This window comes from Protobothrops mucrosquamatus, unplaced genomic scaffold, assembly GCF_001527695.2.
Source record: "Protobothrops mucrosquamatus isolate PMUCROS unplaced genomic scaffold, P.Mucros_1.0 scaffold13, whole genome shotgun sequence".
NCBI lineage: Eukaryota > Metazoa > Chordata > Lepidosauria > Squamata > Viperidae > Protobothrops > Protobothrops mucrosquamatus.
Genome location: NW_015386400.1, coordinates 840,327 through 912,415, shown reverse-complemented (window position 1 = coordinate 912,415; position 72,089 = coordinate 840,327). Strand labels below are relative to the sequence as shown.

Sequence of the window (72,089 nt, the reverse complement as noted above, 5' to 3'; positions counted from 1 at the left end):
AAATTTCTGTTGCTAAAACAAGACAGTTGTTAAGTGAGTTTTGCCCCATTTCACAACCTTTCTTGCCACAGTTGTTAAATGAATCACTTCTGTTGTTAAGTTAGTAACACGGTTGTTTTATGAATCTGGCTTCCCCATTGGCTTTGCTTGTGAGAAGATTGCAAAAGGTGGACTTCCGGTTGCTGGCTAAATTTGAGACTGTAACCTGCTATTGTTTAAGAGAGACTTGTTGACAGCTTTGAAAATAGATAAGATATAAAGCAACCTTGAAGCACCATCTGCAAGAAACTCAGCTCAGCTCCTTACTTGGTGGACTTTCTGATTGTAAGTTTTTTTTTTAGTTTAATATACTACAATGGAAGAAGAACCGGAATGGATTTCTCTTACAGAAGAAGTACAGGAACAAATTCTTTATATGTTAAAAACAATTATCCAAACTCTCCGTATAAGTCTGGATATGCAAACTCAAACTATGACTTCAACCAAAGAATCATCTGTACAGAATTCTATAGAGAAAGTGAAACAATCAAATGCTATGACAGAAGACTTAGATACTCAACAAATACAGACACAACACAAAAAAGAAACTGATAATAGAGAATAAGGAAAGGACTTTTCTTATAAACCGGAAGGAATTTGAAGATAAAAAAGATGAAAGAGAAGATAAATACTTTGGGACAATTGCATCGGATTGGAAAAACAAAGAGACGACCTGCTAAATCAGCTAGCCCTCTTAAGAAAACATCAACTGAATGCCTTTATCAATATCAAACAATAGCCACAATAATACAAGGAGATCTTTTTCATGATTTAAAAGCAAAGATACGAAAGATGATTTGGCAGAGGAAAAAAGCTAGAATAAGACTGAAAGGGATTGGGGTTTTGATTTACACATGAGATCTAAAATAGAATATATCTAATTGAATAGAATATGTATTCTGAACACAAGATATTGTAACAATTTGAGATAAAGAAATGTTTGATTATATAAAATCTAGAAATATAAATATTGAAATAAGAATATTATACTGTTTTATTAGTTTGTTAAGATAGATGGTACAATTTATATATAAGTTGTGTATTTTAAATATTAGATAGTATGAGGAATTGTGATAAAGGAATTGTGAATTAAAAATTTGGAAAAAAAATTAAACATTAAATTAAAATATTAAGGGAAAATTAACCATCAGGTCACTGATTGGCTAAAAATTTGAATGTTTACAAATAACTAAGATTTGAATTTAAAATATTGTTATGAGTTGAGACACAAGTTAAGTAAAACTTAGAAGTATAAATACTAATAATTAAATTTGTATATTGGTTTGTGGTACAAATGCTGATGGTTTATTTTTTTTATTTTTTATTTTCTCTTTTTCTTGAAAGGAAGAAAGGAAGGAAGTAGAAGGAAGAAAAGAAAAAAAATTATTAGCCCCAAATATGAGATAGGAGACTGAGAAATTGGGATCATTTAAAATCCGGAAATGATAAAGATTAAACGTTAAATTTAAATATCATTGGGAAATTAAAGTTAAGAAAAACTTACTAGGTTATTGTCTAAGAGATGGAATGTCAAATTAATTAAGATATGTATAGACTGAAGATTATTGATGAATACTAGAAAGGTATTTTTTGTTTGATTGATAGAATAAGAACTGTATTGATCTGAATATGACAGTAGATATTATGGGGGAAAGAGAGGGAATTAGTTGTTGTAATACTTTGAGATTTGTACTGAGGATATTCAAATGTAATAGAATTACTGTGCTCAACCGCCACGCTACTTTTCAAATATGTAAATGTAATATTGGAAAATTAATAAAAAACTTGGGGAAAAAAAGATTGCAAAAGGTGATCACATGACCCCCGTACACTGCAGCCATCATAAATATGAATCAGTTGTCAAGCATCTGAATTTTGGTCATATGACCATGGGGCTGCTTCAATAGCCATAGGGTGAAAAATGATCATAAGTCACCTTTTTCAGTGATGTTGTAACTTTGGACAGTCACTAAATAAATGGTTGTAAGTCAAGGACTATCTGTATTCCTATAACACACTACTGATCCAATTAAGTGTATGATGTGAAACATTATATTTTATTGGCATATTTGTGATTAAAGTCCCCCTTATTATAACATATTTCTGTAATCAATAAAAATCATGGAGAAAAGAAATAAAAGTCGGTTTCAAGGATCCTTTTAAATATGTACTGATTTATTTTCCATTACATCTGACTCCATTATGGCAGAGGCCCCCAACCTTTTGGGCACCATGGACCGATTCTGTGAAGAAAGGTTTTTCCATGGACCGGAGAGTGCGTGGTTTTGTGTGCTGCCTGCATCCCAAGGCTTTGCTTGTTTGTGCGAACTGGTTGCTGGCATGCTGCGGCCCAGTACTGGTCCATGGACCGGGGGTTGGGGACCTCTGCATTATGGTTATGAATATGCTTCTGGATAAATGCAATGTCTGATAACACTTATGATATATAATATTTTCCTTAGAATTTTAAGTACAGCATATTTTATCTCATTTATTCTCACAATCACTTATGAGATCACTTAGCTTGTTCTCTTATGCAGATTTTACATGTGGGTAAGCTCTCCCAAATTGAGACTTAAATAAACATGCAAATTTTGATTGAGAGAAGTGATTTGCACAAAGTACATCAAATAACACTCAGGGCTGCGCAGAGATCTGAAACTTGTTTTTCATCCTAAACCAAGAGACTGTTTTCTACATCATTTTAATGCCAAGGAGCTTTGCTGGGCCAAGAAACTGATGGTGGATATTATGCATTTTTTTAAAATGCTGAGCTTACTATAAATATGCTAGATGAACAAAGCTTTCTGGATATTTGTTTTAATAAGTCTGTTCTTGCTTGGCTGCTGTATTTCATGACTAACGTAATGAGACAGTGGGCAGAAGAGAAATTATCTTTAAGCTAAGAGCACAGATCTTTTCAAACTCTGCATCATCAATTCAGATACTTTTCAGAATTTTGGATTGTCCTAAATATTTTGTATAATTACCCTTCTATCTCATTTCTTTTGATTATTTCTCAGAACTTGACTTCAATAGGATTAAAAGGCAGTTAATAATAGCTGTTAAAAGAAATGTTCATCCTAAAACACTAATGACATAAAAAATGTAACAATGACTTCAGTATTATTGCTGCACCTTCTTCAAAAATTATTTGAATGTGGGCCTTTTGTCCTTATGCCAGAATGAAGAACATCTCTCTGCTACTAATTAAAATAGCCATTACTTTTTTGAGGCATCTTCAAGAGCCTGAAAAAAATGGCTCATGCAGAAACTTGAAACAGGATGCTTTAATCAAAGAAATGATATCCAAAGCACTTCTTCCAAGTCATTTTCACAAATTTACTTTCAGCTATATTTTCTCCATATCTATATCCCATACCCAAGGAATACATAATTATTTGGGAAAATATACAAGAGGACTCGAATTTAAAGAAAGTTTTTTTATGTTGTTGCCTTCCCATATTGGAGAAAGTCACACATGTTGTAAGAACTTAATTTAGATTAATTGAATACATTGGATCAAATAATTGAGCACTCCTTTTTGACCAATGATGAAGTGTTAGGCATAAGAGTTAATTCACGTAGCCTTGACATACAACCACAATTGAGTCCAACATTTCTGTTGCTAAGTAAGGCAGTTATTAAATGAGTTTTGTCCCATTTTACAATCTTTTTTGCCACAGTTGTTAAGCTAACCACTGCAATTGTTAAGTGAATTGTTAAGCAAATCTGTTTGCTTGTTGGAAGCTGCTAGGAAGGCTACAAACGATGATTACATGACCCCAAGGCACTGCAATCGCCTTAAATACATGCCAGTTGCCAAGTGCCTGAATTTTGATCACATGGCCATAGGGATGCTGCAATGATCATAAGTGTGAAAAATGGTCATTAGTCACTTTATTCAGTCCCACTGTAACTTCAAATAGTCACTAAATGAATGGCTGTAAGTTGAGGACATTTGGTGCATGTTTAGATGCATTCAGACACTTTATTTTGTCTCCTGTACTATAGAGGGGAAAAAGACTAGCTTCTTTTTAGCATTCAAAAGAAAGGCCTTACCAATAGGAAAGTTTAATAATAACCCAAGAAGCATAATCTGTTTTTATTCTGCAAGGCAAAGTATGCAACAGTTCTGAGCTACATCTTCTTTGATAATTCTCTCTCTTTCCACTTTCTACATACGTCCCTTATTTTCTGATCTTCACTAGGTGTTTTTTATACCACTTTAGCTCCTTTGAATATCCTCCAATTGTTTTTCTTCTTGTTTACAATTATGCTTTTAGGAACACCCAGCCATTTTTAATTATTTTATTAATTTATCCTTTGAATCATGTTGCAATTCCTTTGAATTTATTAATAAGTGCCTTTTGGAAGTTCACAATACATGGCCAACCAAACGTAGGTTTGAATTCCTCTAAAGTTAAGGAACCTAGAATGACCTAATCACTTTTTATTTCCCTGATTCTCTCTTCCACATTGATTAATACTAAGATGACCAATCTTTTTATGCTTTCCTCAGCTGAATATCTCTCTCAGTAAAAGCTGAGTTAATTGAAATTTTAGTCCCAGTTCAAAATTAAACTTACTGGCTGGTAATCAAATGCCCTTTTTCACTGTTGGCATAATTGTTTCGGTGATATTTCTTAGTCTTTTGCTTAAGGAACTCCAGAAAAGGGTTTTGCTTACAGGCAGCCTCAAGATATATCTTAATATGTCCTCAACCATTAATAATAAAGTGAGAAAAAAACCTATTTCCTCTGCTCTCTAAAATTATGAAATATCTACTAAAAAAAACAAAAACAGCAAGCATTTTCTGTATTCCTATAATAAGACATCTGTTTATGTTACATTGTGAAATGGCTTTTAGGAATAAAGATTGAAATATTAAAAGGTAAAATAAAAGAATAAAAATGGCATCGTTAAAATATGGTAACAACTATCTTTGTATTTAGGACAAAAATGTGAAAAAGCCAATTATTTGAACAAGAGGGGATGGGGGGTGAGGGAATTTTGTTTGTTGGCTTGGCGCAATGAATGAAGCATTAATGTTTAAAACAGCAATACATAGTGGGTTCCTTTGCTTGAGCTTAAAGAGGGAGATATATAATATGTCGTTCAAACAGTTCTATCCAATCAGCACTGGGTTTAGAGAGTATTAGTATTACCAAAGACATTTGATGCTAAACTACTCTCCCTCAATCAACTTTGTCAGACAAATATTGGCAAAACATCTACAGTATCTCTCTCTTCCAGCTAGTGGCACAGAGATAATTTCCTAGAGTGTCCTTTCAATTTTAGGATCTTTGTTTCAAGTCACTTTTAGTGTGGCCGAGGCCTTCTCCTTGGCCACACATGACGTTAAACATGGATAAAAGGAATAAAGATCCCCTAGCGGCCTAGCCCTATTGTTGGTGGTAGGTCAACTGAGCTATGGACCTTTCCCTCAAAAAAATGATTTTGAAAAAATGGCAGTATCTGAAAGCCCCCAGGAGACATTTGCAAATCTGGGTAGAGGTCTAAACCTGTTTAACCAGGCACTTAGAGTACATAGAATCTACAACTGAGTTGCTTCCCCCTTGGTAGCTGCTGAGTGAGCCTTGTTGCATAAATGCAACTCCTCTACCATGGAAAACAAAATGTGCTGTTATCACCAAGCATAGTTATAAAAAGTGCACATTAGAAGATAAATTTGGCTTGGTGTTAGGTGTCCCTCTACTTACTTCCACAATTTCTAACCCTTGTTACTGCTCCCTCCCTCCCTCTCCCTCCCTCTCCCTTCCATCCTCTCCACACAGATGCACATACACTCACAGCATCAGTGGGCATTTTAATGATCTATTGCCAGGAATCACAATAAACTTTGGGGAAAATCACAGTGTTTGGATGGTCATGCAAAAGTTGTTGTGTTGTAGGTAGTCTTTTTTGGATTTAGTTCAAGAAGTCTCCTTCAGGACTATATATTTAATCGATGAGCTGTTGATGCTGTTGTACCTTCAATTTTCATGCTTTCTGTAACCAGCTTTAAGGAGATGCTGCTCCTCTGCTGCCATATCAAATTTAGTCTTGTTTTGCTTTGTAGTTATCTTGAGCCCATTTTCAATTTAAATGCTGTCTGAATATGTTGGAGTAGGTGCCATCCAAAATGAATGAAATACAAACGTACATAGATAATTTATTTCCAATATTCCATTAGTTTGAAAATGGAAGGAGAAAAATACCATCATCAGGAACATTAATAGGAAGCTTCTATTAACCCACTGCTATATATAATACTGTAGCATTTATCAGAATTGTCCATCAAGATGTTTGATCAGTATGCATATATTAAGGAAATAACATCCAAGTTATTACAGTAATGTAATACTTAAACTCTTTTTCTTTTTATGTTCTTTTTTCATTCATTGGAAAATGATCAAGGTAGTATTAATAGTGCTTTAATGCAGATTTATTTGCATAGACACACCCATCCCCTCACCAAAATTGTATGTAGGTGTCCTATGCAAGCAAAACTGAAGTTTTAATGTTTTCTGCTGCAGTTAGGATTTGGGATTTTTGAAACAATGCTATGCTTTTTTAGAGCTAAGACATATATTTGTGGTTATCTAGTGTCAAAAATAGCAGGAACTTAGTGCTAATTTTCAAAACAGGGATCTAGCTCAGAAAGTCAAATACAACAGCTATTAGAATTCTGGTTTCTTTCATTGTTTAAAGCTCAGATGAATCTCCTGTGTTCAAAATACAATTTTAAAATAATTAATCTATATTTTAAGTGCATGGATTAACTTTTTTAGGTAGGACTTTTCATTCCTTGATGAAATAAAGTGCATTGACTCCACATGAATTGCAGAGTTTTGGCTTAGCTCCCAGTTTTTCTAAAGATGCATTTCATTTCTGAATTGAATATGGATTTAATTTAGCCTGTTTAAATAAAACAAAAAGATGTGAAGTAAGCAAATGGAAGCAAAATGAGATAAATAAAGATATATTGTTTTACTCAGCACCGAGTAGTTGGGGTACAGATAACCTACTGTTAGTAGAAATACAGTAAATTTAAAAATAAATAATTATGGCTGAGATCTTGCAGAATTCTTGCTTTGTTTACAAATATGAGAACATAAACTTTGTAGTCAATGACTAGTCCATAAAAACTTTGACTCAGTTTTGACTTCTGGGGACTGTCTGGACTAGTCCTTGTGGTTTTTTTGGCAAGATTTCAGCAGTGGTTTGTCGCTGTCTTCTTCCTAGGGCTGAGAGGGGATGACTTTGTGTTTTAGGAAGAATTAGAACTCACAATCTCCTGGTTTCTAGCCTGATGTTTACATGCTACTCCAAGCTGGATCTTGGATACATAAAAACCTTGGATACCTAAAATTAATATTGATTACCTAGGTCAGCAGGTTTGCTGGTCAGGCTGCTGCGCATCTTACATATTACAAGACAGACATTTGAATCGGATAGCAGGAGATTTAAATAGTGATCAGAATATTTAATTATGTGTGGAATAAGCAAAATAAACAAAATAAGCAAAAATAGGAAGGTGTGTTTGATATGTTCACTGCCTTGAGTTATTTATAATAATAAAAGTAAGATACAAATAAATAAACTCACAGAGAGTGTCAACATTTAAATTTGACTTGCATAATTGGGTGATTATTTAATTTCCAGATATGTGTGTTACGGTGATTTGTCATTTCTAGAGCTTCTGTGTTGCAGTATTCAGCTGAGGCACATACCACAATGACTTCCTCAGAATGTCAGAATGAATTAGCCCATTTTCTGAAATTCCCATAACCATACAGAACCATTTCATAACCAAACTCAAACAGATCAGGTAAACCCACAAATTCTTTACCCTATCCAACTTGAGATCTACCAAGTCTTTACTAGTGTATAGGTTTTGCCTGAAGACAGTTGTTGATATAGATCTCTAGCAGGGATAACACTCTAAGCCAGGGGTCCTCAATCTTGGCAACTTTAAGACTTGTGGACTTGAACTCCCAGAATTCCTCAGCCAGCTTTGGAATTCTGGGAGTTGAAGTTCACAAGTCTTAAAGTTGCCAAAGTTGAGGACCCCTGCTCTAGGCAAATGTTTCTCAACCTTGGCTGCTCTTAAGATGTATGGATTTCAACTCTTAGAGTTCCCCAAGGTGGCTGGGAATAAAAATTCGCTCATCTCAGAGCGGCCGAAGTTCACAAACACTGCTCTAGGCCAGGGGGTCTTCAAACTTGGCCCTTTTATGACTTGTGGACTTCAACTCCCAGAATTCCTTAGCCGACCCCCGCTCTAGGCAGACTTCAGACACTCATTCTCCAGGTGACCTTGTTCTGAGTCTTTTTACGCGCGGCGCCTTCTCTTCTGAGCCACACCCTTCTCGCAACTATGAAGGATGAACGAACTCTTGGATGTTTGCTTCTTGCTCCTGGTTGAAAAAAGATTTGGGCACCCGCCGGGATTAAGTTAACCAGTGGGGCAATGGGGGGGAAGGTTGTGTGTCTCTCTCTGTGTATCGGTATGTTGGGGTTGCGGTGGGGAAGAGAGAGAATTTAGTGGCGAAACTTGATTGGCTTTCGTTCCGGTTCGCCTGAAAGCGGATAGCAGCCTTTGGCCTTCAGGACCTCTGCGCCCTCCCCTTGAAATGGAGATCTGCAAATTCTCCAGCCAGGAGTGTTATGGGGCGCTCCTGCTCCTCCTCCTGCTTCTTCATGGGGGGAGCCAACTCTTCCAGCCCGGGAGGAATCCTGCAATAGTCGGGCATCCAGGGAGCTTAAGGGAGGCGCTTAAAGCAATTGAAGTGAAGGATGTCTTCAGAAACCTTACACTTTGCCGTTCCTTCCAGGGTCCCGGAGAAGGAGGGAGAAGAAAGGACTACTTCCCTGCCCCGAGGCCCCTTCTCGATCATTGATTCACTTCGTCCAGGAACCGAGAAAATGTTTTTTTTCTGCTCTTTTGTTTTCCTCCCCCTTCATCTGCGCCTTGTTTTTTTTAGGTAAGCCGCTCAGGTAGCTTGATTAAGATTACTGTATTTTGAACTTTCTTTTCTTCCCCCCCACCCCCTTTCCCTCTTTCCCTGCATGCTTTAAAAAGTTTGCTGGATCATATTTAAAGAGGATTTTGGCAACGTTTCCAAAGAGTGGAGGTAGTATTGTGAAGAGAAAGAGAAAAAGCAATCAGGGCGTTTGGGAATAGGGACTCCACACGAGTAGAAACTTTGATTATTTATGCCGAAAAAGAAGAATCATCAGTCTCAGTCTTTCTTTGTGTATCTTTCAAGAAATGTGAGTGAATCCAATAAGAGGTTAGAAATAAGAATAATGGAAAACCAGTATTATTTTATTAAGTTGGGAATCTGGAGATTATCCCATTAAAAAAATTGCTGACACTGATCTTATTTGGAGCAAGGGATGTGAAAAATAAAATAAAAATTGCTAGCAAATCAAGTTGGGTGTGTTTGTGTGCTTTTATTTAACTCCAGCACCCAAATTTAGAGTTTACTCCACTTGGCAACCTCCAAAATTCTGATACAGGCTAGAAATCCCTAGAGTTGCATACCCAACACACATTAAAAATATAGATTCTTTATCTATAAAGTAGAAGTAAAGCCTGTTGAAATCAACTCTAGAATGAAGGAACAGTTTGCTCAAGAAGCCTTGTTTGCTTTTTTAAAAAAATGTTTGCATTTCCACCATGCACATAAGTGTTACAATTTATAAGTATATATTATACAGGTAGTCCTTGATTTATGCCCACAATTGGGAACCAGAATTTCCATTACTAAACAAGTCAGTTAACAAGTGAGATTGAGAATCTCCACAGACAAAGTGAGTCTCACCCAATTTTATGATCTCGTTGCCCACATTTGTTAAGCCAATAACTGCAGTTGTTAAAAGAATCATGCGATTGTGAAGTGAATCTGTCTTTTCCCTGACTTTGCTTGTTCAAATTTATTTGGGAAGATTGCAAATGGGGATCACATGACCCTAGGATGCTGCCAGTTGCCTAAGTTTAATGTTGTAAATACATGCCAGCTGCCAGGTGCCTAAGTTTTGATCCTGTGACTTTGGGGATGCTGATGGCTATAAGTACGAGGACTGGTTGTAAATCACTTTTTTCAATGCTGTTTTAACTGAATGGTCACTAAACAAATGGTTGTAAATCAAGGACTATCTGTATATGTAATCCAAATCTAAAATCCCAATGTCGTTTCATTACTTTCCCCACTTACTTTCTGTCTCACCTTAGATTCAACACCGAGTTTTAGGAATTGCTGTTGAGTGTCCTTGTAACAAAAAGCAAGAAATTGCTGAGAGCAGTAACATCAAACTATCCATTTGTGGAATTAACTTTCTATTACTTGCATTTATCTCAAAATCATAACCTGGAGCAATGAAATCAAACAAAATGAGGAATCTGCTATCTCCCAGATGTTTGGATTTCAGCTTGTATTAGACTTGGGTAGCAAGGCCAGTAAAAGGGATCTGGAACTATTTTCCAATACATTTAGAGGGTACCAAATTCATTGACCTTAATGTAAAGTAATTAAACTTCTGCATTCAGAATATAAGATCTTTTATTTTTGAAAGTTTATTTGGCCTAAAGGCTGTAGTATACTTCTGCTGCACTGTACTACACGGAACATATGTGGCTGTCATTCAGGGGTGATTTTATGGGTGTCCTTTGTATACATCAGTGAAGTTTAATATTTCCCATTGAATGTGCCTTCCCTTCTCCCACCTCCCAGCAGGAAGTTGGAACCCATCAGCATGTGGGGCGCACACCTCCACACAACTGGAGCTGTTTGCATCCATCCATCTGCAATTCTCTGTAACTGTGGTGCAACTTAACAACTGTAGCTATCTGGTGACAGCTACGGGCAGTTGCAGGCAACTCCAAATCAGCTTTCATTGATCCATACATTTATATCTTCTTTTTATTAACATTAATAGCATGCATACCGTTTGATGCTTTGTTGTTTTCTTTGGTTTCATTTACTATTATACATGTTATTTTTTCCCTCAATATGAAGCGCTCTTTATCAAAGAGTTAAATCACATTTGCTTCCCCAGCAAGCATAATTATCATGCATATTTTATTTATTCATTCACTTACTGGGGAAAAAATAATCATCGACTGTTTTCTTTTCATGTACTAATTCCGTAAAACTACTATTAAGGTAGAGGTAAAGGGCAATCATTTGAACAGTGAGGGTTTTTTTTCCAACTGATTACCAAGATCTTCTTTTCTGTAGATGTGAGATGCAGTTGAAGCAGTCAGTTTGGACTTGTTGCTGTTGGCTTGGAATCTGCCTGTGGCTCCTAGCTGGAGAAGGAAGATGTGTCTATGCAAAACTCTGCAGAATTCCCCCATGTGGCAGGAATACCAATGGTGGATTACCGTCCAGCAGACAGCAGTGCCATGGTGCTCACTGCTTCAGCAGGTCAAATCACTCGTCTCATACTTTCGTTCAGTCTACTATAACTGGCCAAGATCAGCCACCCAGCACGCAACAACCACAGCAGTCTTCTATAGGCAGCATCTTGGGGCTCTTAGCCATGACCAGCAGAGGTACACAGGCATTATGCTCTGGAGGAAGGGACTGTATCAGCAGAAATCTCAATAGCACCATGCAGGACTGCAGAGGCATTGATTGTCGGCTACCCTTGTACATTCGCCAGAAGCCTAGACCTGCTAGCCAAATCTTCCCCTGCCCCCCAAATCAAGGGGAAGGCTGCCTTGAGCCTACCATGGTCAGAACAACTGAGAAAGCAGCACAATTCATTGGGGACGAGCTTGCCTACACAGCTTCAGAACTTGGTGGAGCTGCTCTGGGTGTTCAACTCATCTGTGATGTTAAACCAGGTAATTGTTGGCAACTAGCATTGATCCATTTAGCAAGCTAGGACTGATTACGGTAGCTGCAGCATATCATTGTACAATGGATAACTTTAAGTACCAGTTCTGGTCACAAGAAGACATGTTCAGTGAAAAAGATCCAGATATACTGTGGCCATAAATAAATAAGAAACATTTAGTTTCAGCATTTTTACATTAAAAATTGTCAGGCATGAAAGACTTGGATCACCCATGAAGCTCCAGTTAAACTGATATATTACTACTCATGCCTATGAACAGGAATCTAGTCAACTAACGATTAGCACTATTTTGGTGCTGGATAAAGGTCAGTGGAATATAAGAAGAGTTGGACTAAGTTAGGGGTAGGCAACCTTGGCTCTTTTATGACTCGTGGACTTCAGGAATTCTGGGAATTGAAGCCCACGAGTCAGAAAAGAGCCAAGGTTGCCTACCCCTGGACTAAGTCCATTTGTAACTACATAGAGACTCGAGGCTGATTCCTATTTTATCTCCACCCCCAGATTCTGCCACTCCTACAAAAAAAATCTTTAAAAATAAAATATAAATAACTTTTTCTTTGTGCAAAAAGTTGAAGATGAGAATTAGTATTTCTTGGGCTAATTGAATGACAGACCAACTTCTTCCAAACCAGTAACATCAGTAACAGGGATGGTAAACAGAAAGAAATATCATTCCTTTTTTTGTTTTTATGTTATACCCTGTAAGTTTAATATGCCTGGCCCCCAAGCCAACCTGGTAGCTTTTCTTTGCAGCAACATGTTCATTCCGGTTTCCTCTCCCAGTTAATGTTAGCCTAAGTGAGCAAAAACTTTCTATAATCTGACACCTTTAGATAGGCTCAAAGTTATAAATCTGTGCTACAAAAATATGAATGATCACTAGATGATAGCAAAGAAATAAAGCAAATTCTGGTGCCGTGTTTTGATCATCCCAATTCTTGCACCTGAAATCCAGCAACCATAGATTAGGGTTAGAATTTCCAGCCCATGTGGCTAATCTTAATCTAACATCTCTAAAGAATACCTGTTCGAATTGCTAAGACTATCCTTCAATCACATGATCCAGTTGTAGGTAACCCTTGACTTACAACTACAACTGGCACCAAAATGTCTGTTGCTAAGCAAAATAGCATTGAGTCACTCCCAATTGTATGATCATTTTTACTACAATTATTAAGCAAATCACAGAGCTGCTAAGTGAATCCAATTTCCCTCATTGTCTTTGTTGGAAGCCAGCTGGAAAAGTCCCAAGTGGCAATCACATAACTCTAGAACACTGCAAGTCTGGAATGTTTTAACATTCATACATAGATGCCAGTTGCCAACTGCCCAAATTTTGATCATGTAATCATGGGGATGTTGCAATGGTTGTAAGTGGGAGGATGGTAAGTCATTTTTTTTTCCAGTGCAGTTGTAACTTTGAACGGTTGCTAAGCAAATGGTTATAAATCAAGGACTACTTATAATTGTGGTGATACAATAGAGTTAGTTCCTTGAAAATAGGCCAGTCAGAAAAAAATGGTGAGGCTGGACAGAGCTACCTCTGAGTTTGAAAAGACTCTTAACAAACATTATGTAGACTTAATGGGCTCCCCACATGCTGGAATATTACCTAGTACAGCAGCAATGTTACGATATGCCAACATCTGAATTTGTTACACCAGCCTACTATGGGAATTTTGGGATGAAAAGGCCAAATTAGAATATTTTACAAGAAGATTGAAGGCATTATGGTAAATTGAACCAGTGAGAGAAGCTGTGCATGTTTTAATGCCAGATTGTTTGTATGTTAGGAGATAATGAAGTTCCATCTGAGGATGCACTTGTACTCCAGCTACAACTTACAAAAGGCCAAGAAAAGTTTGTTGAAACACTAAAAAGTCAGCAGGCGGTCATTGTGGATTTACAGCAAAAACTTGCAAAGCAGCAGGATGCATTGGTTACCCAGCAGCGGGAAATTATTATGCAACAAAGAAAAATGTATGAACAAATGGATCTGATCAAAGTTCAGTATGGTATGCTTTTTGACACAGTGAAGCAAATGTCATTTAAGGATTTGCAAGAGGACATCCAGCATTACTTTGCGGCTAATCTTCAAAGCCTGCAAAAGGAAGTCAGAAATCATCTCCAGAAGTCCTACTCTGGGCACAAACTAAACATGGATGCAAAAATGATTGATAGTGGAGAACCTTTGATGGAATGTGGTCTTTGTGAAAGTGATGAATTTTGCAATTTTCAGAAGGCACCATCACAGTGTGAAAAATGCACCTTGTGCCCTGCTGGCTTTTTTCAGCTATTGGAATGTTCTGCAAATGCAGATCGAATATGCCAGGTGAGCTATTATTATGTTCTAAGTTTAAATAGTAGCTTTTCCGGGATTAACGCTCAAGTTTAATCACACAAGTATATAGACATGTATACCTTGATCTTAGACAATAGGTTACTTACTATTTTCACAACTTTCAAAAGCACCTGCTCTCTGAGCAGATGTGCTCAGAGAGTTACTGCACAACTGGAAGTTCTGGAGAGCTGATGGCAGCTATGAATAGAAAGTCTTGTGTACTAATTGAACATATTTCTTAACTGAGAGATCCTAATTAGGATCGTTTTTACATTGGTCACCTCCATCTGGCTTATTGCAATGCATTCTACATGAGATTGGCTTCGACAGTTATTTGGAAGCTAGTTCATGTAATTGACATTTTTGTAATGGAATGAGGTCTGACACAAGTATGTAAGTAGTATAACTTATGCCATCATATCATTTTTCTCTCTTCTCCCCACTCCCTCCAGATGCCTTCAAGAATATTTATATGTGGTAAGGAAACAGATAATTCAATATCCAAGTTATAAAAGCTCTAGCTCAGTGGTTCTCAACCTTTTTAATGCCGCGACCCCAACCGGTCGTAAGTCGAGGACTAAACCGGTCATAAGTCGTGGACTAAACCGGTCGTAAGTCGAGGACTAAACCGGTCGTAAGTCGAGGACTACCCAACCGGTCGTAAGTCGAGGACTTTCCCTACCCGGGAGCGCCGCGCATGCGTGGTCCCGCCCCCTGCGCCGGCCGAGGCGTAGCTGGCAAGCGGCAGAGACGGAGCAGGCCGACCACCAGCTGGCCCAGCCCAAGGGAGGTAAGGCACCCGCCGGAAAAGGGGAAAAAAATGGCGGACAAAAAAAATGGTGGACAGCCTTGCTTGGCGACCCCCGTGAAATGGTCGATCGACCCCAAATGGGGTCCCGACCCACAGGTTGAGAACCACTGCTCTAGCTAATCTTTTTGGTGGTATGATATAGATTTCTAGTAGGTGGTACGAAGAAAAAGGTATGGAAGTAATTACTTTCATAATAGATTTGGAGCCTCTCCGTGAAATGGATGGCCAATAGGTTTCATAACTATTTTTTTCCAATTAACTACTCCTGCATGGACATGGAAACTGTAGCTTGACCTACAAGTGTCTCCAGCAGCTTGGCCAGGGATAGAGAGTGTTGAGAAGGCCATGTGTCTTGTTAGACAAGCTTCTAAAACATTGCTGGGCTTACTTAAAGCTGAAACAAAGTAAGGAATAGAAACAGTCATAACTATTTTAGTTAAGTTTTTGTTCTTCAATTTTTCTACAAATAAAGAAAAATTCTCAAAGATAGTGTGGGTTGAGGAAAAAGTTTTACTCACTGTCCGAATTGCATCTCTTCTAAGGCTAAAACAGAGACGACTTATTTGCATGTTATTTTAAGGTTTACCTTGCAAATCCAAGGTGGTATCATTGTATGATTCAATATGAATGATGTGGTATTATGATAGTGTCGTGCTGATGAGATGATCCATGATGTCTGGAATCATATTTACTGCTACTAGGAGCATCTTTGAAAAATTGAAACAAGTAAATAATTGTTACTATTTGTTGAAAAGAGGCAAAGTACTGAAGGCAAAAAGGAATAATTTGAGTAGATCAAGAGGGTTTTCTTCTCACAGGAATTATAGGAAAGAAAATTGAAAGGGATAGGAATCGGTTTTAAATTTACGGAACAAAAAAAAAAACCCTAGACAAAATAGGTTTTGAGTCCTGAAGGTGCAGTGTAATTATAGAACTATTGGAAACACATTAGATCATTTGCATTTTTTGTTCAAATTATCAGAGAACAGTATCACTGATTACATTTTTTATTTGATATCTGTAATTTGTACATATATAATGTTAGAAATGTAATACAGAACTAATTTAACTATATGTAATAGAGACTTTTCCAATCTGATGCTTTCCTAACAACAACAACAACAATAGTTGGAAGGAACCTTGGAGGTCATCTAGTCCAACCCCCTGCTCAGGCAGGAAACCCTATACCATTTCAGACAAATGGTTCTCCAGTCTCTTCTTAAAAACTTCCAGTGTTGGGGCATTCACAGCTTCTGGGGGCAGGTTGTTCCACTGGTTAATTGTTCTAACTGTCAGGAAGTTTCTCCTTAGTTCTAGGTTGCTTTTCTCCTTGATTATTTCCAAGTGTGGCCTTACCAAGATGTTATAAAGTGGTATTAACACTTCACGTGATCCCTCTGTTAATGCAGCCTAGCACTGTGTTGGCTTTTTTGGCAGCTGCACACACTGGTGGCTCCTATTTAAGAGATTGTCCACTGGGACTCCAAGATCCCTCTCACAGTTACTACTATTGAGCAAGGTACCACCTATACTATACCTGTACATTTGGTTTTTCTTGCCTAGATGTAGAACCTTACTTTTTTCACCATTGAATTTCATTTTGTTAGATAGGTTGGACTTCAGGGCCAGCAAACCTGGAATGTACAACTAGCATTTTGGAAGTTTTTCAGTGTAGCGGTAAGAGATGCAGGTATCGCTGATTTAAATATGAATTTGTCTTTGTTCCTTGCAGGATAGAAATGAATGCATCGAAACACCAAGTATCTGTGGAGAAAGGATAAAATGCCTGAACACACCAGGTAATGAGTGACAAAAACATTATTTGTTTCTCAATCTTCTTTTACAGTATATATACTGTATCTAAAAGATTCAGCGTTTTAGTTTTCCTTTAGTTTGATTGGAGTCAGTGGAACTCCATATAGTCAGGACTGATTTGTCTCGGTGATTTCAGTGGCACTAAAGTCCATCTTAATCTTTTTTCTTAATCAGAGACAGCTGTGCAGAAAAAGAAAATGATTAAATATGATTAGGAAAATAATTTGTTTATGGGCACAAAGTACTGCCAAATTCTAGCTTTAATGGAAACTGTTAAATAACATGCATGTAATATAGATTCATTATAATCTTATTCTGTGATTTCCCTATGGGAGTTGTGGGTTTTCCATCTTTTGAGATTTTTAAAATGAGTCTGGATAGCTTCACAAAAGCAACCCTGTGAGGTGGGCTGGATTGAGAGAAAATGATTGGCCTAAAGCCACCCAGCTGTTTTTCATGCCTAAGGCAGGACTGGAACTCTCAATCTTCTGGAAACTTTTTCCCCATTTGTTGCATTAAAAATTACAGTTGGCAATTTTAGAGGAAGTTAGCTATTATTCCTAACATTTTGAAAGTTTATATCTGAATTGATTGAAATGGAACACCTCTGATCGAAAAGCAAATAAAACAGGTTTGTTTGGCTAAAGAAAACTTGCCCTTATTCATATACAAAATACAAATGCGTTTGAGGTTCATTCAAGTTATTAGCTAAAATTCATAACTGGGTAGCCCCACTTTGGGGAAGCAAGAGTCAATGCAGGCAATGAAATGATGGTGCATTTTCGGTAGGACTGTATCATATGAATGGGTGCAGGCTGAGTTTTGCTTTTTCCCCCAGGGAGAATTTCCTTTTGTTTCAGCTGCCTGAGTTGAGTCTAGTTTTCTTAGATGTCCCAATTCATAATGGAGAAAAGTTGCACGCCAATCATTGAAAGGTGGGGATAAAACTGGAGAAAACTTCCAAGGTTGTAATAAGGTGTTTGGCCCCTTCTTGAAGTGAACCCATTGACTTGGGATTGCTTATATGAGTGTAAATTTCATCAAACATTCAGTAAACAGGGTTTAATTGTTGCAAGTAAATAAAATCAGGCTTCTAACTGGATTATCTTTTCTTCTTGTGAATAGGAGGATTCCGCTGTCTTGGAATGGCAGAAAGAGAGGCTGTTCTGGGACTATGTGGAGAAGAATATTTCTTTAATAAAGAACTGCAGGAATGCCAGGCCTGCCTCATGTGTGATGATGGAGAAGTGGTTTTACCTTGTTCCCTTGTGACTGATACAGTTTGTTCAACAGCCAGTGAAACCATTCTGTCTGAGACGTGGGCTGCGGACATAGCTTTACCCTTGGCAAAATCTGCCTCATCCCAGATCTACCCTGGGTTTAACCTGAAGTTAAAGGAAAAACAAGGATGCAATATGGGAAATCTTGAAAAGGACAGCTTGGTGTTCAAAGACCATGGCTTAATGTGGGCTGATTTCAACTTTGCCGTGAAACATAACTGCAGAAATTTCCTCCACCTTTCCTTAAAGTTCAAGGACAATGAGGAAGACTATGAACTAAGTGGAGTGCGTATTGAACAACCAGAAGGCAAAGTTTTTCAGAGTGCCAGTGTGAGTGGTGCTGCAGAAGTAGAGCCAAGCCAAACCCTTTCAATATTTTTGAAGAGCCCTAATCAATTCTGCAACCAGAGTAAAGATGTAGACATATATAATGTTCAAAGCCCTCTCAGCTTGTTTTGGTTATCTCATGATACAGGAGCAGTAGCCATGACTGCACAAATAACCACCTCAGTTCACTACCAGACAAATTATCAGCCAGCCTTTAAATTTGTTTCTATTTCTGACTCTTATATGCTAACCTTATCTCATGATGGTAGAGCCATCAAGTTTACTGAAATGGGGGTTGTGAAATTTGTTTTCCAACAAGCTCTGTATTCCATGGGTCACACCTGCATTCGTGAGGGACTCAACATGGTTGTTTATCTGAACAAAAATGGAACTAATGCAGAACTGATGACGGTTTATAAATCTGGTGTCAATTACAGAGATACTTCAGTGTCTGTTTCTGGAGCCACCAAAGTCAGTGCTGGAGATCTAATGAGCTTTGAGATCCTTTCTCCTGCACAATGCAGCATTCGTTATTTTGGAGACAGCTCTGGAATTAGTACACTCAGTCTCATCTGGCTTCCATCTGCTGTTTCCACTGCATTGTCAGCCAGAGTTTCTGTAGTAAGGTTGCCTACAGGAGCTGTCAGAAACAAAGTTTTGGATTTTGTACAAGTCTCAACCAACGAGAAACAGATCTATTTAATGTCTACTGGACAATTTGCCCAAAAATATTTTGTGTTTACAGAAAGAGGAATTGCTAGCGTTGTGTTCACTTTAAAATTAATTCATTCATGTAATATGCTCCGAATCACTTTAAACCAGTGTATCCGTGATAATGCACCACTTGACATAATTGCTCAACAGATTGGAGGCCAAGTACCTGAAGGAAGCATCTGGACCAGTGTTAGTCTTCGTTCCTCTTTCAAGGTTCACAATGGAACCATGGTGTTTGTATCACTAGACTGTGTGCGTGGCAGAATTAACCACATTGCTCATGAATATGGAACAAGCTTATCTATCTTATGGATATCTTCATAGCTTTGCTAGGAGGACGTTTAAAGGAAACTTTTAAGATTGAAGTAAATGGATTGCATCTATTGGATAAAACTCAATTTGGCCTTTAAGATATGTTGGATTACAACTCCCATCATCTTCCAACTATGGGACTCAGAATTTTCAGTCTAGTGTACATGAAGGGACCAAGACTGAGAAAGCTACGATAAGCTCATATTTGGCTTTCCCTTACTTTTCTGAGTTGCATGTAATGTATATCCGTACATTTTGTTGCACGAATCAAATTAATCAGTCAACATTTCATACTAGTGATTTTGGCAGAAAATGAGAATTGTGAGTCAACCAAGGGTGCCATCCCTACTGAGTTTCTGTTGGACGTTCTGGCCATCCCATGAGCTCTTGGACTGGGAAAGTATTAGAAAGGCTTTATGCCATCATTAACTCCTTCCTTATTGGCCAAATTAAGGCAGAAAGAGAGAAAAAAAAGCAGGAATGTTCAATGTTGCATGAACTGATCCACCCAATTTTCACACTGCCTGCAGGCCACCCTTTTAGCAATTCCCATCCAACTATCTCTTTTGCCCATCACTGTCCAGTATTATCCTTCTCTGTCTCTCCTGACATGGTCTCAAACTGAGGAACACTGAAAAACCCATCCCGTCTACCACCAGGCTATCATTCTGCAAGTGAATCATAAGCAAAACAGTACCTTCACTGTCCTTTTAAGGGAAGTTGGTTGTTCGTCCATCGATTTCGATGAAGACCTTGACATCTTATGGATTATGGGCCATCAACAGTGTGTCCGTAGATGGCTGATAAGACCGATGTTAGCACAGAATGTTCTGCCACATACTGAACAGAGAAATGTGGACACTATTGCTTCAGCATTTGCAGCTCTGGCTTTACGGAGTGCTCGCTTCTCTTGTGCCAAGATTGTCCTTCTGTGTTCATATGTCTGGCAACCCTGGTAAACCAGGGTACGCCATGTCGGTCGANTAGAAGAGCTGTTTAGGGATGCGATGGTCTGGCATCCTTACAACGTGGCCTGCCCAGCGCATCTGGGCTTTCATCAACAGAGTGTAAACTGATGATAGGCCTGCTCTGGAGAGGACATCTGTATCTGGTATCTTATCCTGCCACCGGATCCTCAGAATTCTGCGAAGGCAAGTCATGTGGAAGTAATTCAGTTGCCTGATGTGCCTCCTGTACACTGCCCAGGTCTCACTAGCATACATCAGGGTAGTTAGCACTGCTGCCTGGTAAACTTTAAGCTTAGTAGCAAGGCTTTGAGATTTGTACTGATGATATTTAAATGTAATGGAATTACTGCGCTCAACCGCCGCGCTACTTTTCAAATATGTAAATGTAATATTGAAAAATTAATAAAAAACTTGGAAAACAATAAAAATAAAATGTTACTCAAGATGAATCTAGAACAGTGGTGGCGAACCTATGGCACGGGTGCCAGAGGCGGCACTCAGAGCCCTCTCTGTGGGCACGCGCACTGTTGCCCCAGTCCTAGGCCTTCAGCTGGGTTTTATAAAACCTTTTCGCTTTAGGCCTCCGCCACCATGTGCAAAAAAAAAAAACAAGGTTCAGTCAGTCAATTTCAACTTCTCGTGGGAAAAAAAAGTTCTTGCAAAGTTGGAATTGATTGATTGAACTTTTTAGTTCCACCCAGTCTGCCGTTACCACCGCAGCCACGCGCAACCAATGGGCCACGCCCACCCAGCACTTGATGATGCATAAGTGGGTTTTGGGTTGCAGTTTGGGCACTCAGTCTCTAAAAGGTTCGCCATCACTGATCTAGAAGATGAATATGTCAAAGAATGTGACAAAAAATTGTTATAATATAATGCTAGATAAATGGGTAGAATGTATGGGTGAATGGACTAAAATTTACATTAAAATATAGTTTGAAAGAAAACTTTTATAAAATGATGTATCATTAGTACTTGACCCCAGATAGACTAGTGAAAATGTATAAAGGGATTTCTAAAATGTGCTGGAAATATAGTCAAAAACCAGGTTCATTTTATCATATCTTGTGGTCTTGCAAATATGTGAAAACATACTGGATAAACATAACAATGGCAATGCAAAAATACTTAAGATACAAATATTAATATTAAACCTGAGGCTTTTCTTTTTCTTTTCAATTTGGACAAGCCAATTGAAAAACAATTTGGGATGCTCTTCCCTCACATGGTGACGGCTGCAAGGATTGTACTTGCCAAACAGTGGAAAGAAAAAGAGATGCCGACTGTTGAAGAATGAATTTGAAATTGACTGAATTAGTGGAAATGGCAAAATTAACTGCTTTGATTAAGATAATGGACTAGACAACTTTATAAGAAAGTGGAAACCATTTGTGGACTTTCTACACACTAAACAGATAGTTAACAAAAGGATTTGAAGATTAGTGTAATGTTTAGCTCAACCTGTTGACTGCTTTTTCTTCATATGTATGTGTATGTGCATGTGTATACTGTATGTATATGTATATGTAGGTAAAAGCGGAAGAGAATTAACTGTTTTTTCTTTTCTATTAGCACTTAGCCAGGGTGGATCCTACATGTTAAACGTTAAATTTAATTGACCATTTTTCCTTCTTTTCTTTGCACACTATTTTTTCTTTTTTATTGTTGTTAGGATTGAATGTATGCTTTTGTTTTGCTTCGTTTAGTTTGCTTGTTTTACTGATTTGTATTTTATTTTCTATGATAAAACAATAAATAATAATTAAAACAAAAAAGAAAAGTCCAAAGTGCAGCTCCCAGCTGTACTTGCCCTGTATTGCTGTTGGGATAGAACTTTCTTCTTGTCAAATGCTGCATTTTTTTTTATATGGTGGATGAAATTCATAGTGGACAAAGTCAGCACCCAAAGAAAATGACTACCTGATTTGACCCTCCGCATCTTTTCCTTTCTTTTTTTTTTTAAAAAAAATGTTTTATTGGGGGGTTTTTTATGTATCACCATCAATATTTGGTAAACAGTGTGTTGTCTGGATTTGTATTTACAAATAATCAATAACAGTTAGTTTCTATGGTTCCATATTCCACATAGTAGCTTTCCTTGAGTTTCTCTTCTAATAATAATATTTTCTTTTATCAACCTCACTCCATCCCAAAGTGAATGGGTCTATGAATTGCTGGCAAGGAAGAAACCAAAAGCTGTAATATCAGATAGAACATGGAAGATATCCAGAAAGTGAATGTTTCATAATTCATTCCTGTCTGAGGTGCTGCACAAGGATAGAGTGAGACATGGAATCACTTGCCATTTCTCCTAAGTACTACGATTTATCACCTACCTGTCAGGGAATAATTTGCAAGGCTGTTTAGATATCTTATGGGGTGGATTCATGAACATACACACACATATAAGGTTGTGTTCTCAGTTCTGATTTATTATGAAATTTTATTATATGGTGAAGGTAAGTCTGCAATAGTGGCTTTTAAAATTCATTTTATATGCTTATATCCTAAAAGGCCTATAATTGCTCAGAATGAAGAGGAGCTATTCTTTTGCATAAAGCTTTGCTTGACTGAGTCCACATTAAGTCTCTCTCTCTCTCTCTCTCTCTCTCTCTCTCTCTCTCTCTCTCTCTCTCTCTCTCTCTCTCTCTCTCTCTCTCTCTCCCTCCCTCCCTCCCTCCCTCCCTGAAGGTACCTTACATGCCAACATCGGAATATCAGGCTAGGTCTGATTCATGCATTGTGCTAAATTGTAGCTTGTTTAATCATGATTTTAATAATGAAATTGCAAGTATTGTGTTAACTCCACATACTATAGCACATAATTTACACAACCACAGTGGGAAGGGCCATCAGTGCATTAAGACAGAATCAAAGAAGCCATATTTATTTGGTGAATCAGACCAAAAAGAACAGTGTAGTATTCATGGAAAATGTATATAAGGATAGTAATATTTGCATAGAACAATTAAAATGCACACACAGTTTGCATGCTGCTGGAAGATGCCATTTCTTGGTTCTTGTTGACATTTTGGGATGGATTACTATAGTAATCTTCTGATTAAAGCTCCCTCTGGAAGACATAAGGATCCAATAATGTATGCTTTCTATTAAATTATATAAGATACCTTCTCTTCTAAATTGAAAACAAACTTATGGAAGTTCTTATGGTCAGCATCTGTCTCCAAGACAGTTTATGTAGTTTTCATTACAGATGAAAGACAAGCTGTACCTGAAATAACTTAGAACTTTGCAGATTGGCATTTGTCAGATTTTGGTGCTCAGATGTGGTTGGCTATAAATACAATTCAAAAGCTTCTAGACTGAGAAGTCTACCTTTGTCTTCCTGAAACTTCCAGTCAACGAGGATAAAGTTGATAAATTTATAATCCAGAATCATATGGGGATCCAGGTTTGAAAACCAGGACTAGAACTTGGGACATTCAAGAATAAATTTAGGGTAGGCTAAAGGAACTGGTGGATGTAACTCATTGATATGATTCTTTAAAAGGAGAAATTTGACAAATTCATGGTAACTAAATGAAATTCATAATCAATTGACTGAGACAATATCTATTAAAAATCAAAATTCAAATTACTAAGGATCCAGGAAGATTATATATTTCTAAAGCCAACTAGCAAAACCACACCATGATTTGCAGATAGATAAAGAAAGATAAAGGAGTTCCTGCAGATTTTACTTCACTAGTAAAATGCTAGGGATCAGTGCTCATCTCTGTTTCAAGTCCATTGAGCCAGTGCTGTCCAAAGTCGTCGTAGTCCAACTGAGGTTCTGCTATTTTTCTTATATTTAAACACATGTGCAATTTCTGGGGGAGAAGATTTGACACCTCACATTTTTCATGTTAGCAGCTTCAGACCAACTATTGCAGGCATGACCTAACTATGGAAAGTAACATGCTCCCTATAGATAGCAATATTCTTTATGACCTGCTTCTGTTTAACCATTCTCTCCTCTGGGATACTTTACTCCCTCCTTTCCCTCTGACTGCCCCAATTTTCCCCCTTCTCCAGCAATTAAGATTTTATTGTGAAAAACAATCTTACAAGATTTGAGGGTTCTGTCCAAACATTATTGCATTTGTTCTGTGTTGCTGATACTGACCTCTTATGTGTGAGTGGTATCTTTTGGGTTATAATAGCAATAGCAGCCGTAGGTGAATGTTAGGAGTGATGTGTGCAATTTAGCACGATGGCAGGATACAGGGGTGATATGCACATGCATTGGTCTGGAATGGAAATAACAAACTTTAGCAACCAGAAGTTATATCAGAATGAAGAATTGTATCGTTCCACTTCCATCATCATAGAATTTAGGGAACCAGCCCAGGGCTGCCTTCAGTAGAATGAGCAGGAGGGGACTGACTTGTCACTTTACAATCTAATACAGGCTCCGCTCACAGTCTCTGGATGATGCAAAGTTAAGAAATAACAATTCTGTTATCCTATCCAATGTCTCATATTGTGTGGGACAGGTTGATGCAGGCAGATATCTGGGTCAGAGCCAAGGTATGTTTATAACTAAGTAGCACTTTGCCAACTGAACATCATGATGTTGTGTGCTCCTGGCAGAGAATTCAGTTTGAAGAAGATTCTGCAGCTGTCTCATATGCTAGACTGGCTGTGGTCAATATTGCTTTGTTTTCCTCTTTTTATTGTACTTGGCAGCAGGAGCTTTTGAAAGAGAGGAAAGCAAGCAGATGGTGAGCCTCAAAAGATAGAAGGCTCTGAGTCACTGCTCAGCTAATGCTTCCGTTTATAACTTCCTTAATTTCCCTCTTTTTTTCCAAGCTGTTTCAAAACAGTTGTAATGATTTCTACCCTTTTATCCTAAAAGGTGCCAATTAAGGCTGTGCACGTGCTTCAGATGATATTGGTTTAATTTAGGTCCAGTCCCAAACCTGCACTTCTATCCCCCCCCCAAAAAAACAAGCCACCCAAAACAACAGATTTACTTATTTAATTCCCAGCTGCACCAGCTGTTCACCAAGCTTCTTTTTGTTATTCCTATATCAATTCCAAAAGCTCAAAGCAGTTTGTTGTAAGTAGAATAAGAAAATCCCTTTAGACAAGACAATGGGTATGACATTTACACCTTTCATGAAGTTAAAAATAATGCCGTACAATATCTTAGTTTTACTGTCATAAAGTAGGATAATGGGCTTATGGTTTTTTTCTCCCTCTGAGGCCAAAATAACTCAAGTGGATTGGGGTTCTGACCATGAAATGGAGGATAAGCATTGCTTTTTACTGCTCTGCAGAGTGACTCATAACCCAAGTATTGTAGTTTGTCCGTAGAACTCTGCAGCAATTGGTAATCACTGTACAATAATTTCCAGTATTTGGAGTCACTTGTTGACTTGAGTCAGTGATTACTCTATGAGTAGGGTTGAGACATTGGCTGGCTCCACACAATGCAGTGTGTGGAGCCAGCATTCTGCATTAAATTACTGCATACTCATCCCATGCTGTTAGTTTGTGCTTTAGTTTATTTAATGAATTCCTAAACCGAGTTGAATAATCCCTTTTTAAAGCAAGAGTGGTTAGTGTGTTGTACAATTGTGTTCTACATTCCAGTTGTCTTGTTGTGGGGATACCACTGAAATATAAGATGAAATATAAGCAGTGGTGGAATTAAATACCTGAACAACCAGTTCTCTTATTCGATGCAGGCACTGGGCCTCTGAGGCCTAGAACGGACTTCTGGAAGTGGCATCCACGCACTTCCGGCAGGCCACTCTAGGCCTGGGAGGCCTCCTCCAGGCCTCCAAGGCCTAGACTGGACTTCTGGAAGCAGCAAAATTCAGCTAACGGTTCTGCCGAACTGGTGCAAGTCAGCTGAATCCCACCACTGATTGTAAGGTGACAATGATCATGATCATCATGATCATGATGATGATGATGATGTTGGTGGTGGCAGTGAGACAATAAATCTGGCAGGGTCAGTGCTGTACAGTCTAGCCTGGGAGGAGAAACCATGTATATAGATCTATCCTTGGTCAAGTATTCTATCAATATTAGGCACCTGTTGGAAAAGACATCTGAAGAGGAAGATTATCAGTTGAAGAAACACACCTGTTTATAAAAAAATGGGGGAATGTCTATCTGTTTTGATAAGGTAATAAAAGAGCTAACCACTTTATGTTCAAACAAGAGGATTTTCAAGATTTATAATAAAATATTATTAATTTTGTGTTGATCACTAAGAGTTCATGACTCACCAACGCTAGTGATTAGCATTGACGTGATAGCAGGAACAGCTGGAAGAAATCATGTTTGTCTTCATGACTTTTGCTGAAAGATGGCGTAACAGATACAACTAGATCTTATGAACTTTCAAACCAATAATGAAAGCTGGGGATAGACGTTAGAGAAAAACTACAATCACATTTTACACTTTTATTTGGGTTCTGAATGACACCACAGATAAAGTACTTTAATCAAATACAGGAAGAACAGGTTGCCGTGGACTTCCCCCAGATACAACAGACAGAGTTAATTTGAAAAAGAAAATCCTGATAGAATTGTTCATATGAAAACACCGTTTGTAGATCTTGGACTTGAACACCAAAATTCTATCTAGACTAAATGTAATTGGAGGCAATCCAAGCCACCATCTCTCCTACCCCTATTCTGTCTCCATTTGATTGTAATGGAAACATTTGTGGTGACTTGCAATCTAGCCATTGAACTGCTCCATTATCTCAAAGTGCTCCTCCCAATGGTCTGTTCACTTCAGTGGAATTTATATGATTACCATCTGAAGAGAGATTGCATTAACACCAGTGTTTGATAGGTATTCAAATATCCTGATCCATAAAGATGATCTGACTTCCCCCTTCCAATATAACATAGAGTTGATTGGGAGAATGCTCTTATGTGTGGAGGTTCTACATTGTCCATTGGCATCTGCATAGAGACCCATGACTGGGGAAAGCTGGTCTAGATCACACTATAAGAGCTCTTAAACTCTTCAGTACATAAGCTTTAATGTCTAGAATTAAACACTATTTGTACGAATCAGCCAAAATGGAATCACGGTCTAAAGCAAATAAGCAATAGAGAAACTAGAAAGGATGAAGTTCTTACAATATCTAGAGTCAATACTGCTACCAAACACTTATAAGAACAATTCATAATATATTGTACAAGCTGATACAGCAATATATGTCAATTTGCAACACTGTACAGTATGAAATCTAAAGTGCGCAACCCTCAGCATGAGGTGGAAAAAAAATAGCAAGATCATTCAAAAGGCAGCACAACTACAGACACAGTTTTATCTCTTTTTTTCCTATTTTGCAAGTATACAATGAGTCACTAGTACGCAAAGTTATATGTGTTCAATAAAATCATATTACATTGCATTTGTATCTTCAAGTATTTTGAGAGAGTGTAAAACAATATTGCTTTACAAACCCAGGTGGCCATGTTGCTTTTTAGTTAAAGCTAAAACCCAATGTTTAGACAGGGTTGCAACTGGAAACTGTTCCAGGATGTGAAACTGAGGAATGACAGATTTCATTTCTTCCAAGATAGCCTTCCCCAACTCAATAGCCTCATGATGTTCTCTAATGCAGCATCCATCATCTCAAACCACTGGCCATAATGGCTAAGACTGATGGGGATTGCAGTCCCAAACATTTGGAGGGCAACACATCAAGGAAATCTGCTTGAAATATGGCTGATCTTGCATCCACAAAAATTAGATGGACCTTCATTTGTTTCCTTAAGAGAGGTATATGAACTGTGGAAAGAATACTGATTATAATAATCACACATTTATATTAAAATAGCACTCTGTTATATTTTGAAATTCCTTAACATTATATAAGATAAGCTGGTAGTAATATTCCCATACAATTGTTAGGGGCTAAGCCTAAAACCCAGTAGCATGGTTGAATCATTTACAAATTAGAAATAATTCAGGACAGATATATTTAGTATCTTAGTTGTTATGCTAGGTCAGTTCTAAGAGTGACATAAATAGTTAGGAACTGTCTAAGAGCTTAGATGTGGGAAACCAATTTCAAATAAATGGATTCAATGTTTTGGAAACATGCATAAAATCACATAGACCCCCTGGGACATTAGCAGCCAGCCTCTGAAAGGAAATGTGATCATAGCAGCAGCTACACATATCACGTGGCAAGTACAAATTATTTCCAACTCTTGTGCTGCCTTCAGAGATCAACAGAACTGGATGTCTTCTCAAACTCATGTCTCTACAAGAAGTCCAACTGCCATTCCTTAGAACCTGCTGCGGATCTTTGCTATTATTTGAACTTCCTTACCAGTGGACTGGCCTTTTTATATCCTAAAAAATTCATATTTTATTTGCTGGCTCTGAGAATTATACTGTAGTATAATTAATTAATCTGAAGTGCACCTTTTTTTTTTTGGGAGAAGGCTCCAAATGCAACCCTAATTTTACTTCTAGGTAGCATCTGGAAAGATTGTGCTTCTACTTAGCTAGATCATATGGGAAATATCATTAGGAACTGCAGCATTTTGTGATTTCACTATTTTCAGTTTGTTTTCTTATACGTTGCAGATATCTCTTGAGGTTCTGCAGTACTAGACTCTGGAGATATACAAGATAAAAGGACATGTAAAACAAACATTTCTTTTTAAGAATTTATGTTGGTTTATGTCTCAAAAGAAGCATTGTTAAACATTTGATGCATTTCATCTAAGGAAAAATAAAATATTTCATTCTTATATTTATTATTTGTCCCTGCAGTTTTTAGAACCCATATAAAATAAAAAAATCTATATTTTACAAAATAGGATCTTTTTTAATATATATATTTATATATTTATATATTTCTTTTGTAAAATTAGATGTATTTAAGTACATCTGAATGTTGCATGTAAATTAGAAATTCTGTTCTAACAGAGTAAAAAAAAAGATAAAAGTTACTCAGTTTTAATATGCATTTTTGCATTTTGTTTTTATGCTGCCCCACAATCTGTGGCCATTTGGAAACCATTATTCTATTGGCTATTTTTAACAAAAGGAATTATTTTTACTAATCACACGGATCTTAGGGATGAGATTGTGAATACATATATATGTATGCTTGATATGCAAAAATGCAGCCTTTTGTATACTATCTTCCTGGAAAACAAGTTTTTGCAAACTCAGAGGGGAGAAGACAACTTTTAAAAGGAGCAATGTTCTTGATTTTAAATTGTACTCTACTTTGACGCCACAATATAGAAAGAGAATCACTTTGGAACAAACTACAAATACATTCACCACAGTTTGTGACAACTTAATTGTCTACCTAGAGGTACTTCAGAAGGATCTGGCAGATTATAGGATTATAAATCTTGCCCAAGGCGTTCTATTTCTTCAATCAGAAAATCAATGTCTTGGTGAGCTGCTGCTGGATTGGAGATAACCATGCGGAAAAAATTGACCTTGTCTCCCAGGGGCTGATAGCTGACCATCGTGGTTCCATATTCCATCATTCGAGCTTTAATTATTGGTGCCACCTTCAAAGACATAACATGGAATGCAAATCAATATTGCACAGTCGCTTCCTTCTGATTCTTCTCTTGGCCAAACAAAAGCTGGAACTAGTGATGCACTCTGGGAAGGTCTTTGAGGTGTATGTACAACACTATTCAACAGAATGAGGAGCCCTTCAAATTCATTCAACCTGCTTTTTGAGGTGAATAAATTAATATATGTTACCATATCATGGCAACCCACTTCTGGAGAATCACCAAGTCTGGAAGACCTCCTCCTGCAATAGTCTAAAATTCAGTACAAAAGTTGACAATCTCTTATAATCCTGGACATCACAATTCAATTAAGTTAATGGTCTGAAGATTGCCAACATTTCTGTGAGATTTCAAAAAAATTTGGGTCAAATTTCACATCATGTGAAAAAACTCTCATGAAGTTTTAGCATTTTCATGTGAGTTGTCAAAATATTTTTAACACACTTTTCAAGGTTCACCAAGATCTCTGATCATCAAGTTGCTAATCTCTGCTCTACATAGTTCACCAAAACATGTGACTTTGCTTCAATAACATCTACACAAAGTTAGGAAATCTTGTGCCCCTAAAGAGTTTTACCTTCAGCTCCCATTAACCTCAGTTTAATTATTCAATGGCCAGGGTTGAGGAATTTTAGACCAAACATTTGTAGAATAAGTACCAGGATACTTTCAAGATGAATTTAACCCAAAACTTCATTGTGAAGTTACAAATCTCTGTCTTCATTCTCCATTGCCACTAATGGGCTGGGGAGTAATGGAAATATAATTTATTTCATTTCATAATTTTCCATAAACTGTGCAGGCTGACTAATTAACTAGTAAGGGTTCCCTCTCTATTTAGAAAAGATTTGATAATTGTGAGACACCACCCAGATACAGATGGATGTCCTTAAAAATTGCATAGCAGAAATAAACTTCATTCTGTTCTGTTCTATTCTATACTGTACTCCCTTTTACCTTTGAAAGACGGTTCATTCTTTCTTCATTATCTTCTGTATTCCGTAAACTGGGAGGCAGGTACCAGAAGCAAACATTTGTGTGTTGAGGCTAATGAAAGAACAATAATGGCAGTAAGCACTGTGTTTTCACTTGTCCCTGGGATTGCCTTTCCTATGATTGTGATCAGTTGAAGTGTTGTTGTTGTTGTTTTGTTTATTGACTTTGGTGCAGCAGAGTAAGAATCACTAGCATTGTAATCAATGCATCTTCTAATATTTATTGCATCTTATGCTGGGGAAATCATGTTTCACTCCAAATATCTGTTTTCTTCAGAAGGTGACATCCACATTCAAAACAGTCTGGGACACACTAATGGATAATTTTATCATACATTAGAATTATTTGATTTATTTTTACCTAAGTGTTTGTAGTTCATTGCCCATTACATCAGATGTATGTATTCTTTTTCATAAAATTCTCCATTGTGATCCTGTAGAAGACTTAATATGGATATCCCTCTTGAAACAGAGGGACAGAGCTAGAGAATAAAAGCATTTATTTATACATATTGTAATGATGGGCATGAAAGAAATACTGAAATAATTAACTTCTTGATGGCATTTGACTTTTTGAAATGTAATCTCTTTCTTTGAACTTCCACCGCCCTCCCTAACCAGTGAATTAGCCCACTAAGCATTGGGAAGTAATCATGCACAAGGCCTGGTTATCTGAAGAATCACCTGTCTTCAATCATCTGGGATGTTTTGGAAAACCTTTCATATATAAGTATAGACATATGTGACCATAAACCTTAGCGCTGATTCCTTGTAGCATGAAGATTAATAGAGAAACATTCTCATAGTTGTCAAGTACTTCTATGGTACCATGTCTCTCACCTGAACCCACAAATAATTTGTGCAGGATACAATTGCTTGTGAATAAGTTTTGAGATCTGTCAATAACTAAACAGTAGTTAGAGTGCTAGACAAGAAATTAGAGAAATTGTAGTTCATACCCCCACTAAACCAAAGCTTTGAGATTGTCACATTGTTGTTTTGCCTACATCTTGGAGTTATGAGGGTAAAACTGGAGGATGGAATATGATGTATACAGTTTTAAATTTCTGAAAGTGTATTAATATGTCAATTAATAACAAATATTACTATACTGATGGAAAATCTCCAACAGCACAATTTCCACAATTGGAAGAGAATCCATTGGTGCATTCTCAAAGATCATTGTGCCTATACACTGTACAATGGACAGCTAAAACTGTACCTGCTATTCAAAACTACAATTGAAAACATACCTTTCCATCAAACACCATTTCATAGCCTTCTCTGTTCTTAATTTTGTTATATAGATATTCTGCAAGATCCAAGCATTTATCAATATGTGCTTCGAATCCTACGGTGCCCTGCAGAACAAAGCAAAGAAAAAAACAGCAAGAATGGCTGTACAAATCACACTAATTTTTTTGAAAAATGAAGCAAGCAGATACAAGTGGAGGGCGAGTAAGTTTGTACTTTCAGATCTGTAAGACAGAGGCAAGCCTTTCTGGGTAAACCAGACAAGAAACACAACAAGATAAACGAAATCTGCTTTATTATAAAGGTACATTAATAGAAACTTTTAAGTCTTGAAAGTACAAAGCTACATTGAGGGAGGCTTCCTTAATTTTTTTAAGAAATTGCAGACTTCTGCTCCTCTTGTCTGATTATTCCTTAGGCAGCATCTCTTCTCTTTTCTCAAGATCCCCCATGCATTCCATTACAGGAGGTCACAAATGACAACTGTGTGATGTCCTTGCTTAGTAACTCATAGTTACAGTAACTTCATTTAACAAAAACTAGAAGTGCTAAAATTTCTGCATCTAAGTAGTGGAATCATTTGATATTGTGCTTTATCATCATGTCACTAATGGAAATTAAGGTCCCAATTACTTGCGTTAAATAAGAACTACCTGTGTATGCAAAACCTACTTTGGATTAAGTGGATCAAAGACCACATTCTGTTGGTACTTGGGTTATGGAAACTGACAGCTCAACAACATATATGAATAGTCCTTCTCCTTCCTATTATTAAAAATATATTTATGGCCCAGTTACTCAGTAAATTGAAGGTCAGAAATTACTTGTGACATAGGAATGAATTGTGTACAAATGTGGATTACAATTATACAGAACACAAGAATTAACCATTGCACAAAATTGTATATTGTGTATACATAGATGAGAAGTCCTCATATTCATAATTTTTGTGGTGCTTGCTCCCCCCCCTCCCGTTTATTGATTTCTTTTGGTTCTTTCTCTCTCTCTGTTTTTTAATTAAGTTAATAAAAGCAACATAAATAATAAATAAAGGTGAAGACAAAGCTTTTCTAGGAAGGTTTTAGGGTGTGATGTCATGCATGTATTGGGACTTTATTGGTTCTAGGGCTATGTTTTCATACTTTATTATATTTTTTACTTTAGTGAGCTGCTGAAAATCTTTTGATTGCGGTGGGATGAACAATTTGATTAATAGATAAAATGATATAAATAACAAAGGACAGGAAATGATATATTTCATTTCACTGAGTGCTGGAAGGAGTGAACTCAGTGATTGGTAAAGTTATTTCTAGAACACGGGTGTCAAACTCGCCACGTCACATGACATGTTGTGACATATCGCGACTCTTTTTGCATTGCCGGCAATGGGGTGGGCACAGCTTCGGGCCGGCAGTTTGACACCTCTGTTCTAGAAAAATGAATGCTGATTGACTTGTCTTAAGGTGAAAGACCACCCCCAAAAGATCACCTCAAGCTGAACAATGATAACACTATGCTGAATTTTCTTCACTATGCAGATAGTATGTATAGCAGATTAGGGCGGATTTAATTTGTGTTGGGAATGATTTATGGATACTGGAATAAACAGTGATGGAACAAAGATCTCTATAACAAACACTACTTATTTATTTATTGCTGTTTACAATAATGAATTATTTTTTAGACAACTCATGCCAGAAAAATTGGAATCATTATGCAGGAAGTGTTTATTTGGCAACTCCTTTTCAAATGGCCAAAGAGGTGGTCCTTTGGGGTTTCTTACAAATATGCCCCAGAAAAGAACAGATTTTTAATTTGTTTCTCCACATCAATAATGTGCCTATTCTTAATTGCTGCCTAAAGTGGAAGCAGGTGTTTTCATCACAGTTTGCCACATCTAGTTTTAAGAATTCCTACAACAAAATCCTTTCTGTTTCCCAAAAGCTTTTAGCTTGATTTCATTAGAGCGTCATAATTACACTACCAACTAGCAAGAGCTGGATGCCAAGCCATAATTGCATGACATCAAGCTTGAAAGTGACACCCACTTTCTGGGTGTCTACCCGGAAAAATGTAAATATTTTTGTATCATTGTTTGTTGGTTACTCCCAGCATTCTTCTCTTATTTGCTTCTTAAAGAAACAGAGGTCTTATGTAAGACATTGCACAAGTTTACCTCCAAGCTGCAGTGCAGAAGGACTAAGAAGGGTTGCCTAGCAACCAACAATTTCGATTTGTCGAAAGCATGATGGAGATGGAAGCAAAATGTTCCCTTGACCATTTTTTTAAAATCATGTGTTGGTAGGACAAGGGGAGGAATAGGCAGAAGGACAATGCTTGAAAGTTTAAATGGAACCAATAGAAATATTGGCATGATCATGGTCTAGAGTAGAGGTCCCCAATCTTTTGGGCACCAGGAACCAGTTCTGTGGAGAGAGGTTTTTCTGCGGACTGGAGGGTGTATGGTTTTGTGTGCTGTCTGCATTCCGCAGAAGGGGCTTTGCTTGTTTGTGCGGACCAGTTGCTGGCATGTCGCAGCCCAGTACTGGCCCATGGATCGGGAGTTGGGGACTCCTGGTCTAGAGCTAGGTATAAATATTTTAGTAGCATGGGTAGGTGATAGGCAGGGTGATGATATGACACATATATAGGAAGACCTATAATCCCTCCTCAGCACTTTTGCCAATTTCTTTCTCATTGCATCTATTTCAGAAGATACATTAGAGTTGTTACGTTTTTCTGCTTTAACATCACAAGAAATCTTGGCTTCCATTTTATGCAGTTATAATTTGGGACTGCAAAAACAGGGTTGGGGCTGTATGAGGACCTTGGGCTCAAAGAGTTCTCCACTACAGAAACACTCCCTTTCAAGGAATACCCTGATGGGAATTTGGAGATGGAGCATGAGTCAAAGAAATTGGGAAATAGAATCAAGAAAATAGTTTAGCTGAAGGTAAACCTGGATGTACCTCCTATATATAGAGCAATATATATTATCTTCTCAGCATACTCCAGATAAGTAGCATTATCAATGATGTTCCAAGCACTCCACTACAGAACATTCCAAGGAAATTAGCAGACCTGGTCTTATCTGCGCCATGGTGGCGCAGTGGTTAAAATGAAGTATTGCAGGCTACTTCAGCTCACTGCCAAAGGTTCAATCCTCAACATCTCAAGGTTGACTCAGCCTTCCATCCTTCTAAGGTTGATAAAATGAGGACCCAGATTGTTTGGAGCAATATACTGACCCTTTAACCTGCTTAGAGAGGACTGTAAAGCACTGTGAAGTGGTATATTGCTATCTCTGAAGTTTTAGATTTTTCCTTATTGCATTTTGAGATCCCTGGTTTGAGCTACTCTTATCCCCACAAACATCATCAAAATGCTTACCTTTGCTCGCCACATCAGCCATAGTTTAAAGACATCAACATGGCGTCCACATTGCAATGCTTTGTCTCCAGTATCATAAGAGAGATCATAATGCTTATCTTGTTGGAAGAGGTAAGAAGCATGCATTTGATTGCAGCTTTGCATCAGCCCCTTAAAAAGAAATAATAACACTCTACATAGTTCTGATTTATTGCATCTTAAAGAGCTACTTGTTGTGTTGGAAAAGATACCAAAAAGAGCAGGCAAAATGATTGAGAAGCTGAAGAAACCCTTCAAGAAAAATTCTCACAGTGTTTGGAAGTTTACAAATAAGGCAAGTACAGGGACCATGTCAAAAGTGAATACAATTATGCAAAATCTGGAAAGTAGAGTAATTTGTTAATATTAATATCTGTGGGAACATTCAATGAAACCAGGCATGAATAGCTATGTAGGGTTTCTAGTCTAGGGAGTCTAAGAAATCTTATTGCATTCATAATTTATTTATGGGCTTCTCACTGGAATCTATTGTGGATATAGAATTTTGGGTCTTTATCACTTCCACACAAGTGGTATTCTTGAGTTATATATTACAGTCCAGTGTTGTCTATTCTAAATAAAATGTAGATCAAAGTCACTAAAGCAATTTCCTACTCCTCTTTTAAGAAAAATAATTTAAATACAAAAAGGATTTAAAGAAAAGATTGGACAACCATTTGTCTGGGATGGAATAAGGACTTCTGCCTTGGGCAGGGGGTTATACTGGAAGACTTCAAAAATCCCTTCCAGGCCTTTAATTATATATACCTTTCCCTACTGGACAGTTATTATGAAGCTTATTCTAATTTTGGATTTAAAAGTCATTGAACGTTTTTGTTTTTAAATTTCAGATGTTATCTTAATTACAACTGGTTGTATCAGCTCTGTCACAATTATAATAAGCATATGAAAAGGCAAAACTTTGAAGGCAACAAGACATCATCCAAAATTTTAGAGGCTCACCTCTTCGCGTACAAGCAAGGCAGAACACTGCAGAGGAACTCCCATCATTTTGTGTGGGTTCCACGTCACGGAATTTGCTCTGGAACAGAAACCAAACTTTAAAAGGAAGTGAAAGTTAGAACAATTAATCAGTGGAACAACTTGCCTCCAGAAGTTGCGAATATTCCAAAACTGGAAGTTTTTAAGAAGAGATTGGACAGCCATTTGTTTGAAATGGTATAGGGTTTCCTGCCTGACCAGGGGGTTGGACTAGATCCCAGAATTGGTCCATTCCAACTCTGTTATTCTATTCTATTCTATTCTATTCTATTCTATTCTATTCTATTCTATTCTATTCTATTCTTAAAATGATCAAGGACTGTAATCTTAGAAGCTCAGATGGAAAAGCAAATATAAAATGTAATAGGATTTTAATAGGGTCAAAAGCAATAAGACTAAAAATAAGCATTTTTTTAAATAAAGAAGAAAACAAAAAACAACATAATTATTTGATGTCACCATCAGACTTCTATTCAACTTAATTGTATTTGCAGACAATCTTTTTTTGGTATTTAACACAAAGATTAGGGATATCAGCCATAGCGCTAAAAATAAACTTCCTCATTATCTGAAACCAGAATTTTAATATTTACCTATAGCATTTTCATTTTCCATACTGTTTGTCTTCTGATTCATCTTTACATATATTTTAGAAGATAATTATTAATACTGGTTCAACAGGTATGAAACTGAGGTTGATAAAACATGTACAATATTTCAATTTTAGGTTTCACAATAAGCAGAGGATATATTGAAGTTTCACATCTGTATCATCTGTTTTGTTTTTGTTTTGTTTTGAGGAGGAAAGCATATCTAATAGTATTTTATATTTATGTTTCACATTAGTTCTGGAAGGTGGATAATATTAAATCATTAGGATGTGTGATAATGAATCTATACATTATCTTAGCTTCAGTGAGAAGCTAAGTGAAAGCTGAAACACAGTATGTAACACTAAAATACTGATTTGCGTGTTGCTATCCATCACACACCATTGTTTCCTGCTACCTTGGAAAAAAAATAGTTTAGAACCTTCTACTTCTGAGCACTCCACTATCTAAACCTGGAATATTGGAGTTGTTAAAATATGTTTAATTGAATTATTTAGGATTTGAAAGTTTGGCTTAATTCAGCTTAAACATAGTTTCATTAAAACAAATGCCTCCAGTCTCCTTATTAACATGTAGAAGAGGGAACAAAGCAAGAACCCAGGATCAGCTGAAGATTGTTCATATGCTCCTATAAAGTATTAGGAAATATAGAATATAGAATAATGTATTCCATGCATTAGAGTAAGCAATTAAGTAGTTTACCCATGTGTGGTTTAGTAGATTGAGTAAATGCAACCATTAGAGTTCAAGCCATGGTTTAAGGCTTGAACTATAAATTCAGACAGTTGTAGTGAAGCAAACTTTAGTGAAGCAAAATATGCAGTCAACATATTAAACAGTATAACTAAAGAAATGTCCTGGAAATGTTGGAAGTATGAATTCAGTGTCATTGATTCTTCATGAACCACTAACTACAAGCTACAGATATAATATTAAGGATTTATTCAATGTTCTGTCTTTGTTATTCTGCCAATGTTAGATGTGAAAGACCAGAACTACACATTATGTTTTAATTAAACAATTTTATTGCTCATGCCTATGCACAGGAATATTCTCAACTAATGGTTAGCTCTTACTAGAAATTAAATAAGGATCAACAGAATTCATGGTGGATTGGAGTTAGCACATTTGTGGCTATGTAGGGCTTCTAGGATGATCCCTCTTTTGACTCTGCCCCCAGGCGCTGCCTCTTCTTCCCCTACATCCTAGTCTTTGCCTAAGAGATTGCTAATCTCAGAGTCACTTTCTTCTCTTTGAGTCTCCTTCTGATAGAATGCTGTTAGGTGCTAGGCTTTCCCCAGGGGCAATTTGGTAGTTAGGAACCAGACAAGGAGAACTGGGCCACCCTGAGTTCTAATTCCCCTCTAGGCACAAGGCGAGCTAGGTGACCTTGGGCCAGTCACTCTCTTTGAGCCCTAGGAAGAAGGCAAGGACAAACTATTTCTGAAATCTTGTCAAGAAAACTATAGAGAGAGGGAGGGAGGAGGAAGGAAGAGAGAGAGAGAAAGGAAGAGAAAGAAGAAAGAAAGAAAGAAAGAAAGAGAAAGAAAGAAAGAAAGAAAGAAAAAAGAAAGTCCTTGCTTTTATAATGCATTTTCCTTTAAAAATCTCCTTTCTGTTGTGGTTTCAACACCTACTTCACTAATTATTGCTTAGATTAGATTCCTAATGCTCACACAGAGTTCCAACAGGAAGAGATAATAACTTTCTGTACAACTAATATATTTTTGGCCTATAGCTTTCAAAAGATATTACATGCCTATAACACCCTTTTTCATACATCTTTCCTAAAGAATCCCATAACAGTTGGGGAAAGAGATGAGACCCATCACTCACAAAAAAAGTAAACTGAAATTATGTACACACTTCTGAATATTCATAAGAAGCATTGGGCTGCATATCTAATTGATTAAATCCAGGTTGTGTAGCAACATGTACAGAACTCACAATTATATTTTTTTAAAGGTAAAATAAAGAGTATTTAAAATAAGTTTGAAAGAAAAACCTATAAGTACAATATAGAACTCATAAGAAAACAAAAGGGGGAGCATTTAATTAATCTGTATGTCAATGTAAATTTTATATTGTCATTCTGTTTTAGATTGAGTTCTAGTTTTGGCCTTGTGACCTAGCCTTTTGGATGAAAGAATTGCTTAGATGCTTTTAAGTGAACAACACAATTTTCCTGTAAATATAAATCCTGAAACAAAAAGAAAAAACAGTAAGCATTAAAATGAGAATCTTCTATAAATTTTAAATCCTTAGACGTTAAGTAATGAAAACAGAGGCATCATCAGAAAATTCTTAGTTCTTAATGCTTTGCATGCACTTTCAGCAAATCTCATATTTACAGTTGAAACATGCAGGTTGATCATGTTAATATATAATGCTAGTCTTTGCTACTCCATACATATGAAATGAACCTAAACAAAACCAGATCGTTTTGAAGAGGTGAATAAAGCTTAAAGTATGTGTGTATGTGTTTGTGTGTGTCTGTGTGTATGTGTGCATGTGCATGTCTATGTGTTAAACAATATTCAGGTCTTCTGTCACCTAAATTTGAATTTGCTCCTTTCCTGCACTCTCATTTCACTTCCATACATACTTTAATGATAAAAAATCATCTCCAAATCCTCAGGGGTTTTTTTTTTTTTAAAAAAAGAACGAATAGGCAAAGGTACAATGATATAAAGTAAAATTGTACAAAGGTTTTGTAATATAATCAGAGCATGGGTGGTATCACAATAGAGTCCACAATTGTGCAATCAACCTCTCCCCCACCATGTTATGAATGCTGCATGCTTGATACATATAAAACGGGAAGAGTCTTTAATCTCAACTGGTCACCATCTAGACTTTTTTTGTGTAATTCTTGCAAATGCCCTGTTATGTAAGCATTTTACACCAGACTTCCTTGATGTCAACTGTCCAATTGGCAGATCCAGAAAAAGAAACTCCTGGGACATTATTTTACCAAGAATATAAACTTTACTGAATAAACTATATTGGCACAGACAAAGCGAAACCAGCTCTGGGTTTCCCGTGCAAAAGCTACCATAGTTAATCCCCCATTCACAGTCCATTACGTCCACCAATCACTTCTCTTCATTTTGTTATGGAAACCAGTGGGCCATGCTAGTCCACCTGCTCAACGTGTCCTTGGGTTGAAGCACTCCCTCAGATTGCAATTGCCCCTCCCCCACCCTTGCATTCCATCCCACCTCCTCCCTTTTCTTTATCAAGCTGCCAGCAAAGCAGAATATAGGTGAAAGTGCAAATCAATCTTGACACCTGATCCAATTGCCCATATTTCAAGGGTACCTTAACTTGTGTGACCAAAAAACGTAATATATGGAAATTATTGGAATTGATGCTTAAAAAGTTGGAGAATGCCTACCAGGAAAAAAAATTTCCTAGACAATTATTTCAAGCATAAGTTAAATTTGTTTAATTTTTGCCAGGTTGAAGTTTCCTGGTATCACTGTGCACTGTATGAGAAACATATCATAATATTGTTAAAAGCCATACCTGTCAATGCCATTTAATTTCCATTTATGTTTTCTTGACATCAGCAGCCCACCACCCCAAGCTCCCTGGAAAAAAAGTAGATTGCAATCATCAGTTCTATTAAATAATCATTCAGATTTTCGAAAACATAATATTCACATATTTAAATATGTGAATCATTTATTATCAGCTTTTTACTTATTTGGGGAAGCAATTAAAACTTTGCGAATTGCCAAGGGTAGATTTTGATCAGTTTTCCAGTAACACTGTAGCATATATTGGAACTAGTTTGAATGCCTTTTAAAACATTAACAAATCTTTCAGCACAAAGATATTCCATATATATACTGTAAATCTCTCAATCTCTATCTCTATCTCTATTTATCTCTATCTCTGTCTCTGTCTCTGTCTCTTTCTCTGTCTGTGTAACGTACCATTGTGGATACAGATAAGTTGTTTTGTTTTGTGTAGGATTGATTTATCTATCACAGTTAAGCAGTTAAGCATGAAGTCTACATAAGATAGTATATCTTTGCACATCAAATGGTTCACCATCTTTAGAGCCATCCTCTTATCTTTGAGAAACAGAAATTCTTTCAATGTTCCAAAGATTCTGTTAAGAAGTTTATTTTCACATGAAGCAATATAGCCTAGGCACAGTTAAATCCTCTGCTTCTGCATTATCATCCCCACCAGCAGACCCAGTACTGGATTTACAATCCGATGCTTGAAGATTTCATACTCACATCCACATGCATCCATATCTTATACTTCTTGCAAATATCAGCAATAGCTATAAGCGGATCAAAAGCTCCGTATACCGTAGTTCCTGCAGTGGCACTTACTAGAAAAGGAACAAATCCCTGCAGGGAAATAAAATAAAATAAAAAAACCTATTTCAGCAGAGATTAATTTCTTCTTCTCTGACCACTTTCTGTTATGAGGCAACCAAGAGATTACACAGTACTTACTATTAGTTACTTTATTTGCCATGTGATTGCTGTTTCTAACAGTAGGGGGCAGCAAACTGCCAAAACAATAGAAGTGATTCAGTATTGTTTACCTAAACAACCTAATGGGGTACATAACAGAGCATTCGAAGTGCAATCTTAAACTCTCAGAGCAGAGAGAACCTAATTAAATGTCTTCAACTTCCTTACATTTCATCTAAACACTGTCAGGATTTCCTCACTGGGGATCTTTACAGTAACTCAGCTCTTACTATGTGGACATACAATAACGTTTTGCTGAAATAGCTACACAACACTCAAATTTTATCAGACTAGTAGGATGTATTATTTTCCACGATTGGGGGAGATAATATTTTTAGGAAACCAATTGGCTAATAAAATGCTATCGATGAGGCGTTACCTTTGCAAATTTACCATAGATTGATCTATGCTTGCTTGGTTGCATGAAGCCTCCTTTTAAAAAGGATGAAAGGAATTCAATAAAATTCATGTAGGCTGGATGTGATCAGGCAGAAAAACTGCAGACCGTAAAATGCAGACTAGGGACAAGGTATGGCCAGTTCTGTAATCAGTGGGGAATACTGGGGTGCCAGGGGAGACACTGGTGGTCTTAGAAATTCCAAATTCCAAATCAACAGTGAGATACTGGTGAAGCGGGCATAGCAGCACCTGCATTTTCTGTGTCGCATGAGAAAAGCACATCTTCCTCCCCCTATCTTGACCACTTTCTATAGAGGGACGATCGAGAGCATCCTGTCATACAGCATCACAGTCCGGTTTGGAAGCATCACTGCTTCAGACAGGAAGGCGGTGCAGAGAGTGGTGAGGATGGCTGAAAAGATGATTGGCAGTTCCCTCCCTTCCACCCAGGACATAGCACATCAGCGTTGCTCAAACAAGGTCCGCAAGATTGTCTGGGACACTACACAACTTCTTCACGACCTGTTTTCCTTGTTACCTTCTGGGAGGAGGCTCCGTGGTATCCGAAGCAGAACATCCAGATTCAGTCACAGTTTTGTTCCATACAGTATTAACCTTGTGAACTCTAAAGCTTCCTCCTTCCGTTATGTATTCAAGATGGACAGTGATTATTATTTATATGTTACTTATATATGTAAGGGTGTAGATCTATACATATGTTGTATATAGTATGTTTAAATATGTGTTATGTATGGGTACACTATGAGAGAAAACAACTAAATTTCATTTTTAATGTGTGCCATTGTGCCCACAGTAAAAATGACAATAAAGGTTATCTATCTATCTATCTATCTATCTATCTATCTATCTATCTATCTATCTATCTATCTATCTATCTATCTATCTATCTATCTATCTATCTAAGGAAAAAAGAGCTCATAATCCTTTTCAGGTTTCTCTCTCTACACACACACACACACACACACATACACACACACCCTCTCTCTCTCCCACCCTCCCTCCCTCCTCTCTCTCTCTGTGTGTGAGAGAGTGAGTGAATGAGTGAGTGAAAAATGTCAGAAAAGGCAGCCACAATCATGTGATTGAAACCCCACTCTCTTTTACATGCATGGGGACACACCAAATTTTGATTGCATAGTTGTGGCTGTGGTCTTGACATTTTTTGACATAAAACAAACAAACACACACACACACACACACACACACACACAGATGGACGGATGGACAGACTGGACTTTTTCCCTTTTTTCCCTTCAATTTCATTCTATTCACTCTAGCTTCATAATTTCCTGAGAAGAATTCAAAGTTTTGCACATTATTCTGGAACACTGAGAACTGTCTAATAAAAGTAGTTCCTTAATATGAATTTTGAAGGTGCTTTATGTTTTGTTTCTTTGTTTTTACCTAACTTGGAAAAATCCAAAGCCAGCAATAAGATCATACACAAGAGGAATAGGATTTTAGAAGTGAGGGCAAGATTTCATTCTCTGAGGGAACATAACATATCAGCAACTATTTTTTTCCCCTTTTAGACAATTTTTTTCTTTCTCAAAATTCTACAGAGTTGGACTTTTAAAACTTGATTAAGTATCCATATGCACATTTTTAATTTGTTATTTTTACCTAGCCCATGACAGAGCCTTTTTTTAAAGCAAAAGTAATCCAGAGAATCAGATCTATTATCCTTAGATGGCTTTGATGGGACTTTTAATCCAGCATATTGGTGAATACTGAAAGCATGATAGCATGAAAAATGTTATATAGCTAAAATATCTGAATGGCATTAAATAAAAACTTTAGATAGAATTAACTTGCCTTTTGCTTTGCCTCAACAATTCGCCTTTCAAGATCAGATGGAATCATTTTTCCCCTGGAATAAAGAATTTCAGTAGGATGGATACGGATATAATCACACTAACCACAAAGTGTTTTCGAGTGTCTTATCCAAGATACTTTTGCTACTTATAAACTGTCAGAAGCATTAGCTTCTGACAGTTTATAAAGCAACAAAATTTATACAACACAATAAACCTAATTGCAGAATAAAATAATTTCCCAACAATTCACACAATATGCAATATTCACGGTAGGTGCAAAGAGGAGACAATGGGGTGTGTTTTTTTTGGTATTCAAGCTTTAATAATTACAGAAACCCCTGAAGATAAGTCTTGAGCAGACATGTAAGAAATAGAATTAGCAACAATTCCTACCTTAGACCACTCTCAGTGGCTATAAAAAGTGCAACACGATATTAGATCAAAGACAGGAAACTGCCATTTTACAATGAAAAGTGAATATGATAAGCGGCTAAATATTTCCAAGCCAACTTTCTGGGCAAATGTTCATCCCAATGGAGCTTACTAAAAAGAAAAGAAAACCTGCAGTATTCAAAAACAGATTGCTTCGTATTAAAATTTATCTACTGCATCCATAAATAAAATTAATAAAGGAAAACTGCCAACGTCTTGAAAAAGGATAAACTGAGGTTTTGGCAATAGCACATACAGTATGAATGCTGAAATTTTATGAAATCTTTCTGGATAAATTGTGTTGATTTGGGTGCTGACCTTTCATTAAATTAAAAGTTCTGCTTACCTTTCATCACATCTGATCAAAATCACACTGTCAGTACCAATTCCTAAGGCAGCTGCCCCTTTCTTCACTGAAAAATGACTCTGAAAAAGTATATTGATTATTTTGTAGATGGAAACAATGCACCAATATATTTCTCCTGTGAAATAATGCTCTTGCATTTGTCTTCTTTGCAAACTAGTGAAATATTTGGAGTAATTCTTTAAGGGTTTGAAAAAAAAATGCAAAATCCAGTCTCACCTTAGAAATTGACAATGCATTATGATAGAGGCTTTAGTGGGCTACTGTGTATTTCATCAGCTGCATAAAGTGTTGTCCTGAGTCTATAAAGCAAGTCTAATCAAATAATGATATTATAAATGAATTTGCAGAAGACACAGTAAGTATAGCAGTTGTTGATACACAAACCTTTGGGCAGTGAGTAAGTTGAATGCTATTGTTTTTCTTTTCTATACAATTCTCCCCATCCATATTTATATTTATCTGAAACAATCCTATTGGGAGAAATTGGGGAAACTCATATTTAGCCTTGAAAAGTTTGAGAAAGTATGTGATGTGTGTGCTCACAATTAAGAAGACTGACCCATACTCTATTGCCTCTGACTGACATGTAATGTTTTCTGAATGCAACTTTTTCTTGCAGACCTACTGTAGCCCCACAGTCAAACATCTTAACAATCAATGGGCAATTTTTTTGATAGCCTTGAGCCACAATTTAAAATTTCTGGGTCTCAAGAAACATTGCACGGTTCATTTTTTCATTTTTTTAAAAAAAATTGAATGGGATTGGAGCTTTCTTCTTCTTTTCGTTGTTATTTCATCGTTATATTTTACAGTTTGTATCACAATTTTCATGTATTTCCCAACCCAAAAACATACAGCCAACATTCATGTGTCTGATTAGGAACTAGAGAATGTAATGATGGGTTTTAGGGATTGCACGTGGTTCTGAATGCAGGGTGCCAGCCCCCTAATCTAAATGGGGAAGAAATTTAAATCCCAGAGCTCAGAGTCACTTCAAAGAGTGAGAAAGGTGACATATAAATTGATTAATTGATTGATTGATTGATTGATTGAATGAATGAATGAATGAATGAATGAATGAATCAATCAATCAATCAATCAATCAATCAATCAATCAATTTATCTCCTTTGTGAATAAATCAGAGAGGACCTTGAGTGACTATGTCTTGATCTGTGAATCCCATAACTGTACTCTAGCTTCATTCAAACAATATTTTAATTAGATTAAAAAATAGAATTGGTTGGTCCGATAACTATATCCAAACAAATAAATTATATAAATGGCTTACTAGCTTATCTGATTCCCCTAAAATGCCAACCAGCAAACTATTCAACTCTAATATTACCATGTTGTTCAAACCTAGACACTGAGTCACCTAGCACATTTTTTAGAAAATTACTGACTTGATGTAAAATAAAGAGTTTTGAATTCTAAATATTTATATAAATTCCATTGTTACAATTGTACTCATGCTGGATTCCACAGGAATGATATTCAATTGACCTAATCAACATTAGGCATCTCGGAGCCTTATGAAGTCCTTAAACCACCTTTCTCAAGATCCTCTCTGATCATCATTGTTGAAAACTGATGGTATGGAAAGAGAATCATAATCTAACCATAATCTAAGTTATACAATAAATTTTAAAAAGAGTTTAAAAATCCTGAAACTCCACCATCTGCAGAGCACAAGAAACTGCTCCAGAAAATACGAGGCTGGCCACTTCGTATCATAATTTCATATACTGTAGGTTCCAGCAACTCAATAATAATTAGTGTAACTCCTGAGCATCAAAACTTTGCCAAGTGCTCATTTAAAGGCAGGATTAATTTCAAATTAACATTCATCCATAAATGCTGCTGTATAAATGCATTTCAAAAAGAAGGAGTCATTGGTTCTAATATGGGATCCCCTGTGTGTAAAACAATAAACGTGCATCCAAAAGAAGAATATATGTTATAGAAAGAATGCAACTATATATTAGCCAAAGGTAAGATAAGCATAAAGATAACAGAGGAACACCTACATGTTCTGAGGTGAAGGCAACCAGCCTTGGAATAGCTGCCATTCCTTTCTCTTTGACTTCTGGGAACATCTTGAAACGTGCAATCAACATAGCATACATGTTAGATATGGCACCACCTGGAGAACACAGTAACAAACTGTTACTTTTTTTTATTCACAGTTCACATACAAATTACACTTGTTGTAAGAACCTTTTTCAAAGTAGACATTTTTCTCAGGGCTTAATCCAAACACAGGTACCATAAATTCTCACTCATTCAGTTTATAACCTGCTATTCATTTGCTGAATTTTGAAGTAGATAATGTAAGGAAATAGAAAACAAACAGAAGACAAAAGCAATAAAAATACTATATAACCACATTTTACTTTTGACTCTTGTTTGAATCCATTTGCTCAATGATCCTTTCACTATTAAAAAGGTAGATAAACTTCTTAGGAAGAATTTGGAATTTGCTATTTTTTATTTTCCTATCACCTTCCCTTAAAATTTCCTATCTTGCTGTTCTAGATTTGATACCTTAGCTCCAAATTGAAGGAATAGAAAGTCTTACCTAGGACAACTTATCATCCTACTTCTAGAATGTACATTCCGTGTCTCTATTCTTCACTGACCAAAGAGTTTTTTCAATATAATCTCAACAGAGGACATTCTGTTTCAATAGCCAGAGTTTGTTTCAGGCAGAGAAAACTGCAGAAAACGTTTCTTTTTCCTGGACTGGACTGTAATAATCCCCAATTCACACAGTAATTATTCAGACATAGATATATGTTTGCACATTTTGATAATTCTATTGTGTGTTCAAACATTTGCAGTACAAAATAGGTTCCATCTTTTTAGCTACGATTTTGCACTATGTTATATCTGACTCTGGCAAGTAGATTTGGGTTCTGCTTTAAAAAAAAATAGAATGAATTTTGCTTTCTTTACTACGTAATTATTTTAAAGAGATTTCTGTTAATTGAATATCTAATCCAACAGTCTTATTTAAATTAGATTCATGCATTGAGATAAGACATTAAGTAATAGTTTGTAGAATAAATCATAATTGGCTCACATTACTTGTTAAGTCAAAAAAAAGTCATATCATAGCCTAGTGTAATTGTAATAGCGCCTTTGATAAGTTGTTTACAACATTAAGGAAACTAAATAGTGTATGTCTGTTTAAATTCCTTAAATGAGAACAATATTAGCTGTTCTAATATCCATATAGCACTCCTATCTTACTATTTACTAGGTCTACAACAGCCTGACCTCATTATTAAAGACTATAATTTCTTATTTATTTCATACAAATTAGTGAATATTATGTACTACAGAACTAAAGAGAGGTATTTCATTTGATTGCATGTTCTCAAACTGCCATTTGATTCTCTATAAAGCAGCACAATTTGCTTGAAGGAACCTAGAGCAAAGGTTCACTTGAACAGGCTGCTTATCACATTAGGTTGCCTTCAAAGGTCCTGTATATCATAATCATGAAAGTACAAAGAAACATCACTTACCAGGTGAAAAGATTCCATCACCAGCACCTCCTGGCCAACCAATTATTTCTCTCATTTTTCTTAATGTGACATATTCCAACAGCACAAACACAGGAGCAATTTCATAGGTGAACCTAGAACATAGCAATGTCTGCATCTTATTGACTAAGTAAAAGTACTGGTGGAATAACCCACTTCATAGAGCATATAATATAGAATAATAGAGTTGGAAGTAACCTTGAAGGTCTTCTAATCCAACCCCCAACTCAAGCAGGAGACCTTTATAACTTTGCTTTAGATTTGTTGCTTGATTATCTTTTCCAAGATCATCCCGGGTATTGATGTCAGGCTGATTGGTCTGTAATTTCCTGGATGTGGTTATTTTTCTCTCCTTTTTTAAAGTTGGGAACCACATCAGCTCTTTTCCATTCCTCAGGTAGTTCCCCAGTGCTCCAAGAATTTGAAAAATATGTTTCAATAGTTCTGAAATCACATCTGCCAGTTCCTTCAGAACTCTGGGATGCAGTCCTTCAGGACCCAGTGAATTAAATCCATCTAAAACTGACAGGTGTTCTCTTACCTTATTTTTGCATATTTTAATTTGCATTCCTAACCTATCATTTACAGTTCTGTTTTTGGTAAGTTGAGTGTGTTTTCTTTTTGCACGAAGACAGATGTAAAGTATAAATTAAGTAGTTCTATTTTCTCTCTATTGCCCATTATTTCTTTGCCATCTTTGCCCATTAATGGACCAATTATGTTTTTGACTTTTTTCTTGTTTTTTTATATGTTGAAACTTTTTTAAAAATTATTTTTTTGATATTTGTTGCAAGTTTTACTTCGTTCAAAGCCTTAGTTTTCCTAACTTCATCTTTGCAGATTTGGGCTATTTGTTGGTATTCTGCCTTAGTTATGTTCCTCTTTCCATTTTTTGTACTTATCCTTTTTCCCCCTCTCAGTTGGTCTGAGAGTTTTTTTCTTTGTTTTCTTGTTTTTCTTTTTTAGTGGTATTGAAGTAGATTATAAAATGATTTTATAATCATTTTTCAAGGTTTCCCAAACTTCTTGACTTCATTTCCCCTTTCAGATTTTCATCCATGGGATCTTTCCAAAGCTCTTTCTGAGTTTGTTAAGATTAGCTCTTTTAAGGTCTAAGAAATGGTTTGATTGTGTTCTGTTGCTTTTGACTTTTTTATATTGACTTCTAATATGACAGGTTCAATCTCCCACAAAGTTCCTGCAATTTCAACACCCTGTATCATTTCTTCTCTGCTGGTGAGAATCAGATCCAGTATAGCTGTCCCTCTAATTGCTTCCTCTAGCTTTTGGGTGATGAAGTTGTCAGCTAGGTGGATCAGGAATCTATTTGATCTCTCATTTGTTGCACAACTCTCACTGTTCTATAGAACCATTTTTCAAGCCATACATGGTAAATGCTACATTTCCCCCCTCTTTCTTTTCTTCTTTCTTAAAAAGAGGCATGCTAATCTATCTGCTGACAATGGTGCAACCTATTGTGTACTATAAAATAAATGTATTAATAACTATGAATGTGAAATTGTATCTGATTAATTATTGTTCATTAATTATGAATGCAAATATGTTTGTTGGGTTTTGTTCCTTATAACTAATGAACTGAATGCAAGTTTTATTAAGTCCTTTGCAAATCAATGAACAAGAAATAACTATTCTCAAAAAGTGAAACTTTTATATATCCTGCTATGTGAGTATTACCCCTCAATTAAAATAATCTTTGGACCATCTTTCATCTATGAAGACTTTAATTTCATGCATGCAAAAATGGACAAACTCAGGCAATGAGGATTTTTTTACTGTTGCTAATTTAAAGAAACAAATATTTTGCATAGATAGTAAGATAGTGTACTTTATTTCTGAAAACAATCTAAATTAATTTCTGACTTAATGATGCTTAAAAGGATCTTATCAGTCAATTTACATACTTACATATTAGTGTTAGCTGTAGAAGTTAGCCAATCTGCAGCTAATCCAACCATATCCAATCCAGTTGAAAGCTGATTGAAATATCTGGGATGCCCTGCAAAACATCTGAATAAGCTACATTGAAAGATACAAATTTTTATTATATTTCTATCACATTCATATTTCTTGTGGTCCATTTTGGCCCATAAAATCCCAATCTTGTTGAATTTATATGGCAAACAGCTTCAGTGAAAACCCATTATGTTTAACTTTAAGCAATGAGGATGAAGGTTCTATATAGAGAGACTTTTGTGCAGGTGTTATTAGCTTCACCATTGCTCAAAATGCCTTGTTCTCTTAAAAGGACTAGATGGATCTTTTCCATTTCAGAAAAAGAAACAGATTGAAACTGACAGTTGAATTATATTTCAATATAGTTATACAAAGAGCATCTTATATCAATCCAAAAGAATTTCTTTAAAAAAATCTGTATTTTCTCAAACTAGATAAGAACAAAAAGAGAAAGATAGCTATGTAAACAGAGTTAACATAGTAAAATAACATTCTCACCTCCAAAAGGAGAGAGAAAAGGAGAGGAGAGGAGAAGAGAGGAGAAAAGAGGGGAGGAGAGGGGAAGGGAAGAGAAGAGAAGAGAATGTAGGTAGGGAAATGGGCAGGCAAAATGTGCCTGGACATTTATCTAATAAACAAAACAACTTCATAAAATTTGATCAAATTGCCCAAATTGCTCTTTGCCCCTTTGTCAGAACAAACATCACCATCTGAATGCTGATAGACCATATGTAACAGCTATTCATTCCTACATATTAGCAAAAAAAAGGTTGTTCTTATATAATCACAATGTTTGGCCATCCTACATGCGCTGTGCTTAATATTCTAATAAACTCCAAATACTGTAGACAGAGCCATCAATACATAAACATTCTTAATGGGCAGTAAATTATTTTATAACAAGCCTAAGTCACAAAACAGGATGAATATACATCTGATAAATATATTCAGAAGAAAGAGACTGCCTCCCCCCAATTCTAACTCTATCTTCTACAAATCATGTCTCACAACCTTTCATTAGTTTTTAGAAAGGATCATCTCTAAGATGTTTCCCTGTAGATCATTTTCAGATATCAGAAATACGGTAAATCTTACATGGGTCTGTGTGTTTTTTGATAAAATAAACAAGTAAGACAGAAATGTGTAAATAAAATCTTGCCAATCTTATTAAGGGAAGAACAGGACTGAATTTGACATCACCAATCTGTTTCTCCTTGTACCTTTTGACCCAGTGTAACTGTGAATACTAGAAAATATGATGACTTTCTGCTTATTAGCAGAGTAATTTTAAATATTGCACTAAGCATTCCAAAAACTAATGGTCTTAATTCATATTTAGATTTGAGTGACTAAGCTCTGTTTGATTGGGACCTTTATCTCTCACTTATTTTTTCCTTGCTTAATTAAAAATACTCCTGTAAACCAGCTGTCACCAACTTGGTGTCTTCCAGATATGTTACACTCTTCTAAAATATTTAGCTAGCAAGGTTGAAAGGAATTCCAAGAATTCCAAGTCCACCATAGCTGGAAGACTTCAGTTAGGAAAAGATGCTCAAATTTCCACTGCTGGAAAAGGGTAAATATGCGAATTATTTGGATTTCTTTCTACCCCTTTCCTATAACAGTTTAACACATGTATGTTACTTCAAGTAGATCCCACGCACAGCACATTTGGAATTCTGCCCTGTAGGGTTCTTTGCACAGTAGTTAATCTAGATCTGGACAGATAAAAATATTTCAACTGTATTCATAGGACCTGCAATCAAGCAAATTACAACTAGCTTAATTTACTTAGCACGTAGAGTGATGAATGGCTCAGAAACTATAAGGGCTAGATTCATCCAATGCTCCAATTAATAGGACCACCACAGGCATTTATCTGCACATCCTTAGGTTGCAATTTCTAGTAGCTAGATAACTTCTAGATATCAACAAAAAGGGAGTGTTCAGATCTCTATTTTCAATTCAGGGCCACCTGGATTTTGCTGCCCAGATAAAATAGAGTAGCTCTATTCTAAATCACAAAACAGATATACTACATATTAGCACATTCCAGAAAAGCAGCCTTCTGCAAACATTGTTTTTTTTAAGTACGTCTAAAGAAAAACTGAAATAAATATTATTTTAATTGCAATTCCCCTTTACCTTTAAAATGAATCCAACTACCATATGAAGAAATCTTTTTTTCTGTTACCAATTACTGCTATATTTCAGAATCAGAAGCACCAGCCAGAATACTGAGTAGTTACTCATGATTAATCATAACCCATACGATAAACAACTAATGATGATAAGAGACAAAGCAAGAGGAGGTAATGGAATGAAATAGGTGAAGATATGAATTCTTCCCAGGCAGCTGAAGACTATATTACTTCTTCCTGGATAGAATGTAACAACAATAAATAATCGAATTTCCTGTTAATTGTGATTTTTAAAGAAATCTGATGGAAATTATCTTCACTGGTGTGTCAAAATGATACATGAGAAAAGTCCTATAGATTGATTAGTTCATTTATATGGTTTATTCCACTGGCTTATATGTTCTAAACAGTTTGGAGATGTTTAGTTAATTCTTTGGGGCTATTCTTTCATACATAAATAAAAGTTTCCAGAAGTTGCTAGAACAGTTAAAACACATACACATGTGCTTAACCACACAACACTTGTTTATTTACTCCTGTCTCAGATTCAGGACAGCACAAGAGAAGATTAACAGCTGCTTCACCAGCATTTGATTTTGAAATCAAACCCCAGACAGCTCCTCTTTAAGATATATAACATCTCTATCTGCAAGGGAAGCAGGAGGTACCGCAGGGCTATTAAAAATGGCATACAGAAACTGAAAAGAAAATTATCTCCCTTGAGCAGTCTTACATCAATCACATGCATATCATAAAGGCTTCAGCACTGAAAGGGGTTTTGCTGTCATCCACAGAGTGACACACAAAAGCTGAACAGTGAGGTTGTGTGGGTGAAACTAAAGGAGGGGAGGAAGGTTGAAGGGGGCAGCAAAACCAATTACTCTCTTAGATATGGAATCAGAGCACAACCTTCTGTTAATTTAGCTTAAAATTATGGTGACTGTTTTGGAAAAGCAAAGTGTAAGGTTTGACCTAAATTCCCCTGATTTTTATCCCTGTTATTTTAGCCCGTGTTTGTCCCAGGATGGCACTGTGCCATCCGTACAGAATGATGCAATGAGTAAAATAAAGTGGGAGAGAACAATTAGGCCAAGGACTGTCAGTAGGTTAATACAGGTAGTCCTCGGTTACAATGACTGTTCATTGTTTAATGACTGTCTAGAGTTACAACGGCACTGGAAAAAAAGTGACCCATGACCAGTTCTCACATTTATGACTGTTGTAGCACCCCCAAAGTCAAATGAAGATCAAATTTCAGATGCTTGGCAACCGCCCTATGTTTACAATTGGCTGCAGCATCCCGGGGCCCTGGCATTGTTATCTGCAACCTATCTAAGGAGCTTCTGACAAGCAAAGCAAAAAGGTCATCAAATGGGATATGACTCACTTAACAACTGCCTTGGTTAGCAACAGATATTTTAGGTTCAGTATCTATATGGCTAAAGGGAATGTAAATCTGGGCTTTTCAGTATGCTAATGAAGGCCTAAGGAGAGTTTTTTTTCATTCCAAGAAGAATATTTCCTTGTAGCTCACCTTCTAGAATCTGGAAGTGGCCAAAATCTAATGTAGACAATGTCTATGACCCACATACATTTTTTGGTTTACACTTTCAATCTTCACATATAGCTTTTTTTCAAACCTGGCTGCTGTAGAAGGCATAGCAAAACCAAATTCAATCTAGTTGTATATTTACATAGATTTCACCTGGGATATAAATTATTAATTCCAAATTTCTAATATAATCCCCTATGATGGTGTCTCCATCACCTACATTAGGATTTGGATTTAATAAATTTGCAGTCCTATAAGCTAATTTTGCTACACTTAGCCATTGCTTGCCTTCATTGATTATTTATTGATTTACTGCTACAAAAATGGCAGTTGAGATTCAGTGCATCTGGAAAGCACCAGAATGGGAAAAGCTGAATTAAAACTGTACTAAATTACTAGAAGTAATTTAATGGCAAAACACATGGCATGTGCACCTGCAGTCTTAACAAATTACAATCATAACATATTTTTATTTGATGTTTTCATATTTATATTATACACCCTTCTTTCCACCAAAAATAGTGTTCAGAGTGCACTGATCTTGAAACATTTCTAGCAAACCTATATATATATATGGATTAACTCAATCATGATGAGAGATCTTCCTCTACACTGACGAAGAAAAGGAAAATAAATAATATTTTATAGGACAGATTTCCATATGAATGTGATTCCATGTAGCCTCTAGATTCATTTCAGTGTTTTACAGGGAACAGTATTTTGTCAAATAAAAAAATAGGCACAAGTGGATTGTTGAGCCCTACTTAATCTCAGGTGACTTCTGGACTGCCACTCTTAGACAGAACAATCTCACTTCCTTCTAGCACTGATGATGTTACCTAGTTTGGTAATAAAATGAACCACAAAGCTCATAGAATACCAGGGATCCACAGTTCAACTCTGAGCTATTCCCAGAGCTATTCTCTTCTGTCAGTTAGACATATTATGTGGCTCATCCTTAGTGAGTCCTTTGCACTATAAGACTATATTTTGCTCCTAACTGTGTCATGCTACTTTAATATTGTTCCTAGTGAATCCTCTCCTATCTCCACATCTCCCTAACCAGTGGTCTATGTGCCATAATAACAGCAGGACAATAAAATGGGTTTTTAGGCAGGAAATGGCAGGCAGTTTTAATAAATAAATTGAAGACTGACCTCAGTACTAATCAGCATTCTAGATAGTCAAGGCCAGGAAAACTGTCCAAGAAGATGCCACCACATCAAGTCCAGATTTTTGCTATGGAAAGATGTGATACCCACAATTCCCAACTAATTTATAGACTCCTGATTACCCACACCAATTTATTTATTTATTTATCACAGCAATGTGATATACTTGCCATCTCACGGCTGTGATTCTTTGTATGTCCTAGATCACAATGTTATGTATAAAAAAGATTATAGGTGCAAACTAAATATATTATGTTAAGATGGCTGCATGCTGTAGAGCAGTTTATCCCAACACGATGCTGTGATAATGTGATGGAGGTATATCTTCTGTAATTTGTTGACTATCTTAGTTAAGGATTCTGAGAATTGCATTCAATTGAATTCATAAACTTCTAGATAAGGCATCAGATTTCCTTTAATGTAATTGGTGATTAGACTGTGGACAATTACAGGAAGTAGTAAATTAGTAGTGCTTTGAAGTCTTTGAATTAGATGCTTCAAATTTTCATTGCTCCTTTTCCATCATTTGTCAATGTTTACTGTCTGTATTTATGTATTATTTACAAATAATTCAATTATTTGCAAGAGGAAGGAATATAAAAGTATTTAATATACAAATAAGATAATATTTAAGTAAAAAATCAACGTAATGGAATTCCAAAAAGTAGTAGAATTACATTTATGAGATTATCCATTTTATGATGATTTCTTTTGGGTGGGTGAAGACTGATGCATTTGTCTATTAAATTTCATTCTGTTATTTTTAACCTATTTCTCTATTCCATCAAGATGGTTTTGAACTTGATTCTGTCTTTTAAAGTTATTAACTGTTCCACCTCATTTTGAGTCATCTGCAAAGCTGGTAAGCGTTCTGTTCATCTCTTCATCAAAATTAGCTGTACTTAATCATCATTATTTGTTGATTTACACATTGAATTTCTAGGCTATTCCACTCCAGGATATCTCTGGGTGGTTTCACAATGAAAAAAACAGATAAATATGATGTCATATAAAAAAAACAATTGTCAAGACAGCATAAATCTAAAACATCCTATCACACAATTTACAATGGTCCAAGCACACACTGGCTCAAAATCAGGTGAGGACTCAGATTTGTAACAAGGCCGGTAGGGTGCAGACAATCCATTCCATATTCTATTAGCTTGTTAACAGAGAAGTCTAAGGGTATTTTGTCAAATGCCTTGTGGAAGTCAAAAGATATTATGTCCACAGCATTCTTACAATCTTCTGGGAAGGATACTGATTGAGAAAATGAAATGAGATTGGTCTGACACGATTTCTTGACAAATCCTTGCTGACATCTAATCATCACTGCATTATTTTCAAGATAATTACAGATGAAGCAGTTTATCATTTGCTCTAAAGATAGGCATCTGGCTCTAAAAGGTCTGTAATTCTCTGCATCCTCTTTTCTCTCCTAAAGATAGCAATAATAGCTGTGGTGTTCCAGCACTCCATCCTTTTTCTGGTTATGTTTCTGCCAAACGTAAGCTAAAATGTGCTCCTACAACTAGCTCTCTTAAATTGCTTAGTAAAACAGAAAAAAAGCTCAGTCAAAATATAAGCTAACTCCCCTTTCATTGCTGCCTTTTAACAATTTTCTATCTTTATGAAGCAGCTGCTAGATTTTCTCTTCCTTTTGTTTTGCATACATCTGAAGAAGTTGAACCATTTTGTGATTCTTAACATCTTTTTCAATTTAAATCCGCACTTTCACTATGAATCCTGGCTATCTGCTCATATTCTTCCTCAGCGTTGTGCATCTCTTTCCAGAAATAGGTGTCCTATTTTATTTTTAGATGTTCATGAAGCTTTTTCTGCAATTACATTGTTTTTTTCCTACTTTTTTATTTGCTAGAATTGAATGCGTGCCATTATAAACAAGTATAATAATTTCACTTATCTTTGTCATTTAGTTTCCTCCACCATGAAATCCATCTTATTACTATTTTGAGTCATTAACATCTGCTTTCTTTAAATTGGAGGTATCTATTTGAATACAGTCAGCTTAAATTTCTTTTATTATCAGGAATTTCTGAATATTATGGCCACTTTCCCTCTACATTGCCACTATTTTCTCAACAAAGTCTTCCCTGTTAGTTAGCTGATTGTCACCACCTTTCAAAGAAAAAACTTGGCAGCAAGATAAGTCAAGAGTCACCTGACAGTGAGATGGACGGCATATAAATTTAATAAATAAATGAATAAAATAAACCAGGAATTTTTGGTAGGACCATGCTGGACTCCATTTGTCCTAATGCTTACTATTTTGTACGTTGTTTAAAGCGTTCCAGCCTTATCTTCTTCCAAATTAAATGGTGAGCAATCATGCAATATCAGCAGTGGAACTGTTTTTATTCCTTTTTCCATTTATTTTAATACAAATGTTCTCAGCTATACTATCAATTTCATGTCCTTATATTTCTGTACAGTTGTAGATAGTTTTAACATACAGTATGAGAATAGAACTTTCATTTTTATTGCTTTCTTTTTTTTTGAGCAAGGTGTATCCCAATAATGAAAATTAGTCTGCCAGATTTCAGTTATATCTATTAAAGCAGGGCTTTTCAACCTTTTCACCCATTCTACCACTTTTAGGATATGGCAACATCCGAGTACCACCAGTTGCCTAGCAAGCTGTCCAAAACTTGATGACCCCCCCCAAAAAGGAAAAAAGTGATAAAGTACAGGTAGTCCTCGACTTACAACAGTTCGCTTAGTGACTGTTCGAACTTACAATGGCACTGAAAAAAGTACCCCCCAAGCCACAACCGAGCAAGATGCCTGCCCGCCCAGCGGCACTCTTCCTCCTGTCTGTGGTTTTCATTGTTGTGAGCATTTCTGTTGAAGATTGGCAGCGGGGGTGGGGTGGGGGTGTTTGGATTTTATTCCCCCCCCCCCCGTCTGCTGGGTGGTTGCAGCAGGTTTTGGTCACTTCACATGACCCTGGGACACTGTGACCGTCATAAATATGAATCAGTTGCCAAGCATCTGAATGTAAATCACAAGACCCTGGAGAGGCTGCAACATTCCAGCTGATTGGTGCTTCTTCAGGGCTCAGCAGAAGCACCAGGATCAGAGCCTAGCTCCAGTTGGAACCTGGCGCTGATCCTGGCGCTTCCGCTGAGCCCTGACAGCCCTGCAGCTCCAGCCATCTCTCACTCAGGCTTGTGCGGTGCTACCACCGGTTCAGCTCATTCCCCTCCCCCACTTTTCTAGGATGGCCGCGTACCACCTGCCAGGTGCCAATGTACCACAGGTGGTACCCGTACCACTGGTTGAAAAGCCCTGTATTAAAGCATATTTACCTCTTACAATAATTCACATTTATCTCCCATATTGTGAGCATTGATATAGATAAATGCAGGCTATGAACTTTATGAGAAATATTCTTCCTGGCTTTTCATTGCCTGGTTTAATAAGCCCTGTATAGTTAACTTCACTTGTTTCTGCACTGCACAAGAAGTTAAATTCTTATTTTTCTGCTTTAACTTTGACTGCCCTTAGGATTCAGTCTGATACAGTTAGGCATACTTCAGTCAATAACATTTCTCAAGTCTTGGCAGACTCATCCCCAAGATGGCTGCTGAATTGTAAGGGATTTTTTTTTTCTTGCCAACAATCTGCCAATTTTGCTACCAAAGCCAGTTCTTTGCTAATGCTGCTCCCTGGATTCGAATGGGAGCACCTAGGAATGACACAAGTTGTTTTTTGGATGACTGTGAACTCACCTGGGAAGGAATCTTGAAGATTCCAGTTCCCTTTGGAAGTGGTCAGAAAGCCACTGGGCATACATCTTCCTCTTGGCAATTTGATTTCTTAAACATGTCAGGGTTTTAACTTTATTTTTTGAATACAGTGTTTTACTTTCTTTTTATCTTTAAAAGTTGACAGGTTGGCTGAATGTAATTTATTTCAACCTCCTGCTGAAAATTTTCACTTTTTCTTAAGGAAACACATGTCCTTGGATAATAAAAGTGTTTTTACTTGATTTACATTTTTGTTGGACTTTTACTACAGGGATTTTGTATTTTATCAATTTGCAAAACGTTTGGAGTTTATTTTTCTTAATCTTTCTTTTAATTCTGGATCAAAATATCCATAAACATCTTCCCTGTTTTTTTTAGAGAATTCTCTTATCTGTTACATAGAGCAACAACATATTAGATTACAAAAAAGGGATGGAGGCTAACACTTGGAAAAAAGACTGTTTAGCAACATGTAATTCTTAGCTGAAAGTTTTTTTTAAAAAAGTTTGATGAACTCATAAAGGCTGTGGAAAACATTCAGAGGCAAGTGACTGGTCAACTTCATACACCTCCCTCCCAGACTTCAAGTTCAAGTCTGCACTCTTATATAATAGCAGAAAACTGTCTGAGTGGATGTGATAAATTGACCTCTTTTAGTGAATTGAAAAGGATTGGAGAATGGATTTATCACATTTAACTGGACGACAATTTCATCTAGACTTTTTTGGGGAAAAGACTGGCTTTAGAGATTGGGCTTATTGTATTTAATTAAATGACAATGGATAAGAGATGGTATTAAGAAAGAAGCATGGATATTTGATCTAGGAGCAATCAGTGTTAATTCTTGGGGTGATTTGGGATAGTTAAGAAGCTGTGATAAATTTTCTACAAGTTGATTACAATAACAGTTCGTTAATAGAGGGTTTTGGAATATTAATCTTGTCTTTATTATTGTTGTTATTCCTGTTAACTGTTAACTTCCTGTTATGTTATTAATATAATATATAGGTGACAAATGAACAATTTGCAATTAGAATTAGTAATTTAATAGTTTAAAATTCTTTGGGCCTGCCTCGCAAAGGGTGGGAAACTAATATTGTTGTAATATATTAAACAATATCTAACTAGGGGGGCCATATGCATATATGTGTTAGTTTTTCTTATGTACTTTTTCTTCTTTTTTAATGTCTTGTTTGTTTTGTTTTTTCTTTCTTTCTGTGTATGTTTCTTTAAAATATTTTTGGATGTTTTTTTATTTTAACTTGTTTTGAATAAAATTGAAATAGATTAAAAAAATAACATTACCCAACTCTTCATGAAGTGGAATACCAGCAGCTCATAATCCAAATAATAAATACCGTGGTCCCATAAATTAAATGTATTTATTTTTACTTATTTGTCAATTATTCTTGACATAATTTTCATAGACATTCATCTGCAGTAACCACTATCCTTTTTCCAGCCTTCATCCACAGATTGGAAGGATGGATGAAAATATTATTTGATATAGACTCCTCAATCTACTTCCTAGATTTTCAAAGCATGAACTAATTGTAACTATTTTTGCTAGGTACATTTGACTCTACATTGAAGAGCAAGTCTGATGAATCTTGGAAATTATTCTCTGATATCCCTGATCTATGCTTCTGGGAGGTAGCAAACTTCACAGATTAGACCTAGCAGGCACACATTTGTTTTATTCCTTGAAATTTTGGCTTTTGTTTGTTTGTGCCTACGAATCTGTGTTGATTTCTGACAACTGCCCAAACAAATCTCTGCAGATTTTTTTGGCAAGATTTCAGAAGTGGTCACCATTGTCTGCTTTCTGTGACTTAAGAGTGAATGACTGACTCAAGGTCACCCAGATAGCTTTGTGCCTAAGGTGGAAGTCGAACTCATGGTCTTCTGGTTTCTAGTCTGATGCCTTAACCTCTAAACCAAACTGTCTATGACATTCCTTGTAGTTAAGAGTCTCCATTACAGTTTTCTTTTTTGTCCTTTTGTAGATTCTTGCATCTCTAATGCTATTCAAGATTCTTGGTCTTTCCATTGACCCTGTTATTTCTGCAAGGTCCTAAAAGCTATTTATGTCCAAAGGGGATTCCTTTTCAAAAATATAGGCCTATAGGTTCAATAGATTTCCTCCCAGATAACTGTATATAATGAATTGTGGCCTACATGATCTAAGAGATATAGTTCTTTCTCCTCTTTTGTATCTCTGTTTTCTGTATTTATTCCCATCCTATTGGGTCAGCAACATCTGTGGATTTATTCATTGAGTGCAATATAGCAATTCAGTCTCCTAAATGTTGGCTTTGATCCCATAGCACTTTAGACTATAAATACACCACATTTTAGCCAGACAGGTTGTCAAAATCTAGAGTTATGGTTGGTTTGGAGTCACTGTATCCTGTGAACCAAGAAACCAGGGTCCAATTAACAATGTCTGAATAGAGGCACTATTTTTCTCTGAAGGAAATGTTAATTGCTGGATTCCAAGGAGCAGCAGCAATAAATGCATAGCGTCTCTATTATTTCACAAATACCGTTTTGAATTTAGCACATTTCTCAGCATCTCCAGTCTAGCCTGTAAGAAGAGCCGATTGCCATGCATGGCAGAGGAGGTGGGAAGGTGCTATCATTCTAATGTCTCCTTCAAGTTGAGTTTTCTTAGGTGGAATATGGTACTGGATGGTCGTTGTCTTTTGGGGGGAGATTTTAATGACTTCTTAGCCCAGACTACAGACCTGGGCTTTCCTTCTAGTTGCCTATCCAAATATTAACTAGGACTGATCCTGCTTTGCTCTTCAGAATTAGCCAAGGTGAACTAAATATTATATCTTAGGTACAGCTAAATTCTCTGGATTTAGACACAGCAAGTCCAGGGGGACAACCTATGCCAATCTTTCCCAATCAGATGCTCTCCAAATGATTATAGTGGAAATACCCAGCTTTCAATGAAACATTAAAATATTAGGACTGTAGTCCAACACCTTGGACAAGACTAGAATGTGAAATGACACAGTTATGCACTGTAATTCTTTTTCCTGGGAATTTTCTCTCTTACATGTTTACTTCTGCTCAAAAAACAGGTAATTTCCTTCCCAGTAAACAAGCAGATGAAGACATCCACAACCCCAACTCTCTTCTGCTTCTATAAAAGTATCTCAAGTTTAGATATATTTGCAACCACGACAATATTTCTCTGAAACAGTAAAGTTTGAGGCAGCAAATTCTATTAGCATCCACCTTGTCTAAAGGATGGCTGAAAGCCAGGCGTATGTTGTTCACAGTTCTTTGCAAAATGCTGTATTTTTATGCACCATCGCTCCTCTTCCGTTGACCATGGAAGACAAGCATTCCCACGTTCATTGCCACGTGACCGTCACTGGGTGACACTCCAACACATGGAACGCAAACATGCTAAAACCATGATGTTTAACCACGGCTCGCTTGATGAAGCACAATTGGTTGTGTAAGCATTCGCGGCTTAACTGAACCTAGAATAAAGCATATTTGGTCTTTGGTCTAATTGGTAAAAAAACACCCCGAGCAGAAAATCTGAACATTATCCACCCCCCATCTTTCCCTAATTTCCCGGCTTTTTCTCCTCCGTTCTCCTCACGTTTCCTTTCTCCAGCAAAATCCAAATTCAGCGCCTAACGGTTTTCTTCTCCCGCCGCATCAGTTTTTTTGGAAGCGCCGCGCAACGAGGCTGGAGGCTACAGAGGAACGGGCAGGGCTGGCTGGCGGAGTGTGAGCTTCCCTGCTGCGGGAGATGCGGCCATCAAGAATGGTCTCGTATCTGGCTATATATATATATATATAAAATCGAGGTTTTTGCAGCCCAGTTCTGGTAGCCCCAAGGCCCCTTCCGTGATCGAGGCGACACAAAGCCAGCTATCCAAAGCCAGCTGTTGTGGGGTGTTAGTTAGAAGCTGCTTTGCTGGTGACGTGAAGCGGTTTCCGCGACTGAACGAGCAAATAAAACCAATCAAATACAACCAAAATGCGCAATGGCTGGCTTCGCACGAACCTCAGGCTGAGAACGGCAAGGGCCTGAGTCGTACTACTTGTTGCGTCAAACCAAGGAAGCCACACTATGGCCGAAATGAAGGTGGCTTCTGGTAACGCGCTAAAATAGCGCACTTTGTAATAGTTAGACAAAGAAAAACAGGATCGAACTTGGTTTGTTCATGGGTGCAACCGATAGACAAGAATCCCTTGAAAGGCAACGGAAGCCACTTTTTCCCCCCCAGGAAACCGGCGCGGAGATCTCCTGCAGTCACTAGAAATGAGCTCAATTCCAGGGAGTTTTTATATTAACATAAAACCAAAACAATTAGCAATGGCTAAGAGAAGATTGTCAAGCCAGTCCACGAACTTCATTAAGACACAGAAGAGAGGAGAAAAAAGGGGGGCAACTCTCGGATGGATGCTCCCTTGACTCTTATTGGTTATTAATTTAAACTAGATTAGTTTTGCTCAACTTTGCACCTTTCATAAGTGCTATGTTTTAACTCCCCAAATTCCTTGCCATTGTGATCATAGTGGTGGTAGTCAAGTCCAATACAGCTGCAGGGCACTTGGCTGAGCAAAGCTGAACTAAACAATTCTCACATTCAAGGAAGCATCTGAGCATGTTTGCATATTTGTTGTATTCAATTTGTATATCAATAAAGCATAAGGAGTTGGTTGTTGTTTTTAGAAATCTCAGCTCCAAATTCTCTTCTTCTTTTTAATGAAAATCCTTGCATTTGTGATTTCCAGGAATACAGAAAACTCTTTTTAAATCCAGGATATTTGCAGATACAGTTTTTTCCAGGAAAACAAACTGCAAGAGATCTAAAGATCACTGAATATTCTGAACCATATTTTAGAATCAAGCACTACAGAAACCCCACAGTTTATTTATGGGTTAGTGTGTGAAAACATCTAAAATATTGGATTAATTGCATAACCATGGTTCATTTAACCACAGGTAAACATATACTGTAGTAATGCAGTCTCACATGTCTAATCACAGTTTGTTGACTAAGTCATGTTCCAACCCTAACCCTGTCTCATTATGTGGCAGAATAGAACTTGGCAATTAGGTTACACCTGTGTATTTTTCTGTGTCTCAGACAGTATCAGATATGGTTTTCTTTTAAGTCTGTATTCTAGCCAAGTAAATTGGAAAAATCCTTGGGTTTCAAAAGACTTAACAGAATAACTGAGTTTGAAGGGACCTTGGAGGTCTTCTAATCCAACATCCTGCTCAAACAGGAAAACCTATACCATTTCAGACAAATAGTCCAATCTCTTTTTAAAAACCTCCAGACTTAAAGCATGTTTAAATAACAATATGCTTTTCATTCCATCTTTCTTAGTTTAGTTCAGCCTTTGTCAGCCTGCTGCCCTCCATTTGTCGTGAATTTCAGTTTTCAGTACATCAACTGATTATTCTGAAATTTAGTAGATCTGGAAGGTTGAAGAAAAATTAACTGATTTCTGGTCTAATTTATACCAGTTTGAGCACTGGGCTCTCCTGGAGTTCTCAACAATTGTCTGGAAGATTTTTGGAAGTGAAGTACATCCCTGGGGAATATTCAGGGGAAAAAGTGTGATACCCACCATCAGCAAGCAGATCATCTGGGACACTACACGACCTCTTCATGACCTGTTTTCCTTGTTATCTTCTGGGAGGAGGCTCTGTGGTATCCGAAGCAGAACATCCAGATTCAGCCAGAGTTTTGTTCCATACAGTATTAACCTTGTGAACTCTAAAGCTTACTCCTTCCATTATGTATTCAAGATGGACAGTGATTAATATGTATATGTTACTTATATGTAAGGGTGTAGGTCTATACATATGTTGCATATGGTAAGTTTTAAATGTGTGTTATGTATGTGTACACTTTGTGAGCAAGAAACTAAATTTCATTTTTAATGTGTGCCTTTGTGGCCACAGGAAAAAACAACAATAAATCTAACCTAACCTAACCTAACCTAATCTAATGTTACAGTAAACTGTGGGATGTCTTCCAATTGGATCAGTAACCAACTGATCGTTTAAGAATTGCCTCATATTTATCTAATTGCATTTCCTTATGTGGGACTGAGTGTGTTGGATAAAATAATACATTATGTTTTCCTACTAAGGAAGGGATACATAATACATTCCTCCTCCTCTGCTGAAAGTTAAATATATTTGTGTGAAATGCACTAGCTGTATTATTCACATAAGAAATGAACAGCAGTTGCAACTCTTGAAAAAAATATCTGATTTATGGATCTTTTAATGCAGACAAACATGTGTCAACTTATATGTGTTTGTGTTTGGAGATCTTTGCATGCATGGACATGCACACATCTCTCAGTGAAATATCTGTACGAATGAGTGAGACTTGGAGACTGGGGTAAACATCTTTTTCCTTTCTTGATACCATTCCAGCTCTTTTCTTTTGGTCAGATCTTGCAAAACCTTTCCTGCAGGGAGGAAGGAAGATCTAACTTCAAGTGGCCTTCCTGACCCTAATATCCTTCTGTGGACATTTTCTTGGACTTTTCTGTAAGCTTAAACATTATTCATGGGTTCCCATTCTGATTCAGACAACTATCCTGACTTTGACTGGGTTTAGCTACTTTGAATGGGCTTCCCAGTACCATATTCAGCCAGACTCTTGACAGTATTCTTGGAAAAGAAGGATATTCCAGGACATTGGAGAAACACATGGATCCTGATGGATTCAAAATCATGGAAATGGTGCAATTCTTGACATGAACTGCAGAATGTCCAGCTGCATGAAATCTGTTCTGGCCCACATATGGCCCAATAAATCTATTGTTGTTTATCTCAGTCTTCTCCCGGGGAGGACTGGAGCTGGACATGAAAATTCTGGGGTCCACCACATCTGGAGGATATCAGGAGGTAGAAAGGGAAAAGCCTGCTTAAACTACACCCTCTCTCTCATTTAGTTAAAATGCCTGCCTGAAGGGTGGACAAATCCCGGATCTACAAACTGAAAAGAACTGACTTCGACTGATTCTTCCGGATGGGAGGCTGGAGATGGACAGAATTCTCTCCTTTCAGATTTTCTTACCATTGTCTAACAAATCATACCGAGATTGCTGGATTTTCTTGCAATGGCAACCTTGGAATACGACCGCGTGAATTCCAGTGCAAGTTTTTCCCAAATGCGAGTAGCTCTTTTAGGGCGCCAAATTTCTTAATCTGCCATTGAATGAAGCTTGAATTTTTTTTACAGGCCTCCTTGGGTTTAAATCCGGAGAAAGCTGCAGGAATGATTTCCAAGAGAGCGCAGAAGGACGGGGCTGTAGAAAGCTGTCCCCCATCCCCGACCCTTTTAAAGGGAAAGCAAGGCCACGTTTTTGAGAACTGCCTGCAGGAAGAATTAGGAAGAGGTCGTGTCCCCAAACCGGAGTATTTGAAAATTAAAACAGACTCATTTGCCATCAGGGGTGGGTGGATGAATCCTAAATCAGTCCGTCGACCCAGTTACACAACCGATCATGGCTCCCACATTCTGATCTGGCAGGGGTATTCTTAAAAATAATCGATGTCACACGTAGAAGAGAAAGAAAACCTTGCTATAGCAACGAAATTTAAGACAGGGCAGCTTTAACAAAAAAGAAAGCGGGTGCCACATCAAGATCCGGCCAAATGCCTAAATTTGGCACCCCTTTTTCTCAACCTTTCCCCCCAAATTTGTGAATTGAGGCAGAAGAACCGTGCACGGTAGCTCTGAGGTTTGGCTTCGGAGAGACCTCCTTCCATTGGAATCTCGAGAACCGGGCCATCAGCCGCGAAGGTCGGGCAAGAACCGCCCCGCCCCGCATTGGCTTATTCCCAAGAAGACTGTTCAGCCACTTTCATCTCTGGCAGGAAGAGAGCCAAGTATCCCGCGAAAGCAGAAGAAGAAGAAGAAGAAGAAGAAGAAGAAGAAGAAGAAGAAGAAGAAGAAGAAGAAGAAGAAGAAGAAGAAGAAGAAGAAGAAGAAGAAGAAGAAGAAGAAGAAGAAGAAGGAGGAGGAGGAGGAGGAGGAGGAGGAGGAGGAGGAGGAAGCGAGAAGAACTGTAACCTCTACAAATATTAATGGATGGACGAGGTTTCCTTCACCCATTGGGTGCCTCCGAGATGCACTTGAATACCACCCTTATCACACAGCCACACAGCCATGGGAGTTAATGTGGTTTGATGATGCTGGCTGGGATTGATGGAGCGCATTGGGGGGGGAATGAGTTCGCCCACAGAATGCTATCGAGTGCTAGCCGCCGTGTGCTATGGACATTGAGGTAAAATAACAACAAGAGAATATTGTATTACCGGGCGCAATCGAGGAATTCTCCTATTCAATTGATATTTCGTTTCTTGCCCTGTTGCTCTGCTCGTGGTTTTCCTTATTCTTCCTCTTCGCCCGCGACCATCCCTTTGTTCCCACCCACCCTCCACCCCAAAAGCGATTGCCTCACGAGTGATTTATAGCGCTTTCGAGGGTCACCCACCCATCGCTGTGGCGCTGAAATGTCTGTCTTATTGATATATTGGCACAGTAATGGTCAGATGACACTATAAGAGGCTATAAATCATTAGTCTGGCATGGCCTATACCGTTTAGGTCCAGCCACGGAGAGGACGCAGCTACTCGAGCCAATTCCGTTTGGGTCGGATTTATCCAGCCAGAAAATGCTTCAATTCCTTTTAAAAGCGAAAGAAACAGAAATATGAACCTCCGGTTGGAGCTGCAGGCACTGCGCCGGAGGAGACAGAAATGGGGGGGGGGGGGGGGGGGGGGGGGGGGGGGGGGGGGGGGGGGGGGGGGGGGGGGGGGGGGGGGGGGGGGGGGGGGGGGGGGGGGGGGAAGGACGGTTACTTTCCAAATGGTGCACTTTTTGAAGGGTGTGTGTGAGAGGAAGATTCTGGCCTCGGAATCAAACCTGCTCCCTCCTCTCACAAACGCGGCAAGCAATTGCTATCCTTCAAGGGTCCGGCCTCCCACTGACGGCCACTGTCCCGAGTCCTACCCACTAGCCACGGCGGAATCGAATTAATGCCGCTCCCCTTCTTCCTTCGTCCTGCCCAGAAATTGCAGCTCTTTTCCTTAAAGGCCCAGCACGAAAAGGCTGCAGTGGCCAAGATGATCAATAGCAAAAATCTGACCTGGTCGCGGTCAGCCGAGCCGGCTTTACCTGTTTTGATGGCGAATTTCAGCGCCGTCCTGCAGTTCAATAGAATTTCCTCCAAGGTTTGGGGCTGATCCGCCAATTCCCAATTATACGCCTGAAGCAGCTCGTTTGGGTAGTGGAAATCAATCACTTTAGTGGATCGGTCAAAATTCTTCACCAGGTACTGAAGCAAAATATCCATCACATCTTGTAGGAAAGTCAAGGTGATCGCTTCCCCGTCCGAAGCAGGTAGAAGATCTGCAGAGAAGGAAAAGACAGGAAGCGACCCTTTCAGATTTACGCTGGGAATAGAAACAGTCGAGGCAGACTGTATTTGTTTTAAAGTCACTCCTTTACCCTGTAATAATCTGCAGGTCCTTAACATATCTAAACGCTTTGTTTTTTGTACAGTTCAAATCACTGGAATGGGAGAGACACAGAAACATGAAATATATTGGCAGGTCACTGTCAACCTAGTGTCACTGTCATTGTCAACACAGAAATCTGTATTGAAGAATTAATATTTTTAATATGTGATATGTTTTTTTTTAAAAAATCAAAGAGTTCTCTTTCAAAAATTAGACACATACTACCAATACCATTACTCCCCCCCCCCAAAAAAATTAGGTTTATAAATCTTAAAATCGGCTTGGTCGCTGTTCTCCTCCAAGTGGTGCTGAATCAACCGTCAATTTGACAACAGTTCTCAAACAGAGAACAACGTTACTGGATGCGGAGCCACTGACATTATTCGGACCAGCTTCTATGTGATGTCAAAGAAGGCCATTTATTAGTTGTATATATGTTGTCATCCAGCAATATACGGTAGTTTGTTTTCAAATGGATTTATTGAGCCAGAATGATTCATGTCCCATAAATATTCTTCTTGGCAAGCTCTTCCAAATTTAATAGTCGGATTCAAAATTTCTACATTTCTCAGTGTCTTCCCCTCGTGCACACACACGCATTGTCCACCGGCCTACTCTGAGTATTCCTTGGGCCTAGAGAGATGTGGTGGGGTTTGAAATTAAACAATTTAGGAGTAGCCCATGAAACGAAAACCGTTTACTGTAGAAATAGTTGCACCTAAATGAAGAAAAACTAATTTATTTGCGTTGGAATCAACAGGAGCTTTTTTGGCAGTGTTTCCGGAGTTAATATAAAGCGAATCTAGTCCTTGCTTAGGCAGATTTCAACTGGTTTTTCAACGTTGGAGATATAGAAAAAAATGTATATAAAAATGGAGGCGGGAGGGGAAGAGAAGGTCTGGAATCTCTGTGAAGTCGAAAAACAGAATTTTTCTGGTGGCTGAATGAGAAGACAGGAGCGTTCTGGCGGAGCTGGCATCTGATCTCCGCTCCTTTTGAAATAAGGGGTAGCGCACGCCTCACCTCCGGGGGTGGGGATGGGGGAAATGAGTGGCAGAATGCCCTTTGGTGTGGAACTACCCGACTTCTTCTACTCCCCCCTAAAGAGGAGTAGAAACCCCAAAGGCGGGAGGGCTTCCAAAACGTCTGACTACCCACCCACCTTTACAGCCCCCCTCCCTCCCCCGCCGCCGCCACCGTCAAGTCCTGGGCCGGCTAGAGGCCAGTTACCTGAGGCGTGCAGGAAAGCATAGTTGAGCTCTCCTTTCTGGCAAGCGCAGGGCTTTTTGCTGCAGGTACAAGCCCCCTTTCTGGCGGCCAAACCAGGGTCTGCCTTCGGCGCTCCCGTTGCCGGGGTCTTGTCGCCATCTCCGTAGAGCAGCGCTAACAAAGACACAAAGGGCGAAGCGTCAATGGCACAGCGGGGACTGGAGCGAAATGCACCCCCCCCATTCCAATGTCTCTCCCTGCCCCCACACCTCGAAGGATCGCCAATTTCCAGATTTCTCGGGAAAGCGTCCTTGGGACTTGGGGGAGATTATTTTTATTGCCGAAATTATATTATTTTTTAAAAATAAAAATAGGTTTCTTTCGGTGATATGGGGTCCCTCTTGGCGTAGATGCTTACCACAGAGTTTGGTTGAAATGCCTCCGGTAAACTTCTGGGCAGCCTGGCACCAGGCTTTGGCTAAAGGCAGAGGAGAACAAGAATTGGCATTAGATGCATGGGTGGATTTCAGCGGATAGACCTTATTACATAATAGACCACTATTTATTTCTGTCGACGTTATGAGTAGCGGAGTGAGGGTCCATCGGCTGCAACCATCTCAGAGGCTTTTGCGTCCTGAGCAGTGCTTTAGGATAGAGATGCGCGAGTTGCTTTCCTCTTTCTCTCTCTGAGAAAGATTTTAAGCTCAAGAAAGCAAGCCTCAACCGCTCTCTTTCCGTGGATTGTCCTTAAATCCGAGGGGGTAACGTCTATAACTTTCTAAGAGGGCCTTTTGCAATCGGCCACAGCTTCCATCATCCCCAGCCTTGCCCATGCTTCTCTGGAGATCTCGTCGGCTCAAGAAAAGCAGTGTTGCGGCGCATCCAGGATTGCCAACTTCACCACCTGCACCCACCCAGCCCGCCCTTCTTTCCATTTCACTTTGGGTCGTTGGTGAGCTTTGGCGCGTCTCCTCGCCGCCGCCTGAAAGCCCGGAGTTCGCCCTGGTTTCGACGCCCGGGCTGCCCTCCTTCGCCGGGGCAAGGTCTCCCTGGCCAGTGGGACCGACTGGGTTGTCGTGGTCTGAAGCTCTCCTTTCAGGGCGAGAAGGGACGAGGTCGGATGGGGAGATGCCAAAAGTCCTGGAAGACTTAGGCGTAGAGCAACTTCGCTCAGGCAGGTGGCTTCGGGCTGCTCTTCCGGCGGGCTGACTGTGTGCCAGAGAGAGGCGGGACAGAGATTCTTACCTGTCCCTGGGTTGTCCGGATCGCCAGATCCCTCCTCAGCCCCGAAGGACCAAAAACCAGCTCCCGGAGTTGCCATCTGAGGAGCCGCTGAGAAGCTGCCGAAGTGCAGCCGGAGCGCCTGGGCTGTGTGTGCGGGAGACAGAGATGCCGCCGCGAAAGGCGGGACGAGGCGGGGGGGGGGGGGGGGGGGGGGGGGGGGGGGGGGGGGGGGGGGGGGGGGGGGGGGGGGGGGGGAGGAAGGGAGGGCGCAGGAGAAACCGGGGCGAATGCGTACGGGGGAGGGTGGCAATGGGGACGCGGGCCTGACTGAACGCGACGAGGACGGCAGAGAGGCTCTGCGCGTGATTTCCTCTCACCGAAGATCTGGGCGCGCCACTTGGGCAAACATCCGTGCTTTCCGCGCTACTGACCCGCCGCTGACTCGCCTTCAGAAACAGCGGCTGAGAGGAGGCGCGACGGCGGCGGGAGCTTTGCCTTCAAACGGCAGTTAGCAAATGGCCACCTGCTGCTGTGATCCTGGCAGAGAACGCGATCAGCCCACTCCAACTGGAGCCGCCTCAGGCTGCAGCAAAAACCAGAAGGACGCCAAAACTGAAGAGGCCCTTCAGGCGTTTGAGAGCAGGGGAAAGAGCGAGGGAAGAAGGCAGGATTGGTAGTCTGCTCCGGTGGCCGTCTTGAAAGAGGAGGAGGAGGAGAGGATGCTTCGGATCACATCAGGATCCAGCCTTCAAGGGCTGTACCTAAGAAAGGTCACAGCAGGGCGAGGTCAGAAGTTCCTCTCCCCCCCCCCCGCAGGGCTGAGAACAGAAGGATCGATACACACCATGCACGTCTCCCAGAGGCAGCAGTGCATGACTTGTCTCTGGAGTGGCAACATTGCTCGCACTCAAAGACGCCAACAACTCGGCCATCCATAATGAAAAACAGATCTAGTGGGGATCACACAATAGTTCCCACTCCCTTGAGGAGCACCAGTCACACTTCAGCTACTGCAGCACCTTTGGATCTTCTTAGGGCACTGAAAACCCTGTCCTGATTCTGTAGATGTTCTGTGCTCCTGATCTGAACAGTTGGCCCAACTAGAGATTCACTGGCGAGAAATAACACAGTCTATTTGGCCTA

The 72,089-nt window shown here is 38.0% G+C and overlaps 1 protein-coding gene across 1 annotated transcript; it reads right to left on the bottom strand.

The window, feature by feature from the left end:
- Positions 1-29,829: 29,829 nt before the first annotated feature.
- GAD2 (glutamate decarboxylase 2) lies at positions 29,830-71,043 on the bottom strand. The gene is made up of 16 exons (XM_015810671.1): positions 70,968-71,043; positions 70,141-70,200; positions 69,744-69,896; positions 68,170-68,403; positions 50,296-50,386; positions 48,352-48,464; positions 46,849-46,964; positions 44,800-44,879; positions 44,020-44,074; positions 41,539-41,655; positions 40,814-40,878; positions 36,636-36,714; positions 35,655-35,804; positions 32,264-32,371; positions 30,973-31,062; positions 29,830-30,003 (listed from the first exon to the last, which is right to left on the bottom strand). Exons 1-16 carry the CDS (start codon positions 71,041-71,043, stop codon positions 29,830-29,832), a joined length of 1,761 nt encoding a protein of 586 aa, XP_015666157.1.
- Positions 71,044-72,089: the final 1,046 nt, after the last annotated feature.

Bases quoted from the DNA above. Each gene is read 5' to 3' on its own strand.
- GAD2 (XM_015810671.1), bottom strand. From the start codon at position 71,043: ATGGCAACTCCGGGAGCTGGTTTTTGGTCCTTCGGGGCTGAGGAGGGA. The intron at 70,201-70,967 runs GTAAGAATCTCT...CTCTGCCTTTAG, and splicing joins TCCGGACAACCCAGGGACAG to CCAAAGCCTGGTGCCAGGCT. The intron at 35,805-36,635 runs GTGAGCCTCTAA...TTTCTTTTTAAG, and splicing joins CCTTGCTTGTACGCGAAGAG to GGGCTGATGCAAAGCTGCAA.